Source organism: Drosophila pseudoobscura, chromosome 2, assembly GCF_009870125.1.
Source record: "Drosophila pseudoobscura strain MV-25-SWS-2005 chromosome 2, UCI_Dpse_MV25, whole genome shotgun sequence".
Lineage (NCBI taxonomy): Eukaryota > Metazoa > Arthropoda > Insecta > Diptera > Drosophilidae > Drosophila > Drosophila pseudoobscura.
Window position 1 is genome coordinate 29,262,068 of NC_046679.1, and position 66,267 is coordinate 29,328,334.

The 66,267-nt window shown below is 43.5% G+C and overlaps 11 protein-coding genes across 12 annotated transcripts; 6 read left to right on the top strand and 5 right to left on the bottom strand.

The window, feature by feature from the left end:
- The first annotated feature begins 123 nt into the window (after positions 1-123).
- On the top strand, positions 124-2,828 carry mAcon2 (Mitochondrial aconitase 2). Its single transcript, XM_001359884.3, has 2 exons — positions 124-1,388; positions 1,438-2,828. The coding sequence occupies exons 1-2, from the start codon at positions 270-272 to the stop codon at positions 2,689-2,691; spliced, it is 2,373 nt and encodes a 790-aa protein (XP_001359921.1). The 5' UTR covers positions 124-269; the 3' UTR covers positions 2,692-2,828.
- A 16,914-nt stretch (positions 2,829-19,742) lies between these two features.
- Positions 19,743-21,545, bottom strand: Ugt302K1 (UDP-glycosyltransferase family 302 member K1). Its single transcript, XM_001359885.4, has 3 exons — positions 21,225-21,545; positions 20,913-21,172; positions 19,743-20,857 (listed from the first exon to the last, which is right to left on the bottom strand). The coding sequence occupies exons 1-3, from the start codon at positions 21,460-21,462 to the stop codon at positions 19,793-19,795; spliced, it is 1,563 nt and encodes a 520-aa protein (XP_001359922.2). The 5' UTR covers positions 21,463-21,545; the 3' UTR covers positions 19,743-19,792.
- A 1,374-nt stretch (positions 21,546-22,919) lies between these two features.
- Positions 22,920-24,969, top strand: Ugt302E1 (UDP-glycosyltransferase family 302 member E1). The gene is made up of 2 exons (XM_001359889.4): positions 22,920-23,196; positions 23,354-24,969. The coding sequence occupies exons 1-2, from the start codon at positions 22,968-22,970 to the stop codon at positions 24,661-24,663; spliced, it is 1,539 nt and encodes a 512-aa protein (XP_001359926.3). The 5' UTR covers positions 22,920-22,967; the 3' UTR covers positions 24,664-24,969.
- Positions 24,970-25,160: 191 nt separating this feature from the next.
- LOC4803135 (UDP-glucuronosyltransferase 2A3-like) lies at positions 25,161-27,300 on the top strand. The gene is made up of 3 exons (XM_001359890.4): positions 25,161-25,737; positions 25,844-26,103; positions 26,165-27,300. The coding sequence occupies exons 1-3, from the start codon at positions 25,485-25,487 to the stop codon at positions 27,236-27,238; spliced, it is 1,587 nt and encodes a 528-aa protein (XP_001359927.2). The 5' UTR covers positions 25,161-25,484; the 3' UTR covers positions 27,239-27,300.
- A 1,214-nt stretch (positions 27,301-28,514) lies between these two features.
- LOC6897936 (UDP-glucuronosyltransferase-like) lies at positions 28,515-30,673 on the top strand. Its single transcript, XM_002138002.3, has 3 exons — positions 28,515-28,917; positions 29,102-29,361; positions 29,422-30,673. The coding sequence occupies exons 1-3, from the start codon at positions 28,665-28,667 to the stop codon at positions 30,496-30,498; spliced, it is 1,590 nt and encodes a 529-aa protein (XP_002138038.2). The 5' UTR covers positions 28,515-28,664; the 3' UTR covers positions 30,499-30,673.
- Positions 30,674-32,367: 1,694 nt separating this feature from the next.
- Positions 32,368-34,313, top strand: LOC4803137 (venom carboxylesterase-6). The gene is made up of 4 exons (XM_001359892.4): positions 32,368-33,409; positions 33,465-33,791; positions 33,855-33,987; positions 34,044-34,313. Exons 1-4 carry the CDS (start codon positions 32,401-32,403, stop codon positions 34,213-34,215), a joined length of 1,641 nt encoding a protein of 546 aa, XP_001359929.3. The 5' UTR covers positions 32,368-32,400; the 3' UTR covers positions 34,216-34,313.
- Positions 34,314-36,439: 2,126 nt separating this feature from the next.
- LOC6897937 (UDP-glucuronosyltransferase 2A2-like) lies at positions 36,440-38,334 on the bottom strand. Its single transcript, XM_002138003.4, has 2 exons — positions 38,025-38,334; positions 36,440-37,969 (listed from the first exon to the last, which is right to left on the bottom strand). The coding sequence occupies exons 1-2, from the start codon at positions 38,266-38,268 to the stop codon at positions 36,636-36,638; spliced, it is 1,578 nt and encodes a 525-aa protein (XP_002138039.2). The 5' UTR covers positions 38,269-38,334; the 3' UTR covers positions 36,440-36,635.
- Positions 38,335-38,459: 125 nt separating this feature from the next.
- LOC4803132 (UDP-glucuronosyltransferase 2A3-like) lies at positions 38,460-40,295 on the bottom strand. Its single transcript, XM_001359888.5, has 2 exons — positions 39,995-40,295; positions 38,460-39,936 (listed from the first exon to the last, which is right to left on the bottom strand). Exons 1-2 carry the CDS (start codon positions 40,239-40,241, stop codon positions 38,609-38,611), a joined length of 1,575 nt encoding a protein of 524 aa, XP_001359925.3. The 5' UTR covers positions 40,242-40,295; the 3' UTR covers positions 38,460-38,608.
- A 743-nt stretch (positions 40,296-41,038) lies between these two features.
- Ugt35A1 (UDP-glycosyltransferase family 35 member A1) lies at positions 41,039-43,345 on the bottom strand. The gene is made up of 2 exons (XM_001359886.4): positions 42,953-43,345; positions 41,039-42,887 (listed from the first exon to the last, which is right to left on the bottom strand). The coding sequence occupies exons 1-2, from the start codon at positions 43,218-43,220 to the stop codon at positions 41,554-41,556; spliced, it is 1,602 nt and encodes a 533-aa protein (XP_001359923.3). The 5' UTR covers positions 43,221-43,345; the 3' UTR covers positions 41,039-41,553.
- Positions 43,346-44,538: 1,193 nt separating this feature from the next.
- Positions 44,539-46,557, bottom strand: Ugt304A1 (UDP-glycosyltransferase family 304 member A1). The gene is made up of 2 exons (XM_001359887.4): positions 46,259-46,557; positions 44,539-46,200 (listed from the first exon to the last, which is right to left on the bottom strand). The coding sequence occupies exons 1-2, from the start codon at positions 46,500-46,502 to the stop codon at positions 44,876-44,878; spliced, it is 1,569 nt and encodes a 522-aa protein (XP_001359924.3). The 5' UTR covers positions 46,503-46,557; the 3' UTR covers positions 44,539-44,875.
- Positions 46,558-46,607: 50 nt separating this feature from the next.
- On the top strand, positions 46,608-48,374 carry Ugt303A1 (UDP-glycosyltransferase family 303 member A1). Of its 2 annotated transcripts, XM_033377866.1 has the most exons (3): positions 46,644-46,676; positions 46,820-46,934; positions 46,987-48,374. In XM_033377866.1, the coding sequence occupies exons 1-3, from the start codon at positions 46,659-46,661 to the stop codon at positions 48,309-48,311; spliced, it is 1,458 nt and encodes a 485-aa protein (XP_033233757.1). In that variant the 5' UTR covers positions 46,644-46,658; the 3' UTR covers positions 48,312-48,374. The 2 variants fall into 2 exon arrangements, with proteins under 2 accessions (XP_001359928.3, XP_033233757.1); XM_001359891.4 differs by having other exon boundaries at positions 46,608-46,934.
- The last annotated feature ends 17,893 nt before the right edge of the window (positions 48,375-66,267 follow it).

Here is a 66,267-nt window from a genome sequence, read left to right on the forward strand (position 1 = left end):
ATTAACTCCTAATTTTTGTTCCATTAAAATTGCATTCAAATTCAAATCTAGTTTGCATTTCCACAACACTTTTACTTCCCCAAAAAAAAAAACATTCAACACAGTTACACATTTCTTTCCAAAAACAAAGTACACCTAGGATTTAGCAGCTGCTTTCCACGAATGATTGAAACTCCCTGAAAATTCAGTTACTCCAATCACACAAACAGCACAACAATACAGGTCAACAAACCAGTTCACACGATTTCCGAATAAAATTGTGTAAAGTTATGAAAAAACCACAGCTGTGCCGCCTACTGTGGGCCCGGCGTTTCCATGTGAGCCCAAATCCCGTCTGGCAAAAGGTGCCAATGTCCAGGTTCGAGAAGGACGACTTTTTGCCGTACGCGAAGCTGGCGGGGGCCTTGAACTGCGTCAAGTCGCGTCTCAAGCGACCGCTGACCCTCTCCGAGAAGGTGCTGTACTCGCACTTGGACGAGCCGGAAACGCAGGACATCAAGCGGGGTGAGTCGTATCTGCGGCTGCGTCCCGATCGTGTGGCCATGCAGGATGCCACGGCACAGATGGCCCTGCTGCAGTTTATTTCGTCGGGCCTCAAAAAGGTGGCCGTTCCGTCGACGGTGCACTGCGATCATTTGATCGAGGCCCAGGTCTGCGGCATCGAGGATCTGGCCCGCGCCAAGGACATGCACAAGGAGGTGTACGATTTTCTGGCCAGCGCCTGCGCCAAGTATGGCCTGGGCTTCTGGAAGCCCGGCAGCGGCATCATCCATCAGATCATCCTGGAAAACTATGCCTTCCCGGGGCTCCTGATGATCGGCACCGACTCGCATACCCCCAACGGTGGGGGGCTAGGCGGCCTGTGCATTGGCGTGGGCGGTGCCGATGCCGTCGATGTGATGGCCAACATTCCGTGGGAGCTCAAGTGCCCCAAGGTCATTGGCTGCAATCTCACGGGCAAGATCAGTGGCTGGACATCGCCCAAGGATGTCATCCTGAAGATGGCCGAAATCTTGACCGTCAAAGGGGGCACTGGGGCCATCATCGAGTACCATGGCAGTGGCGTGGAGTCCATCTCCTGCACAGGAATGGCCACCATTTGCAACATGGGGGCGGAGATTGGGGCCACCACATCGCTCTTTCCGTTCAATCAGCGTATGGCCAAATATCTGTGTGCCACCGGCAGGGGCGAGATGGCTGCGCTGGCGGAAAAGTACCAGAAGGAGCTCCTAACGGCAGACAAGGATTGCAAGTACGATCAGCTGATCGAGATCAATTTGGATACCCTCGAGCCGCTGGTGAATGGACCCTTTACCCCGGATCTGGCTCATCCCATCAGCAAGTTGGGAGAGAACTCCAAGAAGAACGGATATCCCATGGATATTAAGGTAGGTAGACGATGTTTATAGGCGACATTTAATAGCGATAGTTTTGCAGGTTGGTCTAATCGGCTCCTGCACCAATTCCTCGTACGAGGACATGGGCCGCTGTGCCAACATCGCCAAGGATGCCCTCAGTCATGGCCTGAAATCGAATATACCCTTTAATGTGACGCCAGGATCGGAGCAGATCCGCGCCACCATCGAACGGGATGGCATGTTCGAGGTTTTCGAAAAATTTGGCGGCACTGTGCTGGCCAACGCCTGTGGCCCGTGCATCGGCCAGTGGGACCGCAAGGACGTGAAGAAGGGCGAGAAGAACACCATCATGACGTCGTACAATCGCAACTTTACGGGCCGCAACGATGCGAATCCTGCCACCCATTGCTTTGTGACCAGCCCCGAAATGGTCACGGCTCTGTCCATTTGCGGACGCCTCGACTTCAATCCCCTCAAGGACGAACTGGAGGGTACGGACGGCAAGAAGTTCAAGCTGAAGGCACCCCATGGCGAGGAGCTGCCGGCCAAGGGCTTCGATCCGGGACAGGACACGTACACGGCTCCACCGGCCAGCGGTGATGATGTCAAGGTGGTCGTCGATCCCAAGTCCGAGCGCTTGCAGGTCCTGGCCCCCTTTGAGAAGTGGGACGGCAAGGACTATGTGGATCTCACGGTACTCATCAAAATCAAGGGCAAATGCACCACCGATCACATCTCGGCGGCGGGGCCGTGGCTCAAGTATCGCGGCCATTTGGACAACATCTCCAACAATCTGTTCATCGGCGCCACCAACGCGGAGAACAACGAGATGAACAAACTGAAGAATCAGAAGTCGGGCGAGTATGCCGCCGTTCCGGCGGTGGCACGCGACTACAAGGCCAACAAGATCAAGTGGGTGGCCGTGGGCGAGGAGAACTACGGCGAGGGCTCGTCGCGGGAGCATGCCGCCCTGGAGCCGCGCCACTTGGGCGGTGTGGCCATCATTGTCAAGTCGTTTGCCCGCATCCACGAGACGAATCTCAAGAAGCAGGGCATGCTGGCCCTGACCTTTGCCAATGCCGGCGACTACGACAAGGTGAAGCCCGACAGCAAGATCTCGCTGCTGAATCTCAAGGATCTGGCCGCCGGCAAGCCCGTCGACTGTGAGATCAAGAACGGCGGCAGCTCCGACAAGATACAGTTGAATCATTCGTTTAACGACCTCCAGATCAAGTGGTTCCAAGCTGGCAGTGCCTTGAATCTGATGAAGGAACTGGCCTCCGGTGGGGGCAAGGGTGACGGCAAGGGCAAGGGTGAAGAAAAGCCCAAGTAGAAACCCAACACCGACTTCTATGGGCCATGGCTTCAAGCTTTTAATTTATCGTTTTTCCCATTCAATTTTTACGTGTATACAAATATGGCAATACGGCTTATTGGTTTCTCTTTTATGGAACCCCGTTTTAAATATGATAATACAAAATTATATTTGAGAAATTAAAAAATATATATATTAAAAAAACACATCGATTAATTTATTATTGCAGAAGGGATTACCTCGATAAAAGGCAACAAAAAGAAAATAAGCAAATTTTGTATATAAGAGAGAGAGAGAGACGAAAATATAAAAGCATGTTTAACATCTTAAGAAAAGCCAAACAATTAATTTAACTCACCTTTTCATTAATATTTCCCCAAAGATTATTGCTCTTTTCTATCTCTCTGCATTTATTCCTCTGCAATTTCTTGCAGTCGTTTAACGCTTTTCTTTCTCGGCATTTGCTCCGTTTACCCACGACGTTTCCGGAATAACGACGACAGAAAGACCCGACAAATGGAAAGATTTCTCTAGCACTCGCCAAACAAAAAATATTCCACTGCTTTCACACAATTTTCATATTTATACTCCTTTTTTTCTACGATCTGCTCCTTTCTGCGCTCTTTTGAACACCACACTCTTAAAAAAAAAAAACTGCAAACGCATTTGCAATAAGATTAATTAAAGGTGCGAGAACAGAGGCATCACTCTCACGCTGCTTGCATAATTTGCTCAAATGCAGGGCACACTTCAAGAGAGAGAGAGAGAGCGCAACCTCGCCAAGATTTGCAAAGCGCCACCTCTCCTGCTTCGACAGTTTGAGCTAGAGAGCTGACGATTTGCGCTCGCTCTTTCTTTTATGCTGCTTCCTCGCTGCCGGAGTCGGAACACACATTGCAGACCAAACAAAAAGAAAGAAAAAAAATTAGACAACTCAGGGTTTGCTGGCACTGAGCGGTGATTTTGTTGATTTTGAAACATGAAAAAAAAGAATTACTGCATCAAATAATATGTTTTTTGATGCTTCTCTGCTTATATCGCCTCGCCACGCCATTTGCCGCCTTTTTGATCGCCTCGCCACGCCATGCCTCTTGCCGCCTTTTTGCCCTTGCTTTTTTTTTGTGGACCGCCTTCGCACTTTTTTTTAGCCATTTTCAATGTTTAATCAGTTCACCACAACACTTCACTTCACTGCACTTCACTTTTTGCACATATTGCCGCCTCTTTCCATCGCCTCGCCCCGCCATGCCTTTTGCCACCTTTTTCGCTCGCCTTTTGCCGAATTTTTCGCCTCGCCTTTTGTATGCCATTTTGCCTGGTGGATCGCCTCGCACTTTTTCTTACACTAAAAAACTTTTCTTGTAATTTTGAATGTTTAATCAGTTTTTGCACATCTCTTGCATATATTGCCGCCTTTTTCCCACGCCGATCACCTCGCCTTGCCACGCCTTTTGCCTTTCGCCATGCTGATTTGCTTGCACTGAAACACTAATTTTGGCCATTTTCAATGTTTAATCACTTTACCACAACCCCACACTTCACTGCACAAATACGCGACACTTCTTTCCATTTGATTTACCGAATTAACCCGTTTTTCACGGACCGAAACGCGGAGCTGACCTCTGAAGTGGTCGGGGGCGGGGAAAAAACTGCGACGGCGATGCATATGCGTGACCGGCTTAGCAGACGTTCGCTCCATGCTCTCGTTTCTCATTCCCACGCTCTCTCCGCTGCATCTTTTCCTAATTGTTCGCTCATTGGAATTGCTCGCTCTGCTCTTCCTCTCTACCTCTACTAATGCAAAGGCAGATCGAAAGTTTGTGTGGCTGTGGTCACCTCTTGATGTGAGAGATGGAGGGGGAGTTAATGGGTGACTGAGTGCCTCGCTTATTAAATGCTCTCTGACTGCTGCTCGCTGCTCTCGTGTTCTTATGGCTCTGCTACTGCGAAATGAAAGCGACAGTTTCGGTTCCTCGTCTCCCTCTCCCGTTCATACAGCACGAAACGAGATCGAATCTTCTTCTTCATCTCTTGCTTAAAATGAAATCGAAAGTGTGTGTGGCTGTGCGAGTGTTCTATTAAGGGGGAGGGAGTGGGTTACAGAGGCCTAGTGACCCGCTCATTCCATGTTCCCTTGCTGCTTCTCTCTGCAAATTGCTCTCATATTTGACATTCGATTCTGCTCTCGTGCTGCTATTGCGCTGCTGCTGCAAAATGAAGCCGAAAGTATCGCTCTCCCTTTTCTACTGCAAATGAGGTGATCTAATCTTTCTGCTTCTCTCACATAAAATGAAACCGAAAGTGTGTGGCTGTTGGTGGGAGCGAGAGGTAGAGTGTTAGACTGCAGTGTGACTGCAGAATGAAATATAGAATCTAACTGAGAATGGAAATTAATTGAAAAATTAATTGAAAACCAAACCGCACATTCAACAAAAAAGTAAACTCGTGTTGTTTTCTTCCTTTATCATCTTTTAAAGGCTTCCCCAATCCAATATGATAAATTACTTGCCTTTGGTGACCTCCAGCGAACTCAAATTTAAGTCATTTTGATATATGTATGTGAAAGTTAAACCAATTATCCCTCAAATATATCATGGCTTTGCCCGCATAGAAGCCAAAACTGCAGAAATACTATACGTGTATAAACCAAATACATTTAATGGGGGAAAAACTTTAATGCCAAAAATGGGACAGAACAAAAATGCCGAAAAACTAAAACCGAAATAATTCAAAACTAATTAAAATCCATTTAAAATTGCACACACAGCCTGCAATGCAGAAAAATAATAATAAATTTTCCGACTTAAGCCAACTTTTTCCTGGCAAATGGCAGAGGGGACCAGAGAGAGATAGAGGGTGAGAGAGAGAGAGAGACAATAAGCGACGCTTATCAACGGTGCCGACCGAAAACTGTCACATGCATTGTCATTGTCACAGGAGCAGGGAGCAGAGGGAGCGGGGAGCAGGAAGGGGGATTTCTGAAGAGGGACACCAGAGGCAGAGGCTTGTGCCATATTTGCATCTCTCTCTGCCCCTCTCTCTTGCTCTTTCCCTTTGCTCGCTCTCTCCTTTTGCATATGTGGGCGTATGTGAGTTGGCATAGAAAATTATTTGCTACTTTTAATTAGTGCCAAAAAGTCATTCACAAAATCCAGAGTGCGAAAGAGACAGATTCGGTGAGGGCAGGGGAGAAAGAGGAAGAGGTGGAGCCACCAGTGCCACAAGTTCATCGAGCAAATACAAAAATGTGTCCATATGTATGTCTCCCTCTCTCTCTCTCTATATCTCTCTCTTTCGGCTTGTGCCACTGCTTTTTGTGGCCATATTTGCACAGGCCTCTGAACCGAACAGCAACTACAGTGCGTTTCGGGGCCATAATCAACAAGGAGCTAAGATTATTTAAATCTTATAAGAAATTTGTGTAAAGAATGTGGGGAAAACCAAATGGTGTTAATATTTAGACCAAGGGATACCCTTTTATCTGAACTTTGAGATGTTTAGGAAGTGTACATTAAGGAAAGAATGCTATTACAATGAGAGGAAGAGAGACAAAGAGACTTTAGGGTCTATAAGAATGTTTGTCATGAATCAGCATAGACTGTAGCTCTTTTCTGGCCTTTAATGGGTATTGGATTAGTCTTATATTCGATGAGGAGGTAGATAACAGCTGTATGAACAGATCTAACAAATAAGAACTGTATATCTGTAAGCCTGTAGAAACTACATCGTCATACAGCAGCGCCCCTCGGTCGTTACTCCTTTTCTGCCAGAAATAAGCTCCTAAGAAGCTTTAGCCAAATGCCATTTGGTGTCCTAGTAAATCCTACTAAATCTTAGCACTCTTTTTACTGCCATGAACCGCACTGTCCCCACAGCTAGCCACAGCCCCAATCAAAAGCGGCATAGCACAAAAAAAATTATAGCAATTTTGTTCTGCCTAAAACAGAAAATGTTCAATTATTAACTCGTAATGGTAGGATGTTGCCTGTAGGTCGTCTGTGTGCCACATAGAGAGTGGGGCACAAGGGGGGAGGGATGGCTGGGCAGGGGCTCGGAAGCCATTGTAGGTCCAGAAGTCAGGCTAAGCTTTCGTTGTTGGAAATTATAGACTATGATTTTTGTCAAATTGCATTCAATTTTGTCAGGGACCAGAGAGTCCCTCCTTTGTATCTCTGTACCACAAGCATTTGTATCTGTATCTGCTCTGCTCTGCTCTGTCCCCCCCTTCTCCCTCTCCCCATGTGTCACACATGCATTTCAATTTGAATTTACAATATTTCTATGGCTTCAGAGCAGGACTGAGGACTGGAGTCCCAGGCACTTCATATATGTCTTTCGGGTCCCATCTCCTCTCCTCTCCTCTTCACTCCTCGCCACTCCACAGTTTGTCATTTGCATACTTTGCACTTAAGTGAATTTAATCTTTTCTCCATGCTCTTCTCGCTTCTCTCTTCGATATTTGTCAGGCTTTTCCTCCTGTCTGTGTGCGTCTGTGTGTAGCCCTTAGCGAGCAGAAAAATGTGTGTTTATCTTTTGTATGGATTTTTAATGTCATCTATTGTGTACCCTGGCAGGCCCTGTTCTCACAGCTTTTTCGTTTCTTAGTTTATTTTATTAAAATTTTAATTGCTTTTTGTGAGGGTCTCGAAATGTTTTGTCAATGCGTAGACATCACATCATTTTCCATTGATGGACAAACTGGTAATGGAAATTGCTACAGAAAATGCCTAAAATGTTGCTGGATTTGGGTTGGGGTTTTTCCATCAAGAAAAATAGAAAATCCAGCAGCAATGCCAGAATTTTCCCCCCTTTAAACACTTTTTTTCTGGCCAACCAATAAGAAAATTACACGCTTGAATCGAAACGATAAACGTAAATCACACACCACAAATGACAACAGCCAATAACCTTACACAAACAAACCAAAAAAAAAAATAGGGAAAAAGAAAATGAAACGTAGGAAAAATCGAGGGAAACACATACTACTCCTAAATTGCATTTTGGCCGCTGGCGGAGGTAAACAGCGTGGAAGAAGAAGGAAAAACCACACAGAAAAATCAACCAAAAACTTGATAATAAACGAAAAATTATTTCCACACATCTGTGTGGGTGTGTGGGTGTGTGTGTGTGTGTAGGGGGCGTGTCGAATCAAAGAAACAAATAAAATGGTGGGTGGAAAACCAACAGCTAAGGGGGGATGGGGGAAAATCCAGTATTAAGTTTAAGCACTTTTATTTATTATTAAAAAAGTTTGCAGTTCGGGGAGTGTGAAAATCTGCACATAATGCAAAAGAAAATCCCAAAATTGATCGCCTCACTTATAGTAGTGTGTGTGTGTGTGTGTGTGTGTGTCTGATGTTTGTGTTGCCCGCGTTTTTCAAAGAGGTTAAAATGCGCATAATGAACATGTCGCAGCATGCTGTGTCTGTGTGTGTGTGTGTGTGTCTGATAATATAACTGTTGATTATTGCGCCAACACGCACTCAGCGTAAGTGAAGCAGCAGCTCGCAACGTGGCGTATGCGCAATATTATTAGATATTGAAAGCAGCCATCGATGGTGATGATGATGGCCAGCCCGCGCCATCTCCAACAGCAATTGAAAGCAGCCACACAGCAGCCCAGGCAGACAGACATATGAATTTTTTCTCGTTTTTTCTTTTCGCTCTCGCTCACTCTTGAGATAAACCTCCTTTATCCCTAACCTCTCATGCCCATCCCCTTATGCCACAATCCTCATACTGATTCCCATTCTGCACATCCTCTGCTGCACACGGGATAAACATCTATAAGAAGGAGAGCAGGGCATTGGACTTAGAGAGCCGAACATTTGATTACCCTTCAATGGTAGTTCTAGGACTTTAGATATACATTTTGGAACCACTTTTAGATTGGATTTTGGTTCACTTTTGGTCCTAGTTTATCTTTAATTTGCCTCCAGCTTTGCCCTTCTTTTGGCACATCTTTTGACTCATTTTTAGGCCCACCTTTTGCTCCATTCGTTCTTCAATTCTTCCCGAGCTTTTCTCATAGATCTAGGCTTTATTCAGATCCTTAAAACTACCTTTCTCTACCTTCTTCTCCAGCCCAAACTCCCTCTCTGCCAAAAAAGGGTATACCAAAATTACATGTCTGTATAAATGGGATGTGGAATCGTGGCCAGGGCGAGGATTTTTGCGATTTGCTTTCGGGATTTCGTATGTGGTGTGGTGTGGTGTGGTGTGGGCGTGTCTTTAGCGAATCCTACGAATCTGCGGCAGATCTGGCCTCCTGCAGTCTGTTGCTCTGAATCGATGGCAATGTGCTAAATTTGTGGCAGATTATTTATTAGTGTAATGGCTTTAAATTTGCCAACGCAGATGCTTTCGTTCGAGGCGGTGATTTGTGTATGGGCTATGGGGTGTATGGCTATTTAAATATAACATATGGCCGGAGTAACGGAATGGAGAAATGATTGAGTCGTGATTTGAGCACTGTTTTGTGTGAAAATAGAGAATATAAATAAGAAATATGGGAGATATATTCAATGTTTTGAGTCGTTTAGTGACGTGAGAGTTCTTTAATGCTTTGAAATACATTTACTTATGCAAAAATCGTTTAAATTATATATTAAACACCTCGAATATTTTAAAAATTGGCCAGATTTAGGTATAACGCTTTAGCAGAGTCATAGAGAAAGATCTTATCCAGAAATCAAGGCAATCGGCTCATAAAAAACCTGTTAAAGTCCCTTTTTATTATTTGGCTGTTTGAACACCTGGCCTTTGAGCATTTTTAAGGCTTTAGAAAGGCGATTTGGGTATACTTTTAGGCTACAGCATCGATATATTTCCTCTCTAGATTAAGGTGGATTTTGTATCTATATTCATTCCCTAGATTTAACCTTTAAATACACTTGTATGGGCCCCTTTTCGCATGTATCTTTAGAGGATTGCCAGAGACATTTCTTCCACTCCTTTCGTACCCTTATCCCCCACAAAATATCGAATGCTTGAAGACCATTACACCAAAAGCCATTCCCCATTCCCCCATTACCCCAATTCATTCAATGTCGGCGACTTATCTGTCATACTCCATCTGTAAAAGCGGAATACCCTGGAGTGGCACTGCCACTGCCACTGCAGCTTCTAATCTTTCGAACCATTTTACCAATTTCCATTCTACACACAAATTTTTAACCCCTTCAGACGGGGTTTCTCTCTTTTTTATCTGGCCAATTTCAAAATCAAATCTTACAAATTCACACACCAGCGAAAAAAAAGCAACAACAATCACGAAAAAGCAAAAAACAAAGTGCCAAAAAAATCTAATAAAAGCATAGCTCAAAATCGGTGTGTAAAAATCAAATAAACGCTGTTGCAAGTGCAACTGCAACGCGCTGGGCAGCAGAGAAACTTTGTTTTGTGCGTTTTTAAATGGCCAGAGAGAAAGAGCTGCTGGCACAAGCAAAATGGAGGCAAAATGTAGGGAAAATGGCAGAAAGAAAAGCGAGAAAAGCAAAGAAAAACCATTGGAAACACATGTCCAGCAAGCGACCAAGAACCGATGGGGAGCTCTCTGCTCTGTGCTCCCAGCTCTGAGCTTGGATTTCTTTTTGGTCATTACATTAAGTTTGCTATCTGTGGAGATTCGTTTCTTCTTTTGCACACACGCACACACACATCGGCATTAAGTGGTATTTGTGTTTGTGTTTGGAGCTGTGGAGCTGTGGAGCTCTGCCTCTCGTTCTGGTGTGGCCACCGGCTGCTTCTAATGGCCAACGATTCGTAATATTTTTAATATTTGCTCAATAAAATGTCAGACAATTTCTGTGTCTCTCTGCCACTTAGAGTCATTACATTTATTTGTACGATGTTTGCTTTCCCCCTTAACGTGTTCTCACTTCTGTTGGCTATTGTTTGGGCCTGGAATAAGGGCTACATAATGCTCTAACTTGGGGTTAGAGCAAAGGTTTATTAAAGGGGGGAATTCCAGGCTTAAAAATCACTTGAATAATACCATTTTTCTTTTGAATTTTACTGGATTTTGATGATGCTTCTTTGATAAATTCTAAACAAAAAGGAACTATGCCCAGTATTCCTGGCAAATGGTACCATTTGGTAGAGCTTTTTGGGCTGTAGAAGTTTGGGATTTGCTGGCTTAAAAATCACTTGAATAATACCTTTTCTCTTTTGAAATTCCCTCGGCTTCGAAGGAGTTTCTTTAATAAATTCTTAAGAAAGGGAACTATTCCTGGTATTCCTTGCAAATGGTACCATTTGGTAGAGCTTTTTGGGCTGTAGAAATTTGGGAATTCCTGGCTTAAAAATCACTTGAATAATACCTTTTCTCTTTTGAAATTCCCTCGGTTTTGAAGGAGTTTCTTTGATAAATTCTTAAGAAAGGGAACTATTCCTAGTATTCCTTGCAAATGGTACCATTTGGGAGAGCTTTTTGGGTTGTAGAAGTGTTAGAGTGCCTGGCATAAAAATCACTTGAATAAAACCTTTTCACTTTTAAATTGTATTCGATTTTGAAGGCATCTCTTTAGTATATTTAAAAAAACAAGGAACTATTCCTAGTATTCCTTGCAAATGGTACCATTTGGGAGAGCTTGGTTATAGAAGTGCTAGAATTCCTGGTATAAAAATCATTTGAATTTACAAATTTTTCCTTCGATTTCACTGGATTTTGAAGGCGTCCCTTTAGTATATTCTTAAAAAGGGAACTTTTCCTAGAATTCCTTGCAAAAGGTACCATTATTTCCCTAAAAGATCCCTTATAATTATCTTTATTTTTTCCTCCTGTTACATCCTTCTTTAAGCATTCCCTGCTACCCTTTTCTCGGTTGTAGTGTATTTATCCGCTTAAGCAAAGCCAAAAACATTATTCTTCATATGCGTTTCGCTTCAGGGAGCTCTCTGGCGCGTACGAGTATCTCTGGGTATCCCTTGTAATCCTTTTTGTAGTTGACGCAAATCCTGTTGCTCTCTCGCTTTCTCTGCGCTGCTGCCAAGTCATAAAGTTTAATTTAGTTTTAAGCCTTTGAACTGGAAAATTGCATGGCCACCGCGAGAGAGAGAGAGAGAGCGAGAGATCAAGCGAGAGGAGTGCCACTCACTGTGTGGCATGCTACAGGGATTTCAGCTTGAGGTCCTGCTTGAGGTCTTTGTGCAGCTCCATTTTTTTGTTGCTGGTGAAGAACTTATGATGTGCTGCAGCTGCCCCAGGGATGTGGCATAACAAAAGCAAACGACGTTGACCGCTGCCTGTCAGTCTGCAGGGGACATTGGCCATCGCTTCGTACTGCTCTAAAATTAACACACGTTTAATATGCAAGTCGTGCATAAATTTCTGCAGTTTGCCTGCTTGTCCAAGGGCTTTATGCTTTTTAATTTACCATCAGACGTCACGAGCAAAGACAGCAGCAGCAGCAGCAGCAGCAGCCACGGCACCCAATGACCACGACATTGCGGCCAACATGTCAGCGCCAACAGAAAATGCTTCACCCAGAGAAATGCAGAGGCAGACAGAGAGAGTGAGTCAGAGACAATCATGGTCATTGCCTGGCGTTTTCTTTTTTTTTTTCTTTGTGTCCTCGGCTTTTGTTGTGCCCCGGCAATACGTGCAATGGCCGACAGCGTCTCGTTATCATCATCATTATCATCATCATGGCGGCCGGGGACTGTGGAGGTGGCCATGGAGTTCAGCATTAATGTTGATGCGCTTTAATTGCCAATTGAGTTGATGCAAGACATCGTCAAGAGCGCCAACGTCCCGCACAATCCAATCAGAGCTGCCACTTGCGGCAGCCAACGGCCCGGCACAAGTCTTCATTGTCGCCATTTGCCGCTGCCTGGCCCTGGGCCCAGGGCCTTGGACCTTCGGCCTTGCTGGCTGCATTTTATAATTTCATTATGCATTACCTGCCACGTTGCATATGCCACTGGGGGCAATTGTTGCATTTATTATTCAACCTTTGCGCACTTTTCAATGGGATTTTTTCTTTTGATTATTTATTGACATAAAGCCTCCATGAAGGCCTCCAATTGTATCATCTGTAGAAACTATGGATGTCTTAATGTCTCAAAGGCTACAGATTTCTAAAGATCTTTAAAGCATATTTTTTGTACTTAATCTTTTGAGTATGTGTTGGGTACTTTTGGGGACATTCTTTGATACAATAAACCACTATCTTTATCTATCTATATATCTCTCTTCTGCCTATAAGCAAAGACTATACAAATACCAAGATATTGTAAAAGAAACAAATTCCATTTCAATGGTCAAAGACTGTGTATCAGTACCTCTTTTCTAAGCCTTTTTATTCGTGTTAGAATTCTGGGAGCGACTCACCTGACCCAAACGAAGCCGAGTAGGCATTGGGTCTCGGGAAGATACGAAGCATGGGCTGACAGAGAATTGAGAACCCAGGCATGAGTGGAAGGGCCCTGTCTACGGAGCCTTTAATGCCCCATGCAACATCTTGGTACAGTATAGTCTTTGATATAAGCGAACCGGTGCGGTTCTAAGTGTCATGCGGCAGCTTCCCTCGGTCGTTTCTCCATTCTACTGGGCAGCGGTCCTCGGGAAAAGACGAAGAAGAGGCTGATAGGGAATTGAAACCCCGCGAACGAGTGGAAACCCTGTCTACGGAGCCTCACGGAAAGCTTTTTGGTGCCTCATGCCACATCTTGGCGATCGAACTGGTTCCGTTCTACCCGTGATGCGGCAACGTACCTCGGCCGTTTCTTCGTTCCACTGGATATATGTAGCTTGTGCTATCCTTAATAATGATTTGGCAACCCTTTTTCCCCCATGCCCTTTTCTGCTCTTAAATATTTTCTCTTTGTTCTCTTGCTTTTTTCTTCTAAGAATTCAATTACTTAACCGAATGGAAAAACAACTTTTAATATTCCTTGTGGCCATCTATCACGAACAATTTATGTATTTTCGCACCAATTATGCAGTTAGACAGAAGAAAAATAAAAACTATTAGCCAAGAGATGGCCATTTGGCTGGCCAAAGCCAATTCCCGGACAGACTTGCCCTCCGCTCCAGACTTTTCAGAGCCTGTGCCAAATTCCTTGGCACTCGCATTAACGACAACTGTTGCCAAGTAAATTGGCATAAAACAAATCGGCATCGTCATCGTTGTTGGCTCTAATTAGATTGTTCTGGCAGTGGCAACAGCCTTAGATATTTCTTCCCAGGAGCCACACGCGCGCAAATGCCAGTCGAAAAATTGTTAAATAATTTAAAAAGAAATTAGCGTATATTTCGTGTGTGTGTGTGTGTGTGAGTGTGCAGACAAAGCATTAAAATAAAAATGTTGTAACCAATTCCATGCATAACAGTAACAGTTAAATAAAATTTAATTTAGCAGAAAAACGAGAGAGGCAAACGAGAACAGAGCACAGCCACAGGAGAAACTGCACAAATTGCCAAAGGAAATAAAAATCACAAGCAGATGAAAGGAGATGGCCACATGGGCAGCACCACGTGAGGGAGCGGCACAGCAGGCTGCTGGGCAAGTGCCGGTAACTGGAGATACTCGTGGAAGCGGGATGGAACGATGCTGGAAGTGTCAGAGAAGGGAAGACAGTCTGTGCCAGAAAATAGACAACACAAAATGCGTTTGGCCATAATGAAGACTTCATATTTGTGTAGCGGCAGCCGGCAGCAGCAACAAATGAATGCCGTCAACATTTATTATTAATTTTAATATTTCAAAGAGCGCAGCCAACCAACCAACAATACGCAAAAAACAAGTACAAAAAATATGAGCAAAAAGCTAAGTAATATTACAACTGGATGATACCCTTTACAGATAAAGAACTATGGTTTTTAGTCTCTACAAAATGATTTGATTATCATTTTAAGATCATACCGCCTAAGGAATTTTTTTTTTAAATTTTTGTACATTAAAATAAATGAATAATATTTAAGTACAACTAAAAATTTTAAATTATAACAAACATTTTAAAGTGAAATATAAATATTATTAAAAGTTAATAGAATTGTAAAATATATTTATTAATATTTTTAAATAATAATTATCCTCATGTAATAATAATAAAATTAGAATAAAGTAATTTATAAATATTTATAGCTTATTTAATACAAAGAAAATATTTGAAAATTCAAAAACCCAATTTAAATGATTCACATATTTATTTTTAATTAAGAAATCTGATAATCTGGTAATATTTTGCACTAAAAAATTATTTTTGTATCTACAAATATTCGTATTCCTTTATCCGCGATCCTCTACTCCCACCCAATATACCCTTTTATGTATATACATCTAAGGGATACACAAATACAAAAAAGAGACAAGAAAGCCACTGGAAAATGGGGGAAAATGGGGCACAAAACGGGACAACAAAAAACGCAACTTGGCACGCGCTTGCCTTGGCTTTGGCTCTGCGGATGGATGTCCGCCTACTGCTGGGGGTGGGGGGGTCCTGGGGCTGGGGATACTCCTCGTAGAAGAAAACGCCAGCTTCAAACTTTGGCAAAGAGCCGACACACTAATTTGATGGCTTTTTGTTGCTACTGGCCAAAGGAGGGGCGTTCCGGCAATGCCAAACGCCTGGAATTTGCCTCACTGCAGGGCTGTAACTTTGGGCTTCAATGGAAATACGTTACCGGAACATCCTCAATGGATGGACAGTGCACTGACCGCATTTAATTTTCGCTTTACAGACCGCACAAACTGCATCAACAGCCGAAAGCGCCAACAATTAACTTTTAAACAAATGCCAAAGGCATTCAAAATTTAATCAATTTATTTCATACGCTCAAAAAAACAACAAAACCTGCAAAATTCTGATAAACATTGCATCGGAAAATTTTGCGGATTTGTTGAGGCTTTTTGTCAAACAGAAAATACATATTACACGCCCCTGAAGCCTCGCCCAAAGACCCGAAAGTAACTTTCTGTTTGTTTGATGAAATTAAAATGTGATACTCGTTAAAATATAAATAATAAATAATTTAATAAAGGCGAATCCTTCAGATAGGAATAGTTGTACATATGTATACTACATATATGTATCCAATGTTTTGTAACTTGAAATATTTAATTATGAAAAATATCTAACAATTGTTGGCTTGTCTTTGCGATATTTAAAAGATTTTCGTTTACCTTTGCAAATGCAATCTATGTTATATTATTTCAGTTTATTTTCGTCTGGCATTTGCATCGTCTTTTGTTTAGCAATCTTCCAATCAAAACAGACATTCTGTTTCCCTGCAGCTGATTTTCAAAACAAAGACACACAGATACTGCCACACAAACACACACACACACACATCTTTGTCTTTGTTCTAAGAGTTGCAGTAAACTATCTGTCATCTTGTGAATTGCGCGTGTTAAAAATTCATCAGAAAAAAAGAGAAAAAATTCTCTGAAAAGAAAAGCAGATAAAAGACACAACGAACTTAATTTAAACGACAACCAAAAAATAAATGGGTGCAGAAAAAGCAGCAAAAAGGTTTAACAAGGTTGGGGGCAACAGAGGAGGAGAGAGATACAAAACAGGAGGAGGAATAAGAAGGGCAGGGCTTTTGGATACTCTTTCAAGGATATAATCTAAAAATAGATATAAATTAAAATAAAACCCTCTACTATATAAAAATGTTTTGGGTCGTCGTGGTGGCCTGTTATTTTGCTGATATCGGAGCGAGCTAGTGGGCCGGGGGTTGGTGTCCGTGCAAAAATATATAGATACAGATTAAATTAAATTAAATCTCTCTAATATATAAACAACTTTTGGGTTGTCGTCGTGGCCTGAGCCACCGAAGCTAGTGAGCCGCGGGTTGGTGCCCGAGCAAAGCGATTGCTTGGAGGTCTTGGCCCCTAGTCTACCGGGTACATAGATACAGTAGAATGATTTTAACCCGATTTAGCTGGCAAAAGCGCAGCATACATCCCGCTCAAACGACCGATGGGCGCTGCTGCATGATGCGCGTGTCATTTCGAGCTTCAGTATCAACTAAGAGTAGATTGTTGTATCTGACAGCTACATTTAATAGTACTCTCGATCCTGTAAGCTCTGATTTGCATAGATATATGCTTTGTGCAGAAAAATCTGAGCTCTTTGGTATGTTTTCATTGAGATCTATATCTTTAAAACTGAGAAATCATGGCTGCCTCTTTGTGGCCTGCGATAGAGTATTAAAAAAGTAGAGGGGTTAAAGTCCCCAACAACAATGGAAACCACAAAGCGGCGCTTTTGTTTGCCAGTGTCGCGTCGCATGCAGTCAATCTATCTGTGTGTGTGTGTGTGTGTGTGTTTCGCCTGCCAATCAACTCAACAATCGCAATCAATTTGCTCCGCTGCAACAGCCCCCGTCCTCCGTCCTCCATTCTCCATTCTCCATCACTCGTTCCATTCCATTTGGGGCGCATTGTCATGGTGCAAGTGCAACTGTCATTTCAAGCGCAATCTCTGCATATGTATGTGTGTGTTTGTGTGCGCCCGAGGGTGGATAAATGTGTGATATATCAGCGCAAGCCAAAAAATAAACAACAACAAAAAAATATATAAAAAAAATAAAAGATGTCTGATATGCCGCAATGCATTTTTTAATTACGATACTGCGACATTAAGGACCCGCAGTCATGGCCATATATCACATGAATGAATCATAGCCTTAAGATATGACACAAAGGGGGGGTAGGCGAGACAGAAGCAGAAGGACATCTATAAAGAGTTTGCTAAGTCAACTTTTGGGGCACTAATAATTCCTCGAAAAATTTGTATTTTTGGGAATGATAAAAACCCTTTTGAAAACCCTTGATTACGGCAAAAAAATTCTTTATTTAGTTCTTTAAAAAAAATAAATATAAACCCATCTGTTCGGGAGCAGCAGCTCTAACAGAGCAGAAGCACTGTTAACACCCCAGGTTAGCCTGTTACCGTCGTGTAAAAGCCTCCTTTACAGCCTGTGGCCGCTCCCGGTAACAGTTCAATGTTAGCGCTCTGCTTTAGCAGGCTGTGGCCACAGCCGGTAACAGCACACTGTTACAGATCACTGTTAGCGATCTTCTATAACAGTCTGTGGCCGCTACCGGTTACAGATCACTGTTAGCGCTCTACGACAGAGCTCTCATGATCCACAGGGCATTCGAGCGGCCTAAGCTAGAAAGAACAGCCGTAAAAAAACCCAGAAAATTATAAAAAATATATATCGCACCTTATGTTCATTCCACAACTTTATCGACCCTCCTACAAAGTACTATCTTCAAAACTAAAGCCTCGGAAACCCAAAACAACAAAAAACACCATCAAAACAAAAACAACAACTGCCATTCCTTCCACTTGCCAAGTAGGCCTTAAAGTTGGCCAAATTTATGGGCATTATATTCGCATCATAATCATCAGCATAATACGCATACGCATACGCAGAAATTTGCAAAGTATTGTTATGCTAAATTTATTTGCCCCCATAGCCATCTGCCATCTGTTGGCGATGTGATGTCCTTGTTGTTGTTAACTTCATCAGAAGTGCGATTGAAACGCAACTTCCGCTTCCGCAAAATGTCTGCCAATGTGCGTGTGTGTGTGTGTGTGTTCCCGAGAGGAGAAACTGAGCTTCACTTCACTCCACTTTGCCTGCAAACAAATCAACTTGAACTTCCGTTTCATTTCGCTTTTTCTTGCCATTTCATATTCTTTTGCAAGTCCCTCCGCCCCAGCCCCCTCTCTCTTTTTGGGCAACCCACTCAACTCTCAAATTTTTTATTTTCTCTTTACTGTGCATTTCGGCGACTTTAGCGTAAATTTACTTTTCACTTTCAGCGCCATCAAAAAAGTTTCCTCTTTTTTTTGTGCATAGCTAACTTTTTGGCTCACATTACGTATATTTTCCATATTTTCTGTTGCTTCCTCTCCACCTCTTTTCCTTCCTCTGGGGCTTTGCCTTTTCAATGTCATTGCACACTCGCGGAAAATCTCGTATGTGTATGTGGGGGAAACTTTGTCTCGTTTTTTTCTTGGCTTTTCATTTCCTTCATTTCAGCCGTTTTGCACCTTGAAGCGTTTTCCTTCTTTTTGGTGTGACTGGACGTGGGCGGATGTTACAGTTCTCCCTCCCTTTTTTTTTATATACTTTTCGCTTAATTTAATGCTTGAATGCCTATTTAAATTTGTGTGTCCCTCATCGTTGTCTGCATTCCCAATTTTGTTTTGTCATTTACATTTCGTTTGGGAATCAATCAGCGGCCGGGCCGGCACACGTGTGTGCATTGATATCATGCCATGAGAATTATCAATTTTATTTGTTTCGGTGGGCGAAAGATTTGAGCGAATTTTCTGCTGCATACTTTTAGGCCGCGGTTGATGGGTAGGGAATTGAACACAGGGTATGGCCATGTATTTTGCGTGGCATACTTTTAGGCAGTGATATTTTGAGAAGGCGAACTTAAGCAATTGGGAATGAGAATTGGAATAGGAATCAATAAGAGAGAGAATAAAGATAGAAATGTAAAACAAAAAGGCGAATTTAAGGTATACCTTGAGAACTTGAGGTTTTAAAAGTGAAATTACGAGAAAAGCTTCTACGATATACTAAAAAACTGCTACTGGAAATACTAAAACAGGTACTTAATTCTTAAAATAAATATTAATATTGAAACAGACTTAAAATATACCAATGACTATAAAGCCAATACTACAAATTTTAAAAAGCATCAAAATATATTAAGTATACCAAAAATAATATAATTAAAATATTAAAAAATACCAAACAAGATTCTAAAATACTAAAAAAATATAGAATCAAAAGTAAGTCAATAAATGGGAAATTATGATTTTTAATGAACAAAAGAACAAGCGAGCAATCTTAAAATAAGGGAATAAAAAAGAGATGACTTATAAATGATGAAAATATTATTACAAAATCTTGATAGACCAGAAATTGGTGAAGAAATACAGTAATGAAGAAGGAACAAAAGAAGACTGTGAGCTATAACTTCTTAAACTGGCTCAAATGAGTTCAAGATGAAGCTCAAACGGAGTAAAAGACTTGGTTTTGATAGAAAAATTAGGATCATAAAGTTACCATCATGAAAAATAAACCAAAGTACTTTATAGTCATTCAAGTGATATTTTATTATTGAAATTAAACTAAAATTCAGTTGCGTTTTCTCTTTTCCCCTTGGGGTTGTGTTTTCCCACCTCCAAAGACCCCCCTCAGCAGTCGCCAAATGGCAAGCGGCAGAGCAACCAGCAGGAGGATCACTACTCCAAAGATGATCAGCAGGACATCCACATTGTGGTACTGCCACCAGTTCAACCTCTGAGCAGCACTTTGCAGGTAGGCGGCTCCCTGATGGCGGGTCACATGCTCCACCCAGTAGACGGCGTTCTTCAGAGGAGTCTGCTGCTGATCGCGATACCGGAAGGACATGCCGCGGATAACCTCCGTGTAGGAGGGCACACTGGTGATCCTCTCGATGGCTGCCTTGAGGTCTGCAGCCTTCAGTGACTTGAAGTCCAACATAATACCATAGCCGGTCTGTTCGGCGTGGGCCATATTGAAGAACTGATCGCTGAAGATCGGCAGACCGATGACGGGCTTGCCATGATATATGGACTCTGTGGTGCTCAACATACCGCCGTGGGTGATAAATGCCAGGACCTTGGGATGGGCCAGTATATCCGTCTGCGGGAACCAGTCTGAGATGAACAGATTATCTGGTTTATTTGGCAGATCTTCCAGCTCGAACTTCCACAGCACACGCTGCTTGAGGCCCCTGAAGGCCTTGAGTATTTCCTGCACTTTCTCCGGCGGCAAGTCCTTGCTCTTGAGATTCGAGCCCATTGAAAAGTAGATGGCTCCATGTTCGCTTTCGTTGAGAAACTTCTCAATCTTCGCGGGCAGGGGACTGAGCTTTCCATCGATGTGCATGCCCCCCACTTCAATCAGGTTGGGCGCATAGGGACGTGGAAAACTCAGCGATACATGCTGATTGATGAGCACCAGCGAGGCATTACGGCGCATCTCATAAAAGCAGCGTTTGTTCTCGGGGAAGAACTCCTTATAGAGCGCCTCCTGACCGGGCAGATAGTAGTAGTCCAGCAGGAGACGTTCATAGGCCAGAAAAGCCACATTGACCAGGCGCTCATACAGCGACATGTGATCGTTGAAGGGCAACATTATGTGGGGCACAAACGAAGCGGGAGCTGGGGAGCCCACCTAAAGGAGGAAACAGAAAGTTAGCTAAGAACACAGAGAACATTTTTCTACCCACCATATCCGTGATGAAGGTCAGTCCTCCCCCCGTGCTCAGGCCAATGAGTGGGGCCTGGAAATGTTCAGCCAATCCATAGTGGGCATCGTTGTAGAAGGTCTCGCAGATGACGGCATCGAAAGTTCTATTGCTTTTCAACAGATCCTGAAAATTGGGGTCCACAAAGAGTGCTCGTGTGAGGCGAAAACCCATATGATAATGATCTATTAGCTTTTGGGTGAGAGGTTTCTGTATGGACTGCCACAAGGCGGCCAGGTCTCCTTGAAATGAAAAAATCAGCCACTGGTCACCATTTATACCATTTATACATACCCCTCATAGCCCCTATCACATTTGGCACATAGATGTCATGATAACCAGGCATGGGTTTCTTCAGAGGAAACACAGAAACCACTGTGATTTCATGACCCGCCTGCACCAGGCCCTTGGCCAAGGCATGCCCCACATTGAAGTGCGATCGTCCTGGAGAATTCAAGACCATCAGGAACTTGTAGCCATCACAGAAACACAAGCTGAAGATCAGCGCCACAAACAGCGAAAGAATACGCATTCTGATGAAACTCAAGAACCGCGAGGGAGAGACCTCGACCGACCGCACGGAGCACGTTGCTGCCACAGACTGAACGAATTCTTATAGATATGCTGCATATATCTACACTCAATTATTGTGAAATTCCTGTACTCCGCATGAGACTGGACACCAGCCAAATGGTAAGCAAAAATAAATACTCATTTGATTGCAAAAGGCTTACTTTAAGTCGATTTTTGCATGCCCTACACTCATGAGAGAGGGCTTTGGAATATATATACACTTACACTGAGAGAAAAGTGGCATAGTATGATAAATTTAACATAAATTTAAATTTAAATATAAATTTTATTAAAAAGTCTTTTTTTTAATATTATAAATAAATAAAATATATTCCATTTGTGGGAAAAATATTATAATCTAAATAAAAAATTGTTTAAATAAATATACAACTTTTTTTCTTAAAAAGTTTTTTTTTTAATATTTTAAATTAATATAATATATTGTTTTTGTAGGAACAAATTTAATCTACATAAGAAAATATTTAATTTAAAAATAAAATATATTCTGTTTTAAAAAGTGTTTCTTACAAATTTAAAATAAATAAAATATATTCAATTTGTTGGAAAAATATTTAATCTAAATAAGAAAATATTTAATTTAAATAAACATTTTTTTTTATTTTAAAGTATATAGTTTTTAAATAAGAAAATTTTAAATTTAAATGTAAAATATATATTTTGTTATGTGAAAATATATAGTTTTTAAATTAAATACATTTATTTTTTTTCTACAATTTCAAACTTTAATTATTCAAATTTCAGTCTTGTTTTCCCTCTGTGTAATAAAAGATTTCTTCCAAATTATCTTATCTATTGGATTTGATAATATTTTGAAATGTACAACTAAATGCTGGTGTCTGGGGCATCACGTAGTGTAGGGAACTCAAGAGATTAATAAAAAGTGATGATCAATCAAGTAAATGAAGAGAGCCCCTAACCAAACTTGTTTAAGCAATAAGAGATCTTCAAATTTAAGAGAAAAAGAGAGCTTTAAGCTGAAGAGAAAAAGAGAGCTTTTAGCAGAAGAGAAAAATATAGCTTTGAATTGAAGAGAAAAAGAGAAAAGTTTAGAGTTTTTAAGAGGGAAATATCTATGCTACAAATGGAAAACATATGGACGGTTTGATTAAGGGCTTGTAAATTATATTTTGGATATATATTTGTATATATGTATATGTATATTTCTCCGGCGAATTTTTGGGATTCTTTTTGGGGGAAAAAAATGTATATTACTCTGTCAAATTTTCAATATTAATGATCTATACAAAAATATATGAATGCAAACGAAAATGAAACAGCACAAAGATTCACTAGATCTAATGATGCTTAAGATACCGCAATCTAAAGATAAACTACAGATAAATCCAGGTCTCCCTCTCTCTAAAGAACGAAGTCCCTTATCAAATGTATATCTAGCAGCGGAAAACCTTAAAACTCTTCAGTCTTATCCAAATCTGTGGCAAAATGCGTTTGGTTTCTTTACTTCTCCTGTTGATAGGCCAGGTATACGGCTACTCCTACCTGATGGTGCTCCATACGGGCTCCAAATCCCACCATACGGTGGGTGTTGCTTTGGCCCGGGGTCTGATTGCGGTTGGCCATGAGGTTACACTGATTTCGCCATTCCCCCAGACGAAACCACTCCAAAATCTGATCGATGTGAACACGCCGAATATAATCAGCGTAATGGCCAGTGAGTATTACGTTTGAAACCGTTTTTCCCGGGCTATGTGTCACGTAGAGGCTTATCAGGGTGGGAATTTGATAACAGGCGACAATTATCGCAGAAACGTGCACAGATAGACCCATTACAATGCACAATAAACCCCCCTCTCTGACCTTTCCCGCAGATCACAAGGCTCGAATACTAGAGAATGCCAAATTGCCTGTGCTCCATCGGTATCCTCGTATCCATGGCATGGGTCTGGACCTAACCGAAGCCCTACTTGCGGCGCCCGCAGTGCAGCAGCTGCTGAAGGAGCAGCGCACCTTCGATGGGGTTATCGTTGAGGCCTTCATGAACGACGCCCATTATGGCTTTGCCGAGCGCTTTGGGGCACCGCTAATAGTCCTGAGCACCCTGGGAGCCACCGGCTGGACATCGGACCTGGTGGGCACGCCCTCGCCGCCCTCCTATGTGCCACATAATCTGCTGCAATTCAGTGACCGCATGGACTTCACGGAGAGAGCCCGGAACCTGGGCTTCCAGGTCTTTGAATATTTCTACCAGCGTTGGTTCAATCTGCCACGACAGGAGGCCCTCTACAGGAAGTATTTTGCGAACAATACACAGGATTTTTATGACATGCGACGGAGTACATCGTTGGTTCTGTTGAACAATCATGTGTCCATGAGTGCACCGCGTCCCTACGCCCCGAACATGATTGAAGTGGGAGGCATGCACATCAATCGGCAGGCCAGGCAGCCCCTTCCCAAGGACATTGAGGAGTTCATCGAGGGTGCCAGGCACGGAGTGATCTTTTTTTCTTTGGGTTCCAATCTCAACAGCCAAGATCTGCCCCTGGAGAAGCGGCGAGCGATTGTGGAGACCCTGCGTGGCCTCAAGCAGCGCATCCTTTGGAAATTCGAGGTTGAAAACTTTCCCGACAAGCCCGAGAATGTGTTCATCTCAAGCTGGTTCCCCCAGGATGATATCCTGGCCCACGACAAGGTGATTGCCTTCATCACCCACGGCGGACTGCTCAGCACCACGGAATCCATCTACCACGGCAAACCGGTGGTGGGAATACCCTTCTTTGGCGATCAGTTCATGAACATGGCCAATGCCGAGATAGCTGGCTTTGGTATCACCGTCAAATACCACCAACTCGAGGCTCCGCTCCTCCGATCAGCCATTGAACGGATCACCAGTGACGCCAGCTACGCGGAAAAGGCTCGCGAAATGTCCAACCGCTTTCGAGATCAGTTGGCGGCCCCCCTGGACCGGGCCGTCTATTGGATGGAGCATGTTACCCGTCAGAAGGGCGCCAGGTACTTGAGAAGTGCCTGCCAGGATCTGAGCCTCGTGGAATATCACAATATAGATGTTTTGGCCACATTCTTTGGGGGTTTGAGCTTGGTTATCGTATTGTTATGGGTTCTGGTACGATTTGTTTTGGTTAAACTTATGGGGAGCTCGAAGAAAGAGAAAGCTAATTAGTCGGTAGGTTTTAAGTAGGATTTAGGATCTCTCTTGGGCGGATAACCATTTGGTTTCAGAGAGAGATCTAAGGCAAGGCTTAATCTAGAAAACAACATCGGAAAATGAAGGATAGAGATAGATTGGAACCCCAAACAGGTTGGTCTTTGTATACACCGTAGGTGTACGTCAGTGCTACAAATAGAGACATATTTTATAAGTAATTTGGTTCCTTAACCATAATATTCCTCTAAGAAACATTTGGAATACTTAGAAACCTTCTTAAATAAAATATTTATATGAAAGTCTCCAAATTCTTTACTCAGCGATTCTCAGCGAAGGTCAAGGTCAAGGCTCTATTACTGATGAAATTTTATTGACAAGTTCATTACGCAGCAAAAATCTGAAGAAATTCTGATTGAAACCTCTCGAAAAAGAATGATTCTCTCTCCAAATATAGCTAATATAGCTAAGATACTGACTGGAGGAAGGCAACCAAGGCACTGGCCATAAATATAGGAATACATAAGAGCGTGGATTGCATACAAATATTATGTCAATACCCAAAGAAATCGAATGACTGGGTGAGCGCCTACAAAAGAGAGGAAACTATGGAGAGTCTGAGAACTGCAAAGAGAGAGCCGAAACACCGCCTTATCATCGAAGCATGATCCACTAGTCGACCCAACATGCAGCTGCTTATAATTACCCCACAGCCGGCGAGAATTTTCTCAGTTTGTTTCGATTCGCCAAAGCCTTAGCAGTGATTTCTATGGACTAAAGAATTAATACATAAAAATACAATAATTAAGGCGAATTAATTGCGTGTTTTTCTATCAGTCATGAAGCCACTTAGCCGCAAAACAAGTTTCGCCGCTCTGCTGCTGCTCTGTCTTCTGAGCTGCGTCTCGGCCTACAATTATCTGGTGGTACTCCACACGGCAGCCCGATCCCACTACCACGTGGGATCGGCTCTGGCCAAAGGTCTGGCCGCAGCAGGCCATCAAGTGACCATTGTCTCGCCCTTTGAACTGAAGAAACCCATCAAGAATATCAGGGATGTGCCTGTGCCCAGTATTTTGAATGCCATGAAAGGTACGTCGAACAGTCTTACAAAACGCAGTGCACTTCGTTCACATTATCTTTCAGTTGGCTTAAATATAATCTAATCAATATGATTCTATTTCTCGCCTATTGGCAGGCCATATTGGTAAGCTTTTGGAGAAATCGCAAGAGCCGATCGTCACACGTATCATTGATTTCCATCATATGGGCCTGGCCATAACCGGAGCCATGCTGAGAGATCCTATCGTGGTGGAGCTGATGCAATCGAATCAGACCTACGACGCTGTCATCTCTGAGGTCTTCCTCAACGAGGCACACTTTGGACTGGCGGAGCACTTCAATGCCCCGCTGATAGGGTTGGGCACCTTCGGGGCCATCAGCTGGAACACAGATCTGGTAAGAGTTTACCAAGAAATCCACCACTGAGACCTTCATTACGATTTGTGTTCTCCCTTAGGTTGGAACCCCCTCACCGCCTTCTTATGTGCCGCATGCTATGCTCAAGTTATCCGACCGAATGACGCTGTTTCAGCGCATTAAAAACCTGGCCTTTGTCTCGTACGAGTATCTTTTTATAAACTACTACTACCTGCCCCTTCAGGAAGCCATCTACCGAAAGTACTTCCCCAACAACAAGCAGGACCTGTACGAGACGCGGAAGAACACAGCTCTGGTGCTTCTCAACCAGCACGTTTCTCTGAGCTTCCCTCGTCCCTACTCGCCCAACATGATCGAAGTGGGAGGCATGCACATCAACCGCAAACGCCAGCCCCTGCCCAAGGACATTGAGGAGTTCATCGAGGGAGCCAAGCACGGAGTGATCTACTTCTCGATGGGCTCCAATCTGAAGAGTAAGACCCTGCCTCTGGAGAAGCGTCAGGCCCTGTTGGACACCTTTTCCCAGCTGAAACAGCGGGTCCTGTGGAAGTTCGAGGACACGGAGCTTCCCGGCAAGCCCAAGAATGTCTTCATCTCGGACTGGTTTCCGCAGGACGACATTCTGGCCCACGAAAATGTGATTGCCTTCATCACCCACGGTGGCCTGCTGAGCACCACGGAGTCGATCTACCATCGCAAGCCCTTCGTCGGCATTCCCATCTTCGGGGATCAGTTCCTCAATATGGCCCGTGCCGAGCAGAATGGATATGGTGTCACAGTGAACTATGAAGAGCTGACAGCTCCCAAGCTGCTGGCAGCCATTGAGCGGCTCATTGGAGATCCAGAGGCCACCAAGAAGGTTCAGGACATGTCCGATCGCTATCGCGATCAGCCGGAGACACCGCTAGAGCGGGCAGTGTTCTGGGTGGAGCACGTGACCCGTCACAAGGGCGCCAAGTACCTGCGGAGTGCCTCCCAGGACTTGAGTCTCATTCAGTATCATAATCTGGACGCCATCCTGATCCTATACGGAGGCATTATCTTTGTTCTGTACTGTCTGTTTTTGCTGATTCGTCGCGTGTGGCGTCTGCTGCAGGAGTTATTTATTGAAAGAGCAAATAACAAGACAAAGCCCAAGGCGAAACTTAATTAGAGTTAATTTTTTAATTTCGATTAAATCTATGTTAAGAAATAAATGTGTACATGTCCAGGATACCTTTAAATGTTTTTGATTATACCCGATATTCAAAGAGTTCTGTTGTGGATCCACTCACAAGGAAACGTCGACCACATAAAGTATATATTTCTTCTTGATCAGCAGTCATAGCCGATTCGAGTCGATGATCTCCTAAATCTCAGAAGCTATAACAGTTGCAGAAACCAAATATTGTATCCAGACTCCTGTGATATCACACGCAGAATCATGGAGAGTGATCATATCTACCATTCTGCAGAACCTGGATCAGATCGGATCATTATTATAGCCAGAAGAAACAAATCGAGCTGCTGTAGCTCCCTCTCTTACCTCTCCCACGCTGTTACCCGTGAGCGGAGGTCAGAAAGATGCCAACTCTCATGACAAAAGTGAGCAAAATTGAGAGTGATCGCGAAAACAAAAGACAGAGAGAGAGAGAGAGCATGCGGTAGTCTCTGCCTCCAATACCAGTCCCGACGCAAATAAAACATTAAATAACAAATACTGATTGTGTATCGGGTATAATATCGGGTGTATATATCGGCGATGCTAAAATAAAATAATCCAAAGACTATATATGTAAATGAAAATATGTACAAAAAAGTCCTTTGATTTTCACAAGCAGATGCCTTTCTAAGGTTCAAATTATTATAGGACAAGGAATACACCGAAAATTAGGAGATCCCTATTACTTAATTATGAGATAACCCATAACCTTTATAAATTCAATGCCCCAAGCGAATTCAGCTGTTATATTTGAGTTCTCATATCATTTTCTCCTTCTTTTTTCATTTAAATTGTGTACTACAGCCAGGTAGAAGAAATCTTATCTGATCGACAAAAAACATTCTTCTATGTCTCCACAAAGCCGGTAAGGTAATCAAAACAAAACACGAAAGCAACGAAAACCCATTGAGGAAAGAAAGAGAGAACAAAACCAAACAGAGAACAGTTTAAGAGCGAGGTAGTAGACGAACGCGATAGACGAGAATAGAGCGAGTGAGTGTGGGAAAAAGAGAGGCAAGAGAGTGGCCTACAATCAGGCACGCAATCGTATCGACAGACGCAACGCGTCTCCGTATATACAACTCGGATTGATTTTGGGCTGACTAACGATGATGTGGGAACACACCATGGTAGGGTGATACACCAGCCATTGAGCCCGAGACACTCAAAAGCCAGACAGACGGCGGCCTGCCTATAATAACACCACTGCCGGCGAGAATTTCCTCAGTTTATTTCGGGGCGCCAACGCGGGAATATCGATAGAACATCAGCTGGAACTACAACAAGCCACATACAAACATTCTATTTCACAACTGGCAGCGATTAGCCCCCCAGTTATTCGTGTATAATTCCAACATTCGGAACACCCTGAACAGCCATGAAGTCATTGAGTTATAAAACAAGTTTCGCGGCTCTGCTGTTGCTCTGTCTTCTGAGCTGCGTCTCGGCCTACAATTATCTGGTGGTACTCCACACGGCAGCCCGATCCCACTACCATGTGGGATCGGCTCTGGCCAAAGGTCTGGCGGCAGCAGGCCATCAGGTGACCATTGTCTCGCCCTTTGAACTGAAGAAACCCATCAAGAACATCAGGGATGTGCCTGTGCCCAGTATTCTGGCCGCCATGCAGGGTGAGTTTTTTGGGTTTGCTAGAAGACAAATCATGGATCATAGCAGTGGTATTTCTTCTCAATGTTGTAACACCCAAGTAGAGGGTACTTTGTATTCGCCATATCATAGAACTGCATTCTGAGCCTCTGGCCTATCGTATTACACAATCTTATCAGCCCTTGGCTTTTCTTACACCATTTCCAGGCAACATAGCCAACCTCTTGACCAGCTCTAAGCAACCGATTATTAAGCAAATTATCAACTTCCATCACATGGGCCTGAACATAACCGAGTTTCTGCTAAGCGATCCTGTTGTGGTCGAACTGATCAACTCGAATCAGACCTACGACGCTGTCATCTCTGAGGTCTTCCTCAACGAGGCACACTTTGGACTGGCGGAGCACTTCAATGCCCCGCTGATAGGATTGGGCACCTTCGGGGCCATCAGCTGGAACACAGATCTGGTAAGACTTGCCTTGAACTACCCAAAGAAGTCTCTTCTTATCCCACTGTTAATTTTGTAGGTTGGAACCCCCTCACCGCCTTCGTATGTGCCCCACGCACTGCTCAAGTTCTCCGATCACATGTCGCTGGTCGAGCGCGTGGCCAATCTGGCCTTCGTGTCGTACGAGTATCTCTTCCTGAACTTCTACTACCTGCCTCATCAGGAAGCCATCTACAAGAAGCACTTCCCCAACAACAAGCAGGACTTTTACGAGATGCGAAAGAATACGGCTCTGGTACTCTTGAATCAGCACGTTTCTCTCAGCTTCCCCCGTCCCTACTCGCCCAACATGATCGAGGTGGGCGGCATGCACATCAACCGCAAACGCCAGCCCCTGCCCAAGGACATTGAGGAGTTCATTGTGGGAGCCAAACAAGGCGTGATCTACTTCTCGATGGGCTCCAACCTGAAGAGCAAAGATCTGCCCTTGGAGAAGCGTCAGGCCCTGTTGGACACCTTTTCCCAACTGAAACAGCGGGTCCTGTGGAAGTTCGAGGAGACCGAGCTGCCCGGCAAGCCCAAGAATGTCTTCATCTCGGACTGGTTCCCGCAGGACGACATTCTGGCCCATGAAAATGTGATCGCCTTCATCACCCACGGTGGCCTGCTGAGCACCACGGAGTCGATCTACCATCGCAAGCCCTTCGTCGGCATCCCCATCTTCGGGGATCAGTTCCTCAATATGGCCCGAGCCGAGCAGAATGGCTATGGTGTCACAGTGAACTATGAAGAGCTGACAGCTCCCAAGCTGCTGGCAGCCATTGAGCGGCTCATCAAGGATCCAGAGGCCTCCAAGAAGGTGCAGGACATGTCCGATCGCTATCGGGATCAGCAGCAGACGCCTCTGGAGCGGGCCATCTTCTGGGTGGAGCACGTGACCCGCCACAAGGGCGCCAAGTACCTGCGGAGTGCCTCCCAGGATCTGAACTTCATTCAGTACCACAGTCTGGACGCCATCGTAATCCTGTACGGCGGCATCATCTTCGTTTTCTACTGTCTGTTTGCGCTGATTCGTTTCTTGCTGCGCTCCCTGCAGGAGTGCTGTGCCGGAAGGGCAGAAGCCAGGTCAAAGAAGCCAAAGGCCAAACGAAATTAGAGTGTAGAACTGTCCGTCCCAGTGTAGATTCCATTAGAGGCTCAATTTTTTGTGTATCACTGCTCTAGAAATTTTCATGTTATTTTAAATATTATTTCGATTCAAAGAGAACATTTGTAGGCCGCTTAGAAACGAATATTAGACTCAATAAAGGTGCTAAGAACTTGTGTATGAATTTTCCCTGAATTTATGGGTTCTGCTCGAATCCGTTAAGAGTATATCTGTGTATAGATGTTAGTTCTTGTTACCATTTACTTTTGGTGCGCTCTTGAAGAGCTTATGAAAATTTCATTTGATTTTTTGCGGGGCAAAAGCGTGCGGTTGTGTCCCGCTTTGGAGCCCGCGGGCCGGGAAACTTGTAAACTAAAATGGGAAAATATTGTGAACTTCTATCGAAAAAATGCCATAGCCTCTGCCTTCTCTCTCTCTCTCTCTTTTCTTTTCTTTCTTTTTCTGTTCCATCTCTCTCGCTTTCTGTGCGATGCTGCAAGTTGCACATAGTTAACGCTTCAGTTGTAAAAATGCCCATCAGCGCGTTCAAATTTTTAACAGCAGCCAACTGAGTGCCACGCCTCCCACCTACACCCACAGCCACACCCACGCCTCCCACCCACAGAACGCCCCTCGGCCGAATGCTTTTATTTTCTTTGCCGTGGCAGCAGCCGGCCCCGGCTTCCACCGCTCCTTGGACGGGCCAAAAGGCGTGTAAAAGTTTTAGCACAACTTATTGAAACTGTTTTGGGCCAGGGCCATGCTGCTGGAAAATCAACGTCCGTCGCGGAAATGTTGGCGGCTTTAATGCCGGCTCCTCGCCCATGAAGTAATTGTTCTTGTGGCAGCAGCAGAAGCTCCAAAAGAGCCTTCAACAGAACCTCAGAAGGAAGCTTATTTGTGGAATAAATAAAAAGGTATATATGTACTAAGAATTACAACAAGTAAGTACTAGGTACAGGTTTTGGAAAATTCCAATACTTATGTAATCTTCAGATAGGCTAATCATCCGACAAATTGATAATTAAGAGCACATTCTTATATACTAAGAATTACAACAATTAAGTACTACGAACAGGTTTTGGAAAATTTCATTATATAGTCTTTATATAGGCCCCCACAAATTGATAATTAGGAGCACATACTTAGAACTCAAGAAAACTCTAGCTGTAGTGCTGAATAAATTATCTTCCGATTCAGTTTAAAGCGCCATTTAAATGGAGTTTATCATGAACTAGATGCACACCCAGTTGCCTTCAATTTGAATCTCAGTTTGTTCAAGTTGATATTTTTTTGTTCTCACTCCATTGATCTCACATCGTACGTGACTATTCAGCTGAAGAGCAACGTCTGCCTTTAAACCTATACATGTACACTCAGCGAAAAATGGCCTAGTAATCGGTTTTTAAATAAAAACAGGGAAATTAAATAAAAGTCAACTAAGGCGGTCCATAATTAATTGAAATCTAATAAAACACTTTAAAATAAATACAATATATTAAATTTATAGGAAATATATTAAATTTATATATAACATATATATATATATATATATTTTTATAAACACATATAACATTATAAAGTATTTAATTTAACTAGGGAAATATTGAATTTAAATTTGAAATATATTTATTGTAAATCAAGTATTTTTAAGTTAATGGTAAAATGTTTTTGAATGTCCTCCCTCTTTGACAAAATTTATTATTTCTCTATTCGATTCCTTGGGCTTTTTTCTCTTTGTGTAAATATATTTAAATATACCTATATACATATATACTGCCCTGCATTCTCATTTTTATAGGCTTTAATCGTCGCTGGGTAAATCCCCAAAAGCCATTCCCAACGAGACTTTTTGTATAAAAAACCCCAACTGAAATGGGAAACTTTCAGTTGGAATCGAACAGCAGCAAGATGAACAAGATCTTGGTGGTTCTCCTGGCCATCGGGTCATCATCCGTGCTGTCCTTCGAGGTGCAGACCGACCTGGGACGCGTGCGGGGAGCTAATCTCACCTCCAGATTGGGCTTACCCTTCTATGCCTTTCGGGGCATACGCTATGCCGAGCCGCCGTTGGCTAATTTGCGTTTCCTGAACCCCAAGCCAGTGAAGCCTTGGTCGCCCACTGTCTTCGATGCCACCGAAGATGGACCGATGTGTCCCCAGCCGTGGGAAAATCTTACAGATGTCTCCGAGGACTGTCTGCGGCTCAACGTCTACACAAAGGATGTCCAGGGTCGCCGGCCAGTGATTGTGTTCTTACATCCCGGCGGCTTCTATGTGTTCTCTGGCCAGAGCAAGTATCTGGCTGGGCCGGAGCCCTTCATGGACAGAGATTGCGTTCTGGTGGCGCTCAATTATCGCCTGGGAAGCCTTGGATTCCTGGCCACCGGCACAGCCGAGGCGCCGGGCAATGCCGGGCTCAAGGATCAGGTTCTGGCCCTGCGCTGGATCCAGCAGCACATCCATCGCTTCGGTGGCGATCCCCAGCAGGTGACCCTGCTGGGCTACAGTGCGGGAAGTATCAGCATAGGCCTCCACATGCTGTCGCCCATGTCGCGGGGTCTCTTCCACCGCGGGATTTGCATGAGTGCCTCGCCCTATGGCCAGTCCAAGTATCAGAGTTCGGACTTACAGTTGGCCCAGCGGCAGGCCAGGCTACTGAAGTGTCCGGAGGAGCCTGCAAAGGATCTGGTTGATTGCCTGAGGCAGAAGCCCGCCCTGGACTATGTGAGCTCGTACAATGGCATGTTTGAGGTGGGATGGAGTCCCGTGCTTAACTGGCATGTGGTCATCGAAGAGGACTTTGGTCAAGAGCGTTTTCTGGTAGAGGATCCTTTTAAGACCGCCCTTAGGGGCGATTTCTACAAAGTTCCCCTGATCACGGGCATCACTGAGTTCGAGTTCCTCTCAGCGGCATTCTGTAGGTTTCATTAAGATCTACGTATCTCCTTTTCTCCACATGTATCTTCTTGCAGATGATTTGCGAAACGCGAGCATCATTGGCAACTACAACAGGGACTGGGAGCACTATGCCCCGATTGCCTTGCTCTACGAGCGCGACACGAATCACTCACGTCTTGCCAGTCGTGTGCTGCGTGAGAAATATTTGGGTAATGTCAAAAAATTGGAGTATCCGCAATCCCTCAAGGGCTGGGGCGAACTCTATAGCGATGCCTTGATTGGTGTGGCCTTCAATCGTTTTGTACGCCTGATGGCACCACACACACCCATCTACATGTATCTGTTTCGCTATAAGGGCAGATATAGCTTCCTCAAGAATCCGGATAATAAACAGGCAATGGGTAAGAGATTAGTTACTGAATGAGAGATTGTTCTATAAAAGGTATATGTATGTATTTTCTCAGGACCTGTCCATCACGATGAACTTATATATCTGTTCCATGTATCTCTGGAGAGTCCTCTGCTGAAGCGTGAGGATCCCGAGAATCAAATGGTAGAGCGCCTCACACGCATGTGGTTTGAGTTTGCCGCAAAGGGGTAAGTAATTGATATGATATGATTCTCAACAGAGTCTGATGGAGCCTTCTTCCTAGGGATCCCCACAACAAGACCGATGAGTACTTGAAAGACCTGCAATGGCCTCTGTATAATGATAAAGATAAATCTTACCTGGAAATCGATACACAATTGACAGCCAAAACTGGTGGCTTTAATCTGGAGAGATATCAGATCTGGGATGAGCTGTTTCCCTTGCCAACTTCGTAGGGAAACTAAGGGTATATAAAAAGGTATATTAAAGTTAGATATGCCAAAAGGTTTATTCAATAATTATTCAACAAATCAAATATGATATACTGCATATATAGCCAAAGGTCTTTTTTATATAGTTTCTAACTGATTCTCAGAGGGCGAAAAGAAGGAAGGGAAGGGATATATATTCGCTATAATTCCCGGTATTATTTCAAGGCTGTTCTTACGTAATTAGATCTAGATCGTGGGAGGGAGAGCGAGCGCTGACGAAGAGGACTAACAGTGAGCTGTTACCGGGAGCGACCACAGCCTGTTAGAGGCGAGCACTAACAGCGAGCTGTTACTGGTGGCGCCCACTGGCTGTTAGCGGCGAGCGATAACAGCGAGCTGTTACCGGTAGCGTTTGTTTTGTTTGTTTTAACAGCGCGCTTGCCCTGTTAGAGCTGCTGTTGCCCCTCAACAGAAGGTATAAAAAAGTCGTACATTTATTAAGGTTTATTCAACAATCATGGAATTCTTATTAAATATACTTCATGTATAACCGTGATTCTCTTGACAAGATTATAGAGTTTCCCTAATAGAAAAGAGCCATGGAAACTGAAACTCGATTCGGCTATAAATTTCATTTTCAAACTACCAAATTCTCTTTGCCCAAGAAATCACTTTGCTTACAATCTGAGGAAAGCAAACAAACAAAAACCAATGCAAACGTCTGCATGAGTCGAGTAGAGAAAAATTGATGAAAAATGCTCATGAACATATAACTATCGCAAAAAGGTGACCGGAACATGGGACTTGATGTTTGTAGCATATTTTCGCACCAATTTGCAATGCCAGTTGCAGCAAAAATTCTTGTAAAAACAAGAGAAAGAGAGAGAGAAACTGGGAAAAAGAAATAGAAAAGTGCTGTGAAGCATTTGATTTGCTTGGCCAAGTCACAGCATTCCGTTCAGATTCACAGATCAAAAATTGGAGCACTGCACGGCAGAGCATTTGTGACACATTTTCTGTGAGTGCAAATTGGATTTTGCTGACACTGCGTGAATAATTCGTTTTCGTTTTCGAGATTGAGCCAAAAGAAGTCTGCCTCTGCCATGGCAATTAAACAGTGAACGAAATGTGAGAGCTCATTAAAAACGCGTCAGACCACAAAACAGGACATCATTAAATTGTTCGCCAGGAGCCATGGGCATTTAATGGGGATCAATCGTTGGTATACCATCCCCACCCCCCACCCCAAACCCTAAATCGCATGAAATTATCTACATTTGCATACCAACAGTCCAGTGGCAGTGGCAGGGGCAGGCGGGGGGTGTGGCTACCAAGGGCTAATGGCTATGGTAGCCACACCACATTTATATGTATACATAGCTCATGAATTTTTGATTACGCATTTGGCAATGCGGCCAAAAACACAGCCAGCCAGAGAGCTGCAAACCAATCCAACGGAAGTGACTCCATGCAATTTAATATTACGCATACGCAGCGTATGCAACTGATTGGCAGCGGTTAATAAATACACACAGGCAGGCACACTCCCTCTCTCTCCCTCTCTCTCTCTCTTACCGCACACGTGCATGGATACCCGAAAAATATTTGTATGCATATTCCATAATTCACTGCACACGGGCAATCGGGCAATCGGCAATCGAGCAGCTTTTGTGTGTGACCAGAAGAGCATCGTTATATAATAAATACGCGATTCACAATATCCCCATCATTTTGGTGGCAAATAAAATGCGTGTGCGGGTCCACGAGAGGCCAATCAAGAGGCAGGAAATCATTTAGAATTACACGAAAATATTATGCATTTATACAGGGAAAAATATTGCGTATTTCTGTATATTAATTTTCGAAATTTCAGCTTTATTTAAGGCCCACACAATGTAGCTACAGATCAAGGACAGGAAGATAGGTATCTCAGTCTCTTAAAGGCTTCTTTTGTGACTTTTGTATCTACCTCCAGGCTGCCATATCGGAGGCACAGCCACAGTTAGCGCCTTAGGTGAGGCCTGACCATTGCTAACTTTTGGTTCGATTTCTTATAGATAACACAAATGATACGCCAGATACCCTTATCAGCTGTAGACACACGCATAAATGTTAATATACAGCCGGAAAAGAAGCCTTGGTGACAAGCAAATGTTTTCTAGTGAAAATAATTCAAACAAATGTCATTTATTGCAGTTTAACAGCTCTATAAAAGGCGAAGAAAATCGGAACACTATTTCGAACAAACTTCAATCGCAAAGATGGGACTCCTCTGTTCTTCTGTGGAACCCATTCACCCATTTATTTTTTGATTTATTTTGTATTTATTCCATAACTTTCTGCACAGTTTGTGGAATTTTAAAGACAGTTCCATTTGTTTTAAGGCCAAAAATACATTTTCCATAGATTTATAAAGCTTAATCCTTTTATCAATAATTAATGTCCTACAGATTCTTTTGCTTTTTCCTCCCAGATTGTCCCAAACCAGCTATGCATGCCAGCTTCCACAGCAGAGCCACAAGGACTACGATAAACAGTAGGGCACCAGCCAGTAGGGTGCCAATGACATCCATGCTGTTGTAGGTGAAAAAGTCCAGCTGCCTGCCGGCCACCCGCATGTGTGCTGCTCCCTTGTGCCGCAGGATGTACTCCGTCCACCAGTTGGCCTTGGCCAGAGCAGTCATGGGCTGATCCCGATACCGAGCCGATGTTTCCTCCGCATTGAGGGCAAAACTCTCCTCGGTGAGCAGGCGGCGTAGAGCAGAGTTCAAGTCCGAGGCAGTCATTGTTTGGAGCCTGAGGACGAGGCCCAGGCCCGTTCGCTGGACATGATCCATATTGCGGAACTGATCGAAGAAACAGGGCAATCCCAGCATGGGCTTGCCATAATGGAGGCTCTCAACTGTACTGAGCATGCCCCCATGGGTGATGAAGAGTTTTACCTTGGGGTGAGCCAGGACAGCCTGCTGGGGAAACCATTTGCTGATAAAGACATTCTCTGGCTTGCCCGGGAGTTGGTCATCGTCGTATTTCCACAGCACTCGTTGCGGCAGACTGGCAAAGGTCTGCAGAAGCACTTTTAGCTGATCCTCAGTCAAGGATTTGCTCCGGAAAAGGGTACCCAAAGAGAAGTATATCACTCCCGCCTCGCCTGAACCCTGCACGAAGTCCTCCATGTCCTTGGGCAGATGCCCTGACTGCTGATCATCAATATGCAGTCCTGCGGCCTCAATCATATTTGGAACATATGGCCGCGGGGGAGCCAATGCGAAATGCTGATTCAGCAAGATCAAAGCAAAGTTGTTGGTGACCTTTGCCAAAGGAACTTTATCGGCCAGCTGGCTAAAGTATTTCCGATAGATTTCTTCATGTTTGGGCAGATATTTCCACCTCCAGTTGATCCAGGATACTGAACGCTCCACAAAGTCACTTAAACGTCCGTAGAATGAGTCCCGATCTGGCAGCACAGCCGTGGAGGTGGGCGAATGGAGGTAGGAAATGGGTGAGGTATTGCCCGCCAATTCATCGATTTTCCAGTCAGTGCCGTAGGGTGCCAGGCCAATGAGCGGGGCATCGAAATAGGCTGCCAGGCCGTAGAGGGCATCCAACCGCCAAAGATCCACCAGAACGAGATCGAACTGAGCCTTGCCTGGCTTGAGTATCTCGCGACGCACTTGGTCATTGTTCAGCACAGCCTTTGTGAGACTCACACAGTAGTCGTGGGCAATGTTATTGGAGTCCCAAAGGGACGAGGCTTGAAGAGCAGTCAAAAGAAACTCTGAAAGAAAAATGTGTAGAGATTTCACCGAGACTCAACGTTGTCCAGAGCCTACCTTCAAAATGTTCAAGCACTTCTGGTATTGGAATATCCCTGAAGTTATGGACAGACTCCTTTTGAGGGAATGGACTAACAGATGTGACCTGATGGCCCTGCGATGCCAATGACTTCAGATAGGGCAAGGCATAGTAGTAATGCGATGGACTTGGTATGGGAAATAGGGCCAGAATGCGGGCACCCTCCAGGTAGCTGGGAAGCAGCAACACGAGCAGGTAGCAGCACCACCGCAGATCGGACATGATCGAACGTGGCCCCTCGAACTCTGGCAGGAAACTGAGCAAGAGAGAGCTGACCGGCAATCGTTTTAAGGGTTTCTGAGCAGGCCCACCATGACTGTGGGTTCTGTTTTCTTATAGATAAGGAACAAAGCCATAAATCAAACAAGAGTTGACCTGGGAGAGACTTCTGATTACACTGCAACGAAATATAATCACTTTGTGGCATTTTTCTATATTTTCATTTCAAATAACTATCTTATCTTCCTCACACTTTGTTTTGTATAAGAAAATACACATAATCATAGCCAAACACAAAATAAGAAATTTTGAATAGTTTTTATACCAAAAATCGTGTTATTCCTCACTGATTCTTTTGCTTTTTCGTCTTTGATTGACCAAAACCTTGGCAAAACCTAGCCAACTTCCAGAGAACAAACACCACCAGGATCAAGCCCAAGAGAGCACCGCCCAGGAGTGTTGCTATAACGTCAATGCTGTGATATACCAGGAAGTTCAGGTCCTGGCCGGCCACACGCATATGCGGGGCACCCTTGTGCCGCAGGACGTACTCTGTCCACCAGACGGCCGTCTCCTGGGGACTCATCGGCTGATCACGATAGCGGGTCGACATCTGGCGGGCCTTGTCCGCAAACTGTGGCTCCTTGAGCAGGCGCTCGATGGTATGTTTGAAGTCCTGCTGAGTCAGGGACTTGTGATCGAGGCTCAGGCCGAAGCCCGCCTGCCTGGCACGCTCCACATTCAAGAACTGATCGTAGAAGAAGGGCAGACCCAGCACAGGCTTTCCGTGATGTATGCTCTCGATGGTGCTGAGCAGTCCGCCGTGTGTGATGAACAGCTTGACCTTGGGATGGGCCAGGATATCTGGCTGGGGGAACCACTTGCTGATGAAAACATTCGATGGCTTTCCAGGGAGCTGATCGACCTCAAATTTCCACAGGACCCGCTGTGGCAGGCTGGAAAATGTTTTCAGTATCGTTTCACGCGTTTCGGCTGGCAGATCCTTGCTCTTCACATTCGATCCCAGGGAGAAGTATATGACTCCTGCCTCGCCCGAGCCCTGAATGAATTCGTCAATGTCCTTGGGCAATGGCGCTGGCTTGTGGGATATGTGCAGTCCTCCCACCTCGATCATGTTGGGCACATACGGGCGCGGAAAGCTCAGCGAAAAGTGCTGATTGAGCAGCACCAAGGAGAAGTTTCGGTTCAACTCGTTGAGAGGAACCCTGGCTGCCGCGTCGGGGAGGTACTTCTCGTAGATCTCCACTTGTTTGGGCATATGCACGAGGTTATAGTTGAGCCAGGCAATCGCTGTATCCACAATGTTGGTGAGACGTTGCCGGAAGGTCATGCGATCCGTAAAGCCCGTCGTCTGCAGGGGAATATACGAAAAGGGCGAGGTATTCCCCACCAGCTCATCGATATTCCAGTCAGCCCCGAACGTCGACACCCCAATGATGGGTGCATTAAAGTGTGCCGCAAAGCCATAGTACGCATCCGATCGTAGAGCCTCCACAATAATCAAATCGTAGTGATCCTTTCCCGGGGGTAAAAGTGTCTCCTGCACCTCCTTATTCAGGAATACAGCGCGTGTTATGTCCACAAAGAATTTGTTAATGAAATCATTCTCCTCCCAGAGATTCATGGGATCGCCAAGGTCGGTGATGATATCTAGAACAAACACAGATGACATTACTCTACACTTTCGAATTGGAAAACACCGAAATACCGTCATAGTTGTTAAACACTTCCAGCACTGGGATATCGCGAAAGTTGTGTAGGGGTTTCTTCTGGGGAAAGGCATTGATGGAGGTCACCTCGTGACCGCGCGCTGCCAATGCCTTCAGATACGGCACTACATTGATGTACTGCGAGGGACCCGGAAAGGGGAATATCGCCAGTATACGAGCTGCCTCCAGGCTGTAGATAGGCCACAGCACCAGTAGACTTATCAGCGCCTGCCGCAAAGCCAACATCTTTATGGGTACGGTCCGATGCTAGTGGAGACCAGAAATACACTGAATCGTGGGGTAACCTGTGGCGCATTCTCCAGACCCCATTAAATAAACCTCGCCCCCCATACACATGCGATAACAATTTTAGTAAAGAGCCGATTGTGGTGGGCATTTGTAGGCAGTCCACAACTACCGGCCTCCCCATGCCCCCTCGCCAGTCTCACAGCATCTCGTAAGCCTCGTATGCGAATACTATATGGCATGATTAAATTGCTGACAATTGCCTCGTCGTGTCTCTCCCTCTGTGTGTGTTTTTTTCTGACAGCTCCGATTGCAATCGTGATGAACGATTGTCCGGATTGTGCGTGCACTAAAACGCTGATAATGCTATTTAACTTGGGATAAGGTTTAGGCAAGATTAAGTTATCATGGGTGTTATTATAGGCATATTATATGTTCATTCATGTCTGGAGAATATATAAGACTATAAGATACCAAGACATTTATTAGGAAATTCCATATAATACCACCCCGTTCGGGGTATTGGCATGGTATACTTCAATTTTCGTTTGAGCGAGCTGAGTCGGTCCCCAGAATCTAACAACAAACAACGCGCACATTGTTTTTTCTTTCATATTCAGGGTATTTTATGGGGAATAATACTTGTTCGTTAGATGCTTCGTGGTGTGGCCGTTCCGGGGTACGAGCATTGGGCGGGCTGAGTCGGTCCCCAGAATCTAACAACAATACACGCAACCCTCGATGGCGAGGCGCAGAAAAGACTTACTTTTCGGTCCCCAGAATCTGAGAACGAAAGGTAAAGTCTACAGTCTTTGGTTTTATTCATATAACCCCCATAGCCAGCTCTTGTCCTTCCATCTATGAGTTTTAATGACAGTTTTTTTACAATATTTTGAATTTTAGCTACATTTTCCATGAATACATAAGGTGTAAATGGTTTTAAGTTATGGGAATGTAAAATTGTTAAAAATTGTAAATTGTTAAAGCATCAGTGGGATACGTTTTAAAGTAAATATTGCCATAGAAATATTCAATTTCTATGATTATTTTTGAGTATATTTTAAAATATATAATTCTAGCTTTCATTATTGAAGTTAGTTATCAAAATGAACATTAAATCCTGTTCAACTGTCTCTATAGTAGCACTGTTTTCCATTGATTAAAATATGTGACTTTTTTGTTTAATTCGGTGGTTTTTAATGGCTTAACAGACTTTAGTTAATCTCTTTGATATGAAACAAATAACATAACTAATAATAACTATTATTACAGATAGTAATTGACTGGCTGACCTCGACGCTACCCACAATTCCTACTGTTCCTTTAATTTGTTCTCTGTCCCACGACGACGTTTGGAGATGACATAACACAAAGCTTCTATTAAAAGCTTAAGCACAAACAAAATGACGAGCAGTGATAGAACAGCGACAGCCCCAAGCACACCCCATGTATCCAAGCCGTGAAGCTGGACAAAGTTCAACTGTCGTGAGGCGCATCTCAAGTGTGCGGCGCCCTCGTGACGCAGCACGTACTCTGTCCACCAGACGGCACGCTCCAAGGCAGTTTCCTTCTGATCGCGGTACAGCTTGGACTTGATCTGCGCCGCCTCCGCGTACGAGGGATTGTCGAGCAGCTCGTGGATCAGAGACTGCAGCTCCGTGCTGTTGCTGCCCCAGAGATCGGCAGCCAGGCCGTAGCCCGCCTGCTTGGCCCGCTGCACATTCAGATGCTGGTCGTAGAACACGGGTAGACCCAGTACGGGCTTGCCGAAGAAGATGCTCTCGATGGTGCTGAGCAGGCCCCCGTGGGTGATGAACAGCTTCACATTGGGATGGGCCAGAATATCCGGCTGGGGGAACCACTTGCTGATGAACACATTCTCCGGCTTGTCCTCCAGTTGATCCGCCTCGAATTTCCACAGCACTCGCTGCGGCAGGGCGCTTAGGGTCTCCATCAGGACCTTGCGTGTCGAGGGCGGCAGGTCGGCACTCTTGATGTTCGATCCCATGGAGAAGTAGATGACGCCGTGGGGGGACTGCTCCACAAATTCGGCAATGTCAGCGGGCAGGGGCTGCACCGTTCGCTGCTGTTCGAGGTGGAGACCTCCCACCTCGATCATGTTGGGCAGATAGGGTCGGGGATAGCTCAAGCTGAAGTGTTGGCCCAGCAGCATCAGCGAGAAGCTGTCCATGACCTGCTCCAACGACTGCTGGGCCTGGGGGAAGTACTTCCCGTAGAGCTGCCTCTGGGTGGGCAGATGAACCAATCGCTTGTGCAGCCACACGACAGCAGCCTCCCACACATTCCACAGCCGCTCCTCGTAGCTCATCTGCTCGGTGCGCGATGACAGCAGCATGGGATTGTAGGACAGAGGCGATATATTGCCCATCAGCTCGTCGATGTGTCGATCCGTGCCGTACGATGAGATGCCAATGGTGAGGGCGCCGAAGTGCTGGCCCAAACCAAACAGGGCCTCGTTCTGCACCGTCTCCATGATCAGCAGATCAAAGGTCTCATGGCTCTCCAGCAGGGCCTTGACAGCCGCATCCTCCAGGACATTGGCGGTGAGCATGTTGAGGAATTCCGTGGTCATGGACAGCATTTTCCACTGTCCAGCCGGTTGGCTGAAACCAGCAGCAGCAAAGGCTGCCACAAAAAACACTCTACAATCTCTGTATATCCCTCGATTAGGTGTGTTCTCCTCTGCTTACCTGCCATCAGTTCGTGTATCTTTGTGGCACCAATCACACGAAAGTTGGGCTCGCTTTTATCGCTGCCAAAAGTGTTGATTACCGTCACATTATGACCTCGTCGCGCCAGCTCCTTGAGATACTGCTCGGCGAATATGTACTGCGATCGGCCAGTAAATGGAAATACGGCCAAAATCTTTGGGCTTTGGACCCTCTCATCAGCCGCCCCCACACTGAGCAGCAGAAACAGCCCCAGGCCCAGGGCCAGCAAAGAGCAGGGAGTTCTCATGTCCAACCAAATCGTTCCGCCAGCAAACGACAACTAATCTCTGACAAAAACCTTTGCCATATAATTATCGGCAAAAGTCGGGGAGGTCTACTGTTTGTATCGGATCCCCAAAAGAAAAACACATACAAAATATGTTCACTGGAGCGAGGCATTAGATGTTTTTTGTTAATTTATACATATATATATCGAAGGCGTCACCGGCTTTAGCTCTTGACAACATTGTTGTTTGTTTATACACAACATTTGAGGTTGTTATGCAATCGTTGAGAGAATATCGCTCTCTCTCTCTCCCTCTGGCTAGCATTTACTCTCTTGGAGTATACTAGGCTCTCTGTCTTTGTTCATTGCTCTTTCCCTACATCACTCTTTTTTTGTACATTTTTAATTAAACAACACGCCTTTTGTGCTCCGAGAACTATTTGTCATGTACCCTACACATAATTGAGTGTTGATCATTTAAGTTTTGCTATAGGAAACATCATAAGTAAAATAAATAACAAGAAAAAATATATTTCAAATTTCAATTGGAAAAATTCTATGGAAAATGTAAGTATTTTTTTATTGAGAACACAATGGTTCTATATATTTATTTATAATATATAGTTATAAGGAATTTTTAAGCCGTAAAGAAAAAAGCCCCGAAAATCGAAAAAATCGAGAAAATAAATTTATAAATTAATATAAATATAATTAAATATACCAGTACTTTGCAAATATATTTATATATACCCATATATTTATTAAAATTATTTATTGCTTTCACTTGCATATATTTGATTGAAATATATTTTATACTTACATTAAATGTTTTCATATTTATTATTTTTATATACATATAGATAAAAAAAATTTTTATTTATATAAAATATTTTCATATTTATAATAAATATATTTCATATTTGAACTTGATGACACGCATTTTTGTTGTTTTTTTTTTAATTTTTGTTAAATCTGTGATAATATTATATATTCAAATGAATTCAACTGTTTTATATTTATATTAAATATATTTCCTGCAAATTGAAAATTTTATAATATTTATTTTAAACTGTTTTATGGTTTAATTAATTAAAATAAAAATTAAAAAAAAAACCTTTAAAGTGAATTGCATTAAATTTAATGTAAATTAATGTATTTAAAAACCGAATTATTAAATTAAATATGGGTGTTTTTCTTTTTTTACATGTATATTACCATTTGTATTTGTAGTTTGAATAATTCTAGAGCTGCTTAACGTGTGCCTTACATGAAGATACGTAGTATTTGCATCTTCCTAAAACCTGTTTTTATCTTACATATAATTAAAAACCAGCTGCTGTTTTAAATTATTTATAAGTAAATAGAATTTTATTGCGTAAGCTAAATTATAACTAAATTCTGTCTTTCACAAATCAATCACAACAAACATTCCCCAGGGGCTGTAGTACCTGAAATTCCAGAGATTCCACTGTCTGACTACTAAACTCTGCCCCAAAACACTTAGCCGAATCGTATAAAAATAAAACTTGGAAACACTTTTAAATACGCATAAATAAAAAGGGTAATCGAGATTAGATAGGGGACCCGAGTGTTTGCCTCACTTATCATTCCATTGTCCCTGCTGTAATCTAGATAAAGGTTCTATAAAATAATTACAACCCGAAACGAAAATATAACTACGCAGCCCGCTGGATGCCTTGCAAACGAAGTGCCATTTTGGTCAACCAATCAAGGGCGTGTGTCCACTTGGAAAGCGCCGCAAAGACAACACCCACCACAAATGAGAGACGCAGAAAGATCATCAGGAGCTTGTCCAGACAGTAGTAGTCTATGAGCTTTATGTGGGAGGTGGAGACGCGCATGTGACGGGCTCCTTTGTAGCGCAGGACATACTCCGTCCAGTAGATGGCCGTCTCCAGAGGAGGCATCGGCTGATCCCGAAACCTTTTTGATACAAACAAAGCGTTTTGCTGATACTCCGGTTGCTTGATCATCCGCTGAATGGTTTCGGCCAGCTCTTCTCTGTCTACGGCATTGATGTCCAGAATATGGGCCGCACCCTCCACGACCAGGCGATCTATGTTGCGGAATTGATCGTAAAAGAGAGGGAAACCCAGCACAGGCTTGGCATAGTACGCGGCCTCGATGATGCTCAACATGCCGCCGTGGCAGATGAAGAGCTTGACATTCGGATGGGCCAGTATCGCCTGCTGCGGCAGCAGTCCGCCCATATAGATATTGCCGCTGATCTTGGCCGATGGATTACTTTCGAACTTCCAAATAACGCGCTGTGGCATTGCCTCAAAGGTGTCCATTAGCATTTGTACAGTCTCCCGTGGTAGATCCTTGGTCTGCAGATCAAAGCCGAGGGAAAAATAGATCACACCATGCGGCGCCTCATCGATGAACAGCTTCAAATCGGCTGTGAGTGGGGGATCCTCCAGGGGGACATGCATACCAGCCACCTCGATCATGCCCGGGACACTCGGACGGGCCGCAAACAGACTGAAATGCTGGTTCAGCAATATCAACGCAAAGTTTTGCCTGATCTCGCTGAAGCTCTGGTCGAGATGGCCAAAGAAATGATCGTGCAGCTGCCGCTGCTTCGGCAGGAATACCAACTGCATCAGGAGCCACTCCTCGGAGATGTAGTAAAAGTTGTAGATGCGACTCCAAAGACTGTCCACGGCCTTCAGACCCAGCGGCAGCATTGGCTCGAGCAGAGGCGACGAGTCATGACCCATCAGGTTATTCAAATTCCAATCGGCACCGCATGTGGCCAGACCCACCAGGGATGCATTAAAATGTGTGGAGAAAGCAAACATGACATCGGTAAAGCCCGGCTCCACTACCACCATATCAAATGTGGCATTCGAGCGGAGTAGAGCCTGCACCTCCACATTCTGGAGTATATTCAGGGAGGCCTTGATCATGTAGTTCCTTATAGAAACCGCCTCACGCCATTTGCTAACGGTTGAGCTATATAGGAATTCCGCAATGTCTGTATAAGGAATCAGGAATTTGTGATTCAAAGTTGGGATCTTAAATATTTCACTCACCCGTATTGGCCTCATAGTCATCCATGATGCGTATAAAGCGCACATTTTCTATGGGCTTGCACAGTTCGAAGGCATGAATCACTGTCAATTGGTGACCCCGACGTGCCAGTGCCTCTATATATGGTGTCATCAGTAGACACTGCGAGTGCATTTCAAAGGGATTGATCACAAGAATCTGGTCGGCCTCTGTCCGAGCCACCAGCCACAACAGGGTCGCTATAAGCCATTGACACTGAATGAACATGTCGAACGAGTGCTCTCTCTATGACTGACTGACTGACTAGCCCTAGAGCCAAGAGTGCGACGCAACGCTTCAGCGAACACTCAATTACTGATAAAATTTTCGCCAATGATTGAGGTGGTTCCGCTATCAGAAAACAGTATCATTTTGAGCTGCGACATGTGCGGTTTGCTTTGTGTAAGATGGTGAGGCGCCTGGGCTTTGCTGGTCTGCTGGTCGTGGCTCTACTTGGCCAGCAGACCGCCCAGACTGCCAACATTTTGGCGGTATTTGCGTATTCGTTTGGTTCCTCTTATGTGCTAGTCAAACCCTATCTACAGAACCTCGTCCAGCGGGGACACCAACTGACTGTGATATCGGCGCCAGTCTCTTACATGGGCGACATCGAAGGGGTTCAGCATATACGCGTGGAGAGCCTGAAAAAGCTGAGTAAAGGTATGGGCACTTCAAGAGATAGTTGGACTTTAATAAACCCATACATTCACAGACCTCGAGGAGTACGACTATGAGACGGAAATGACCAGCAAATGGGCAGAGGCTTCGTTCGTCGCTGATTACTTCTACAACTGTTCCAAGCTGATTCTCGAGGAGCCTGGCGTGCGCTCCCTGCTCCAGAATGCCAGTGCCCAGTTCTCGATGGTTATCCTGGAGGCAGCCCATACAGATGCCCTTTATGGCTTTGCCAAGCACTACAATGCCTCTCTGGTGGGCATTTCAGCCTTTGGTGGGGCCTGGAACATTGACTTCCTAGCCGGCAATTCGGCGCCGAGTGTCTATGAGCCCATGTCCGCTCTGGGCTTCTCCCGCGGCCTCAGTCTCGTTGAGAAAATGAAAAATCTGATATTTATCAGCGAGGAGCGTCTGGTGGAGAGATTTATCTATCTACCGGGTCAGATTGAGCTCTACAAGCGATACTTCTCTTTTGAGGCGAGCAGTCTTCACGAGATTCGCAAGAAATTTTCCCTGATCTTGCTCAATCAGCATTTCAGTCTCGGTCGAGTGCGATCGAATGTACCCAACCTGGTGGAGGTCGGCGGCATGCATCTCAGCCAGAAACCCGAGCCTTTGAGTGCAGAGCTTCAGGTTTTTCTGGATGAGGCCGTGCATGGTGCGATATACTTCTCAATGAACTCGGACATGCTGGATAAATGGTTGCCGCCGAACATGCAAAAGACGATGCTGAACGCCTTTGCTCGGCTCAAGCAGCGCGTTGTCTGGAGAACCACTTTTCAGACACCGAATGAATCGAATAACTTGTACGTGAGACCGTGGCATCCACAGCGAGAGATCCTCAACCATCCGAATGTGAAGCTTTACATCACTCAGGTGGGACTTTTGTCCATCATTGAGGCGTCCTATTATGCTGTGCCCATGCTCTGCATTCCCGCCTATTTCGATCAGTTCAAGAATGCCGATCGATTGGAACGTTTGGGCATGGCCAAGACTCTTGATATTTATGCTCTGGACCTTGAGGAGGTCGTCGAAACGATTCACGAGCTTCTCAACAATGACAGCTATGCGAAAAACGCCAAAAAGCTGTCCATGCGTTTCACCGATCAGCCCATGACTCCGATGGAGACGGCCATTTGGTGGACCGAGTACGTGCTGCGGCACAACGGTGCCGATCATATGCGAATCGTTGAACAGGACATGTCCCTGATGCAGTACTACAGCGTGGACATATTCTCGGTGCTCTTCGGTCGCATTGGACTCACGGCCTTGATAGTGATCTTCTTGGGCTACACTGTGGTCACTATAGCTTTGAGGACCACCCAGTATCATCTCAGACTGAGTATACCTGTGGTAACCTAAGGTCACATCCCCATTTCTTTGTTGCGTATCATTTCTGACCCTTTCTGATTGTTGCAGTCGGTTTTTACAGATAACAGTCGACAGAAATCGGTTGTTGGCCCTGATAAATAGTAAATTTCCATCCAATTGTTTGCTGAAATTGATGATAATGAAAATATCTTATCAACAGCGACCTAACTAAGCGACCAATGTTAGGGTCGCTTTTGTGTAGACATATTAAGTGCATGACAAATTATATTATAATTCAATTATTTTTAAGTTTATTTATTTTGATTTTTTGAATTTCTTTAAGCATTTCGGATAAATAAAACTTTATTTTGACTGTTTGGAAAACAATTTAATAGAATTGATGTTTGGCATACATTATTTTTATATCCGATACTCCAAGCGTATGGGGATATATTATTTGTATTGGATTTTGTTCAGGTCGTAAGCAATAACAGGGTAACAGAGCTGTCCAACAGACCAGGTTAACAGTACGTTCCCAATCTCAATTAACAGCCTGTGGGTCTCCCGGTTAGAGCTCACTGTTAGCGATCTTTTTTAAACGCTTCTGGCCGCTCCCGTTTACTGTTCACTACTAGCGATCTTCTATAACAGTCTGTGACCGCTCCCGTTTACATCCCTCTGTTAGCGCTCTTCTATAACAGCCTCTGGCCGCTCCAGCTTACAGCTCACTGTTAGCTCTATCTGACAGCTCCTGAGAGCGGGCTCGCGCACGGTTCATTGTTGGAATACTACATTTACAAAAGCAATCCATCCTCCTACAAACATTTCATTCTGTGGATTACTCCTCCTATACCTACAATATTATCCAGCCTCCTACAAACACATGCTAACCCTTTACATATACCAAAGCCATTCCCAAATCAAAACCTATTCCACATCTATCGATGCCTTGAGGTCAACAATTTCCTTACCTTTTATTAGCACCCACACAAATCATATCCAGAACTCCCCACAGCGATTATTTTTTCATAATTGCCGTTTTGCCTCGAACTTGAACAAAGAAATTAAATCTAAAGAAAGGAAAAAGATAAAAATGGCTGATGCCTCCACCCATCGACCCACTCGGCTAACTGCCATGTATATTATAATTAGAAAACTTTACCTCTTTCAGTCGTTATCTATTCGAAGACCTTTTTATTCCTTCATTCATTTCTTTCTTCGTTGGTTTTTTCCCTTCCTTTGGCCCATAAACCTAACCGCGCTCATTACGCATTTTACATCAATCAGCACGTGCCCAGCATGTTTTCAACTCTTTTTCAGCAATATTTATCAAAAAAAAAAGGGGGAAACCTAAAGAAAAAAGAACATTAAAATGCGCAGGACAAGCTGGGTGAAAAAAGTGCGCACAATTGCTCTCACAATTGCTGGGGTAGAATAACCCAAAGAAAGTGAACTAGAAGAGGTCTTGAGGTGTTCTTGAGGTGCAGCAAGAGCTCCACCCTGGAAGCCACTCAAGCGTAATGTGCCTCCTGTCTGTAACGGACCTCCGGACCCATGATAGCCAAGGCAACGAACGCCTGGAGCAAAAGAAAAAAAACCCATTCTACAGTGATCTATGAATAAAATGGTTAGCAGCAATCGAAGTAAGATATAAGACCTTAGCCGTTTATCCATGGATTTTTATAAAAGATACCTGCATCGACGCCTCATTAAAGAACCTATAAAAAAAATTATAACAACACATGAAATAATTTTGTCGATTTTTTAAGAGTTTTAAAGTATAAAAATTAGGAAAAATAACGCATAAAAACACAAGAAATTTTTTTTTACAAATTTAAAAATACAGCATGAAAATTAATAATTAGGCATGAAAATTTATTAAGCACAAGAAAAAACTTGTTGCTACTTTTCGAGAGTTTTTAAAGACACAAATTTGAAAAATTCCCCCTTAAAAATGAATTATTTCGCACAAGAAATTAATTGAGCACAATAAATACTTTTTTCGACTTTTCAAGAGTATTTAATGTTCAAAATTTTAAAAAATACCGGATAAAAATGAATAATTTTCCACAAGAAACTAATTAAAAACCAGAAATTAATTTTTTTCGAGTTTTTGAAAGCTTATTATTTCCCCCATGTTAAGCTGAAGCTACAACGTAATCAGGTTGAATGTATAAGATACTTAGATTATGAAAAAGGCATTAATTTAAAAAAAAAAAATTGAACAACATATCATTTTTTCATTCAAAAAACCTAGCCTAAAAATTGTCAAAGTCTATCAGAAAAAGTTTATCTGACATTGTGATATCAGAGAAAATGAATACTGACTTTGTTTGCTGAATGATTCAGTGATTATACAGGGTATATGGGTTAATTAAAGAGAAGTCATATCAATGTTTGAACGACTCTCAGGGGCCTGCAACTGGCACATAGAAATGGTTGGTACCATTTTCTGCGATTATCTACATACCATTTATCATTTAACATTTTTAATCAAATCAGTGCACACTGTACTTCCAGTTCATCAAATTTATTTGCGTTCTTTTGAAGCTGCCGTTCGGTAATTGAAAACAAAAATCTATAAAACGCAAACAGTTGCCCACAAAAATGCAAAATTATTTAGACCCTTAAATAAACCAAATGAAAAATATATGTATATGGAATGAAATGAAATTTTGTGTGCCCGAAAAGTTGTCATGTTAATAAGTTGGAGTGGGGGGTGAGGAGCCCCCAAAAAGGGACCAATATTGCACTCAACGTGTTTGTCAATTTGATGTTTATTGCAGATTTTTATTTGATTTTATGCTTTTGCAGGCATTTGAATTTATGTGCCTGGCCATAAACTGCCAGCGGAGGCTAATCCAAAAATTCTTGTAAAATTGCCAAAGCCCCACCGAACGGGGGACCTAGGGACTGGGACCTAAGTCAGGCCATTTTTATTGGCCATTTGGCAACGAAGCACTGGTGAAACTTTTTCTTCCACTGCCGCTGCCACAGCCACTGCCACTGCCACTGCTCTTGGCCAATACTCAAGTGGGCGGCTTTCATTGGCGCTTAACTAACTGAAATGAAGTAAACTTTTCTTTTGACTTTCATAAGCCTTTTAATAAGCCATAATCCCCTCCGGCATTATCTGGCCACCCCCGTCTCCTCCCCAGCGATAAGCACACCCACCACATGCCCCATAATAAAATCTAATTAACATCCCCGTCTAGGCTCAAGAAAACCTCACGCAATAAAAATCATCAATAGTACGAAAGAAGTTTATTAAAAGTGATTCTCCTTCAGTCCCCCAGGGGCCCGGGGCTGGGATACCAAGAACTAACATTTTAAGGGCTGACTAACTTTATAACATACATGCATGATATAGGGTGGCTTGGGCATATAGGGGGCTAAGAACAGCTTAGAAGCAAAGATGCTACACTTGGGAAAAAGTGTTCGTTCTTGGTTGATGGATGAGCAAAGGCTTAGCATATGAAATGTGTGCTGGGGCATACGAAAAATGTGTATATATATTTTATATTTTAGACTGTGATGCATTGCCTTGGCTCTCAATATTTTCACTTCTTTTTAAGGAATTTGATGCGTTTTTATTGTGTACTTGTGTTCAGTAATTTTTTTAATAATAATAATTAAAATCTAGTGAAATAAACTCCTGAAAAACCATACATTTTAATGTTTTACAGGGACCGAAACGATTATAATTTTTATAGAAAAACCTAAGAGAGAATAATATTTTTTTTTTAATTTAAAAAAATTATTTTTATGTATTAAAATTAGTTTAAATTAAAACAACAAAAAATAAAAAACTAAAAAATAAACATTATAAATTAATTTTCATCATTAATATTGAAAATAAAAGTTATGACTTTAATTTAAAAATTTAAAAAAATCTAAAAATCTTAGATGTCTTAAAAATCCTTGAAAAATATATAAATTCTGGAATCTAAAAATGTAGGAAAATCGCCCAAGAAATATTCAGGGCAAAGTGTTATTGTTATATTGAATTGCCATTCCATTTCTTTCTGTGTAGGCTAGTATTATAGTTTGGTGATTCTTTTCTTAGACACTGTCTCCCTCGCTGACTGGCTTTCTGTTTCTTATAAGCCTATACTCTATGGACTTGAAGAGTTGTTTGGAATATCTGAGGGTTCTTGTTTTGCTCTAAAAGCTGAAGGAAATTGTACAAAAACTAAACAAATATTGATGGGTTATGGGAGATAATCCTTCCACAAGATAAAACTAGTATAGATTAAAATTACAATTATATTTTTGCTCTAAATTATCACCCCTTCACTTGCATTACAGAGCATATCTGCTTCGTTTCGATTGATAAGGGCCATAATTTTTATTTTCCTATGAGTTTGCCTTTTTATTTTTGTTTTCGTTCCATTCCACGTTAGAAAAGTTATGCGGCAAGCTTTTAATTAGCGCCTGCCAGTCGTCAGGCCCGAATCCCTGAGCGCATTACGCATACGCAGCGTTGACGCCGAGGCATGGGGTAGGGGCAGAAGCAGGGTTCTGGCTGGCTCTGGGATTGCCGCTGGCTCTGGTCCGGGCACGATTTTAATTAATTAGACTTTTATGAGCCGTGCATGCAGCAGCGGCGGCGGCTAAAGCAGTGGCAATGTCAGGCGTTGGGTTAAAGCCCAGTTATTGTTTTTTCCACACCACCAGCACAGCACGCCCCGCACCACCCCCTTTCGACCATTTTTCGGTGCTTTTCGGCCTGGCCTAATAAGCGTTTCTTGTCGTGGCCACGCTTTCAGGGCTTAACACCGCCAGGGGAACAGCGGGAGCCACAACAAAATGTGTATCAAAATTTAGCATTTATTTTTGGACAGGACAAGGGATGCTGTGGGGGGGATGGTCTACACACATGTCCATTGGCCATGTCGTGTGTGGTAATGAAAATTGCGGCGGCATTATGCTCAACATTTGGCATAATTGCAGTCCAGGATATGCGTTTATGCTCAGAGATTACTTTTTGTGGTGGCTCGACCGACAGCAGCCACCACCGCCAACAACAACATCGTCCAGCAAATGACCAGCGTAATAAAAGCCAGACGATGTCGCCTTTTGTATAAAGAAATAAAAATAATTCCACAGAAAACCCCATCCTCCCTTCAGATTCTTTGTTATTGGGTATCTCGCTTTGCTCTGGCTCTCCCTTTTCCTCTCCTCCTTCTATAATTCCCCCCTTTTTCTTTTCTTTTCCTTTTTTTTTTGGTGGTTTTTGTCAGGCAAATTAATTTCCACTTGTTTCTTGTCGCCACAAATTTTTGGCGTTGGTTTCATTGTCGGACTTTATGATAGAGAAATGGGGGAAACAAAAATACAGAAATACAAGAGAAGGATGGAATATTTTCTTAATCTTCTACTTGAAATGAAATAATAAAGAAATGTCTGAATTTATGGGAAAGCAAGCAGCTGCAAGGCTATCAGCGATCTAGGAGAAAATTCTCAGGGAAGTTTCTCTTTGATCGATTGTTTTTGCTTTCTTGGGAGCGACTTTTGCGCCGAAAATGCTGTGTATTTTTTTGTGGGTTTCTGGAAAACGACTCATGTGCTCTCTGTCTTTCGAGTGTACTCTGATATATATTTTTTAATCTAAAGGAATCCCAAAACAGTTTGCCAACAAAACACACATCTGAAAGCCTTCCTACTGTCACTTCTGAAAGGAATTTACTCAGCAACATACCCACTGGCACTCCATAAATATTCCCTGGCCACATTCCTTTCCCAATTACTGTCATTAAGGGACATAAATTACTTGGGATATGTGAAAACAAACAAGCAAAAAAGTGTGAGCAAATCAAACAAAGAGCCAACAAAAACAGTTGCAAAACAATAATTAAAATGCACACGCAACAATTTTGCAGCTAGGCAAATGCGAGTGTGTGGCAACAGCAAGAGCCAGCGAATAAAACCTAAAGAATAAACCAAATTATGTTCATTATTATGCATTGGGAAGTGAGGGACCAGAGCCAGAAGAAGAAGCAACCCGCCCACCCAGCCCCAGCCCCTGCCCCAGCCCCAGCCCCAGCCCCAGCCAGTGGCAGCCCCGTAATCCTCTTGTTAAAAATAAACGAAAATAAAAGCAAATGGCGGACAGGGCCAGGGCAAGCGCACACAAAACATAATCATCATAAACCGGAAATATCCCGACGGCAAAACATCCGAGCATAAATTTTTTAAATAGTCTACAATATTTCGTTGTGCCATACCCCCCACCTTATTATACTCTTAAAGAGGGGTATAGGGTATCTATAGGGTATCCGATATCTATAAGGAGGAGTCCAGAGTACTGATGGCTGACAAGTTGCCGGAGAAGTGACAGTCGGTAGGGGTTTATCAAGAGCATCTAGAGCTTCGGTTATGCTGTCCCTTGTCCTGGTGTGTCTCCCCAAAGATGAGGAGGCAGCCAGTGAACGAACGGATGGAGCCCAACGCAAAACTTGGCCAACTGCAATAAACACACAAATTAACCCGTAATACCAAGGCCAAGCCCACAGTCCCACAGACAACGTGCCACAATTTCAGTTTGGTATTCCACTGCTGTTGCTGCTGTTCCTACTGTGGTTATTCCTGGCTGTGGCAACAACGCACATAAATAAAATATTACAATTTTAATTTGTCTCTAATCCCGTTGGACATTGAATGGCTTGTGGCTGCCACCCCGAGCAGGGCTGGGATTTGGTTTCGCTTCTTGGGTCCGGCTTTCATAACCGACCCATCCGACCCAAGCCAGCCAATGTTTTATCTATATAGATTTGTAGCCACGCAACAATGCCTGCATAAATCAAATGAAACTTCCCGCGCGCTGACAGAGCTTATATGATCAGGATGACGATGATGATGCCAAGACAAGAGGCAGGTCCTAGAGGAGGAGCTTTGTGGCAGGCCCTGACCATGGCCCTGCCTGGAAATAAGTCAAACAGTTGAGCTGGTTGTCTATTTGTTAGGGCTTAAAATGCAGGTGGATATAATACGACTGTTCTGAATGATTTGCAGCTGTTCTGTCATATTTTTTTGGTACACGACTTTTTCGAGGTGGATTCATGAGGCAACCGACAACTGATCTGCATTGTTAACCCATCATTATACTTTTCCAGACTCACCAAAATTCATTGGATACTTGGGGGCACTGCTCTCTCCACGTCACCGCCCTATCATCCTACATAGACAGACCCACAGCCACACGCTGCGTATACGCAATCTGCGCTTACACTTAATTCAGTTGACTAAAATCGCAAACGGTTTCGAGCCACTAAAAATCGCGATTCGAGTCCCAAGCACTCTCGACAATAGCCGGCAGCACTAACGGCACTAACAGTTACGGCAACAGAAGAGGCCAAAAGCCCAGAAACAACAACGAAAATTCAACAAGCTTTGGGGCATGGGGCATGGGGCCAGTGTTGCCATTGCGATTGCTTCTCTCCTGGCTGTGCCGAGGTCCTTTCGAGTTGCCTGGGCCTTGCCTGGCTATTGCTTTCACGTCTCTTTTATTATTTCACGCCATTTCAACAGCCGTGAGCAACAAGATTATTTATGCGTTTTTCTCGCCCAGTCCCAGGCACGCTTTAAAATCGTCGAGTCGCAGCGAAAATCCCGGGGTCTGGGCCAATGGAACGCATTTTGTAGACGCGCGTGTTTGGACACAAGTTAGCTGTTGGGTTGGAGCCTGGGCGGGGGCCCACTTCGCGGCGCTGTTACAATGTGCGGCAAAAGAACCAGGAGGAAAATCTGGTGGAAAGTAGGATGAGGTGGACACGGAGCTGGAGCTGGAAATTGGAGTGCCATAAAGAGGGAGACGACGACGGAGTCGTCTGCCACTGTTATTGTGATTTTTGGCAATGAATACGAAATGGTTGAACATCTCCGTTCTCGTTTTCATTCACGTTCATTCGCTCTTTCTCCTTGGTGTCTCTCCTCATCCCAGCTACCCCATCTCCACTTCCTTGCTGCCTCTTTAACACAACCATGTCTCGCGCTCTCTCTTTTACACACCCATGTGCCCTCTCTCTCTCTGTCTCTTTTACACACCCATGTGTCTCACTCCCCTTCCTTACTGCCTCTTACTGCCTCATCGCTCATCACTTTCGTCTCTCTTTGGTCTTTTGACAAATGGCTTCGATGATGTTTTTTATTGCCCAGACCTATCCAATGCCACTGCTCTGTGTGTCTATCTATGGCTGGTGACATCGTTATATAGAGTATACATACAGATACATATACCTATATATATATATATATATATATAGTGGTATATATCGCATTGCGCATACGTAAACTTCAACTTGCATTTCGGGCATATTTTGTTCATTACAGCCTCCCCCACAGCTCCTCCCTTAACGGTTGGATGTATTTTTGGGGCTAGTCAAATATTTGTGTGTTCCCCACTCTCTACTACTGTTTTGTATGATTGCCTGTCTCATGAGTTTTATTTGCTGTACTCTATACATAGGAAAGGTAGTCCAGAACTGACCAGAAGGTGTGCCCTACCCCAAAAAAGGTGCCCTAAGAGGTTTAAAGGTGCCTTAAGAGGTTTGGAAGAGGTCTCTCTCGATATTTTACACCTATAGACAAGGTTTGAAGCGAGTGAGCCAAGGGTTGGTGGGCGCTTGCCACTCATATATGTACAACTCCACCTCTTTTGATACTCTCCCATCAAGGGTATTCGCTTGTCCGTCTTTTGTTTGGCTTCACTTTCCCTGGTTTTTCTGTTGGATTTTTCTTTTGGTTTTTCTTTTTTTTTATTGTTGTCATGTTGCTTTGGCCGTAATGGCAGCTCGTAAAAATGTTTCATTTATGCTAAATTCATTTTTGTGCCTTCGAAATCTGTTGCCGCGCGCCAAAGTAATAAAAGGATTCTTTCCATTTCCCAGACCCATGCCCATAGACCCATCCATTCATTCGTTTCGTTGTCTTCGCTTTCTTTGTGTGTTTTGTGGCTTCCGCATGCCTCGAATCTGCCTCCTTGTTGGCGGCTCTCAGTTTATTGGCCTACAAATTATATTTGCTTTGTTCGGGCAGTTAATGAGTACGTTAATGTTGTGTGTTAGCGCTTTTGAGTGTTCATAAAATAGGCGAGTGCATACTGGAGTAGAGAGCAGACAGTAAAGTAAATCATGGCCACTCGTCAGCTATTCATGGACTTGGCAGTCCCTCTCTCTTATTCCTACCCTTTGATGCCGCATAATTACCCAATAATGTGCATTCAAACCTGGTTTCCGCTTTATGATGGCCATGAAAAGTGAACTCCATTAAAGTGGAAAATATTCGAACAGCCTTCTGTGGCCCCCTAAAAATAGTTCAGAGCTCCACGTCTTCGGCTAATTGCGGAATTCACTTAGAAGCGGAACGGGGCGCCAATTCAAGTCCAACTTTTCATGGCATACTCAGATTTTTGCAATCTCTTTTAGTAGTGGTGGCTCTGACCCGCTCCGCTGTGGGGTGGAGACAAATCAGAAACCCAACAAGCTGTGCAACCCCCCCAACGGACACCACGGATCAGCGACCCACCAGCATCCGAGTCTCTGGCCAGAGCCCACCGAAGCGTGGAGCAAGTGACAAGCATTAAAACTGGTGGAGAAGGCGACTGTAAGCCACCCAACCGCCATGTCATTAAATGCGAGAATCCATTAAAAGCCGAAAATCAAACCAACTTTATTGAATATCAAATTAACATGTTCATAAAAATGCGCACATTAAATTAAAAGCCAGCGCGCTGGATGATGGCAAACGAACAGAGACAGTACCAGAGCCACTAAAAGAGGACCAGGATGCAGAGTCAGCAAAGGAGAGACAGTATCCAGAGTCAGCGAAGGAGAGACAGTATCCATAGTCAGCAAAGGAGAGACAATATCCATAGTCCGGGAAAGAGAGACAGTATCCAGTATAGTCCGGGAAAGAGAAGGAAACATAGCCAAGGAATAAGCCTGAAATCATAGTCAGGGCAAAGAAAAGAAGTCGTGGAGAAGGCGACAGATTTCGCAGCCAAAACCAATAACAATTTCAATGGCTTGTGGTGGTGCGAAGAGGAAATAATAAAAATTAACCACACATACAAGACAGAAACTCTCTGCAGATGGAAAAACTACGTTTATGGGAACCGAAGCATTTGAAAACGGATGAAGAAGTGAGGTTAAATGATAAATTTATTGAGGGATTTTGGGAATACTGTGGAAAAGAGGAATAAGAAATGGCATGAGAGGTGTCACTATTTTCGAGGAGGAGTTCACGAGAAGACTCCTTTGATTTGTGGGCACTTCTGGAGGTCGAAGATCCCTTTCTTTACTTTCGTTGGGGATGTCGTCAATGAGCTGCTTGGAGTTCTTTCTTAGTAGAAGTCTCAAAGCGGTCCTTTTTTTAAGTCTAATAGAATTAGCTGCCTCTTTATGGCCGTATCCTTTTCTTTGGAACGATCCTACGTATTCAAGCGATGAGTCACCCTTCACGCCTTCAATTGGATCCTAACAGAACACTGGTCTTCCAATTTCAACGATTTTCTTTGTTTTCTACATCGCCCGATATCTTACTCATATAGGCGCCAACCAGCCAAGCGAGTGAGCCGGGGGTTGAAGCACAAGCGAAACGAGTGTGCAGCATATGAAAGACATATAAAATGCGGAATTTTATAGATTTTTCTTTATAAAAAAAACTGCAATTTGCATAAAAACTTAATGAAAAAATCAGAAATAAATAAAATATGCCAAAAATGGATTTATTCCATTGGATAAAAAAAAGTAAAACCCGTAAAATCTAGACATGTTCTTAATCGCTCGAATGAATACCCGATTTTCCACCGCATAAACCTCTGGGCCGTCGGAACACTTGTTAAAAGGTGGCCTTCTTTCGTTGGCTATGGCTTTTGTCGGCCTTGCGAAAATGGCAAGCACATTTTATTTATTTATTAAGCTTAGGTGACAAGGACATTGGCGGATGTTCCCCCCAACCGAACATACATTTTCTTTCATTCCACCACAGAGTCCTTTCCGTCTCTCCCTCTCTCTCTCCCTCTCTCTGGCCCGTCTTTGTGTGTGTAATTAAGTGAGGCATAAATAAAATGCCTTTTTAGTATTCATCACAATTTATGCTAAGCTCTCAAAGCATCAAGTTGCCTATGACAAGGCGCCCAGAAGAATCTTTTCTTGGGTCTGGGTTTGCTGCGGGGGGATGGGGGTCTTGTGCCACTCTGTTGCATAACTAAGTGCGCTGGAGTGGGTGGCCCCTGGGCTGGGAGGATTACAAGAGCCAGCCGCCGCTAGTTTGGGCTTGGGGGCGCCTCCCCCCACATCGCACATTCCACGATTCGCGTCGCCGGCTTCGAAGCTCATCAAATATGCAATTAAATCAGTTTCCGTTTAATTAAACCGGAAGTGCGTTGGTTTTCAGCTCTCTCACGCTCACACTCCCTCATATTGGTTATGTATTGGTATTTCTCTCCCTCTCTCTCTCTGCTGCTGCGGTTTGATTTTTAAGTGCTGCGAAGGGGCTCGGAATTTTTACATTTTTATGAGGTTTTTTTCACTACATTTTGCCTCTGCCCCTTACACTGACTTCCTCATTGGTTATTTTGCATTTTATTGAATTGAATACAGAAGTAGGAGCAGCAGCAGAGAGTGGAAGATGGGCAAACCGCAAATGATTCGCGGCTAAGCAGGCAAAAGTTGAACGGGCGGAGGGTGAAGGCTTAGACCGGCAATAAGTTGGCCATTGGCATTGCCATTAAGTTGAAATGCAATTTGCCAGTGCAGTTGCCTTGACTGCCAGCAGAGCAGTAGCTCATCTGACTAATTAAACCACGCGAATTGTGCGCCTAAAGTTATGCCACACTCCACAACAAATGCTGTGCCTGTGCCTGTGCCACCGCCACTGCTTGTGCCTTGGTGGTGCCTGGGCTGTTGTGCTTATTTCTTAATTATTAATTAAGAATGAAAACAAGGCAAAAAGTAAGTTGCATGCACGGCACAGTGCCACAGTGCTGGAATTGCCACAATTTTCGCCGAGAAAAGCCCGTGAGCGTTCAAAGGCTTTAAACACACTAACATTTAATGAAACACCGCGGGTATGCTGGATATTGGGACATTTGTGTCATCGCGAATGGAAAATATAGTAAATACACAATTGTTTTAAGTTTATGTAATGAAAAATTAATTTTTTTATACAGGGATTTCTGCCTCCTGCCATTAATATACAATTTGTTTAGGGAAGCAGCTCTAACAGGGCCTTTGGACTGTAAAAAACCCGGGATTACAGCCTGTTACCGCTTTTCTGTTATCGACTGCTATCGTTCTTCTTTAACAGCCTGCATCCGCTATTATTTAACAGCCGTCAACCGATCTGGTGCTGGTGAATCAGCCTGTTAACGCTCTGCCTTACCAGCATGTTACCGCTCTTCTTTAACAGACTGTTACCGCTCTGCCTATCAGCCTGTTAGCGCTCCCCTTTAATAGCCTGTAACCGCTGCCAGTTTCAGATCACTGTTAACGCTAACGCTATCGCATGGGATGTTATGCCCGCAGCCATTTAAAGATCGCTGTTAACGTTCTCCTTTGACAGCCTGAGACCGCTCACTGTTAGCGCTCTCTTTCACGATCCAAACGGCTCTCGACTTTCATTCAGCGTGCTCATACTTGGACTTTATCCACCCTTTAACAAATCCTTTCATAGACCTTAAATTTAATTGAAGACTCCTTCAAAATCTGTTACAAAAAACCTTGCCAAATGATAGAGCATCACAGACTTTCCCTTGAGTTTTCTTCTCTGTTTGTGTCATTTTCTCCACTTTGGCAGCATCGTCAACGTACATTTGGATATGGCAACTGTGTCAGAGCACCCCACACCCGCAGCACAGCACTTGTATATCTTAGGTATTATCCAGGGTTGTCAACGGCAACCAACGACAACAATGCTGTTGCTGATGATAATGATGATGATGATGATGAGAAGATGAGGACTCTGGCTATGAAGACGTTGTTGCCATAAGTTAATTTGCGTCTCATATATGCATGTGCTTGCATATGCATGTGTGTCAACCTGTACCGCACTGTACTCTACTCTACTGTACTGTACTGTACGTGTGTGTGCATACGGGTGGTCTACACATGTGTGTCTGTGTGTGAGTATGTTTTGCATTAAAACTTGAAAATTTAAATGCCCTAAGTGATACAACTTCAAACTGTCTTACAAGTGGCCATATAAGTATGTCGCTCTCTGCTTGTGGCTTGTTCTGTCTTTCTGCAGCTACCATTCGATACCCAGTGATTAAACAGTGGAAAAGTGTGTATAGGACACGAGGCGAGGCATGTGACAGAAGGAGGAAGAAGTCTTAGGCACTGACTTTAATCAATAATTATCAAATTGTGGCTTGAAGAACTTCAAAGTTCTCTTTATAGTTGGATTATAGATTGCTCAATGGCATTCTCCGCTGTGCTGTTGATTCTGCGCCTACCCCCGGCTCACACGCTGAATAGAGCCATGGAACCGTCCATTCTTTTCAGTCCAAAATGATATTTATTTCCTTTTCTTCTAGCCAGAAGTGAGTAATTGATTCTTGGATGTTTTTATCCTAGTCTTCCTTCTCCACGCGACGTCTATCTATTGTTCTGCTCCAAATACAGAGGTATCTTCTAGTCAAAATTAGCTCATCATATTTCTTTGTCTGCGGCTTTTTGTAATTAGCATGAAAATAACTTTGTCCGCTCTGCTTGAGGCACACACACACCACAGGCTTTAAAGGTTTTTCATCGCCCAGGCCGCACACATCATCCATGAAACCCATGAACTCGCACTTTGGCAGATAATTGAAACAAATGCATATTTAATGGATGGCGCATAGAGCTGCTAATATGTGTCATCTGTCAATAAGATGTTATGTTTCGGTTTAGTAATTGATTTTGCGTATTTATCACGCAAATTAATGTTAATTGTGAGCTAATATGAATATTTATCACCCCTCAAACACGGCGTATGATTGAATTGCTTGAGTGCTTCTCGCAGGGGTTACCTTTCCTATCCTCTCTTTTAAGTGGTAGCCGTGCCCCACTGCGGTTTCATTGAACTCTCCCTCTCTCTCTCTCTATTGGGGGCTCGGACTTTCGTAAGGCCATTATACTTATGGCCACATGATAATTGCCTCAATTAAAATGCCAATTCCGTGGAAAGCGGTGTGGATGTTGGGGCCAGCCATCATCATTACATATAACATGAAATGTCTGCCTGGAATGACCCCTTCCATATGTGGCATTCCTTTGCGCGTCATTAGCAAATGACGTTGAAAAGCCTCAGCTCCAGAATGATTTGGTGTTGTGTTCTTCAAAACAGTTTCTCCAAATTTTTCCATCCCCCCAGTTACCACATTTCATTGGTATCTCTCCTACGTTTACACAACAATTTATTTTCATTTAAAAATATATTTTTTCCACCATAATATTTACTCAATTGAAATTTACACTTGAATTTGAGTTCATTGCCTCGCATTAATATTTATTTAAGGAATTACACAGCAAACAAAAAAATATATGTACAAATTCAACTGGGAATTTTCTGGGAAATGTTGAACAATTTGCTGAAAATAGTTTTTCAGAACACATACAGAAGGGAACCGAACCCAAAAGTAGCAAAGAAACATTCTTCACTCTTTCTTCCGCCTGGCCTTTTTTTTTTGTTGTATTTTTTGTTCAATTTTAATTACAAAACTTTTCATTTCGCTACGCTGCGCCTCAGAGGGAGTGATGGGTGCTGGGTTCTGGTGGGGGGGGAGGCGCCACGCTTGATTACAGGGCGTGCTTATGCGCTGATTGCTGGGCTATGGGTTCCATGTTGCCACCGCACCCCTCCCCCCTTCACTGATTGTTTCATGCAGCTTGACTTTGCCATCATTATTGGCTATTGGTTTGGGGCTCTGTTTCTTTTTTCCTTTGTCTCTTCTCTCCTTTTGAATGCCACATAGTTGTCCCTTTTTTTTTGTTGTATTTATTTCCTTTCGAAATAACGAAGAACAACTCTTTATCAAACATTTTTGTGATGTTTTTATTACTTTCTAAATACTTTTCGGTGGCTTTTTGGTAATTATTTGCACAGCGAAACTCCATTGGAAATACACTTTCTTGTAGGATACCTTTGAGGACTTTTCCGGCTGACTGCCTGCTACCTTTACCTTTTCTGGGTTTTCGTTTCGCTTTCCACCTGACCTTTTGTCCAAAACAAATGCCAAATGCCAAACATATTTCAATGCGGATTCAAACAAATTAATTTTACACAAATTAATGAAAGACAACGCCCACTCCAGAGAAGTTGCGTTCCGTTTAACCATAAAAACACAGAGAAACGAAACTCTTTAAATTTTTGCATGCCACATGTTCTGAAATATGTTGCCACAATGCCCCGGCAGGCAAAAGAGTTGACAGCCATGCCCACTCCTGCTGAGAACTCGACAGTACTGGGCTGCGGCAGAGTGGGTGAGTGGGACAGGCTGCTGTGCTACGACGAATTACAATTATGATGACACAAATTGGTTATGTTTTCTCTGCGACTCTGCAACCTCTGACTCTGCCCCTGCCCCCTGACTCTGTTCCTGCCTCTGTATGTTTCTGGGGTTTTTGTGTGTTTTGTCTTCAAGTAGGTTTTTTTTTTTGGGTTGTTGTAGCAACCAAAAAAATGTCAGGATGGATACCTAGACGGCATGTGGAGGCAAGGCCTTGTCATCGTTGGGATTCTCTCTTCTCTGTACATTTTTGTGCTGCTGCAAAAGGGGATACAGACCGAATCGTAAAAAATCATAAAGTATAATGCTGAGAAATTTATGCAAAAAATTGGCTTCTGGGTTTAGCTTTGGCCCAACATAAAAAAATATGAAATTACATATAATAAAATGAAACAAAAATCAAGTCATAAAGTTGTTTGCCGTTGCGTCAGCTCTTGGGGTCATGTGGCAGGCGCTGCCAGAACCCCCCCCTGCCAAGGCTGTGGCTTTTGCATCTTTATGCGTCAAAAAGTAACTAGAACAAATTGCATTTGATTAGGTCGATTATGGCAGTGGATGCCATGGATGATATATGAATACCTAAGTGGTCTGAAAGGCAGGTTTTCAAGGAGGAGTTTTAAAGGCGAAGAAGTAGGAAGTTCAGCGAAAGGTATATCCTGGCTGCTGCAGTAAATAATCCCGCAAAAAAAAAACATATAACCTTTGTGTGAAAGTCAATGTCTAATAACCTCTGGCTATATGAGTGTTTTTTGGGTTATGGACTCTGCTAGTGGGTGTGGCAGTGGTCTGTGCGCGTGGGGGTTGGAAAAACAATTTGGAGCCGCAGACCTGCTGCATACAAACGACTATTACAACCCCTCTGGGCTAGAGCCACCCTACCACCCACCCACACACACACACACACACACACACACAGAGGAACCCACCTGCTGGCCAGAAACAACAAAGAGAACATATAAATAACCTTCTCTCGGGTGGAGGGGAGGGGCAAAAAATGAAAATTGTTTACGCTGCCCACGGAGCAGAGCCCCAACAGAATAGAATACCTCGCATAGAGGAGCAACAGCCACCGAAGAGAAGACATTAAGTTATTAAATTATTGTTTCGACCATAATTTCAGCGACACTAAAATTAAAAAACCATTACCAGGAAGCCAAGAGCCAGCCCTTGGCAGGAAAATATATTTCCGCTTAATTTATTAACGATTTTTGTTAGCCATAAACTTATCATGCGTGTGTGTGTGTGTGTGTGTGTGTTGGTGTGTGTGTGGGGGTGTCCTCCCTTCGTATTTTTCCTGCACCAACACTAAGTGATTTTTATTTAAGGCAAAGGCGGTGGAGGAGGAGGAGGAGGAGGCGGTTGTTTTTTTTACGATTTTCACATAATTATAATTGAAATTGCGACGGAGAAGCCGTGAGGCTTCCGTTCGAGTGCCAATAAATAATAGAATCAAGTCATAAACTGATAAATGATGAGGCACAAAAGGCGAAGAAGTAGAAGGCACGAGGATGAGTAGGGATGGGTCTTTGGGTCTGTAATAAACAAAGTTAATCATTTAGGATAATTGAAATTTTTACGAGACACTCAAAGTTATGTTTGCCTCTTTTTTCTTCGTCTTCTTTCGGCTTTTTCTGGCAGGTATCCTGGCGCCCAGGATACTCATTAGGAGGTTAACAGGGGTGGACGGCTAAGTGCCATGTACTTATCGATGCGAAACTGTTGATTGGAATTATGTACGAAGACAAAGGCTAAACAAATACGAGGTCGCCAATAAATAAGGTCCTGCACGTGGCACATGAAAAGCGCCTGAAAGTATGCAACAAAATACGAGTCCTGCAGATGGAGGTCTCTGGGGAGGTGTGCCGCGACTTCCAAGAGGAGTATGCAAGTTTTTTACAGAGATATTTGGCGGAGAATGAAATGGCCTGCAGACCAAAGGAAACGCCTTTGTTTTGGATTAAAATTGGAATGATTTTGGAAAGAAATCTTTAAGGAAATGTGTCTATAAAGTCCAACAAATTAAAGTAAAAGTTTAGCCCTATTTAGGCATCAAAAATATGCCTATTACACCTTTGGATCTACCTCCAATACCTACTCCTTTAGAGGCTCTAATTAAACTCATTGATCTGTAAAAACCTAAAAGCTTTCAAGGACTACCCACAAGCCAAAAATAGAGAGGAAAGAACATTGTCTAGTCAATGATATAATTATCTGAAGTATCAGAAAGAATGTATTAGTTTTGTGAGAGTGAAAAAGAAATACTTTTTCCCTGCTTTACTTCTCCGAACACGACATTATTTTCCTGATCCACCATTTAGAACAATGGAGCGTCGATCTACATACTTTTTATGTGGCCGTATCTTCGGTATTTCTCTAGATAACTAATCTAAGCTAAGGATTGGCTGATATAGGTTTTAATGTGGCCTCTGTACTGACTAATAGAGACTTCAGTTTCTGTCAGGGAGCTCAAAACCAGGTCATAATAATACAAAATAAGTACCCATCAGTACATAATGC

Bases quoted from the DNA above. Each gene is read 5' to 3' on its own strand.
- mAcon2 (XM_001359884.3), top strand. From the start codon at position 270: ATGAAAAAACCACAGCTGTGCCGCCTACTGTGGGCCCGGCGTTTCCAT. The intron at 1,389-1,437 runs GTAGGTAGACGA...ATAGTTTTGCAG, and splicing joins GATATCCCATGGATATTAAG to GTTGGTCTAATCGGCTCCTG.
- Ugt302K1 (XM_001359885.4), bottom strand. From the start codon at position 21,462: ATGCGTATTCTTTCGCTGTTTGTGGCGCTGATCTTCAGCTTGTGTTTC. The intron at 21,173-21,224 runs GTATGTATAAAT...TTTCATTTCAAG, and splicing joins TGTGATAGGGGCTATGAGGG to GAGACCTGGCCGCCTTGTGG. The intron at 20,858-20,912 runs GTGGGTAGAAAA...TTCCTCCTTTAG, and splicing joins TGACCTTCATCACGGATATG to GTGGGCTCCCCAGCTCCCGC.
- Ugt302E1 (XM_001359889.4), top strand. From the start codon at position 22,968: ATGCGTTTGGTTTCTTTACTTCTCCTGTTGATAGGCCAGGTATACGGC. The intron at 23,197-23,353 runs GTGAGTATTACG...CCTTTCCCGCAG, and splicing joins TATAATCAGCGTAATGGCCA to ATCACAAGGCTCGAATACTA.
- LOC4803135 (XM_001359890.4), top strand. From the start codon at position 25,485: ATGAAGCCACTTAGCCGCAAAACAAGTTTCGCCGCTCTGCTGCTGCTC. The intron at 25,738-25,843 runs GTACGTCGAACA...GCCTATTGGCAG, and splicing joins TATTTTGAATGCCATGAAAG to GCCATATTGGTAAGCTTTTG. The intron at 26,104-26,164 runs GTAAGAGTTTAC...GTTCTCCCTTAG, and splicing joins TCAGCTGGAACACAGATCTG to GTTGGAACCCCCTCACCGCC.
- LOC6897936 (XM_002138002.3), top strand. From the start codon at position 28,665: ATGAAGTCATTGAGTTATAAAACAAGTTTCGCGGCTCTGCTGTTGCTC. The intron at 28,918-29,101 runs GTGAGTTTTTTG...CACCATTTCCAG, and splicing joins TATTCTGGCCGCCATGCAGG to GCAACATAGCCAACCTCTTG. The intron at 29,362-29,421 runs GTAAGACTTGCC...TTAATTTTGTAG, and splicing joins TCAGCTGGAACACAGATCTG to GTTGGAACCCCCTCACCGCC.
- LOC4803137 (XM_001359892.4), top strand. From the start codon at position 32,401: ATGAACAAGATCTTGGTGGTTCTCCTGGCCATCGGGTCATCATCCGTG. The intron at 33,410-33,464 runs GTAGGTTTCATT...ATCTTCTTGCAG, and splicing joins GTTCCTCTCAGCGGCATTCT to ATGATTTGCGAAACGCGAGC. The intron at 33,988-34,043 runs GTAAGTAATTGA...CCTTCTTCCTAG, and splicing joins TTTGAGTTTGCCGCAAAGGG to GGATCCCCACAACAAGACCG.
- LOC6897937 (XM_002138003.4), bottom strand. From the start codon at position 38,268: ATGTCCGATCTGCGGTGGTGCTGCTACCTGCTCGTGTTGCTGCTTCCC. The intron at 37,970-38,024 runs GTAGGCTCTGGA...TTTTTCTTTCAG, and splicing joins AGTGCTTGAACATTTTGAAG to AGTTTCTTTTGACTGCTCTT.
- LOC4803132 (XM_001359888.5), bottom strand. From the start codon at position 40,241: ATGTTGGCTTTGCGGCAGGCGCTGATAAGTCTACTGGTGCTGTGGCCT. The intron at 39,937-39,994 runs GTATTTCGGTGT...TGTTTGTTCTAG, and splicing joins AGTGTTTAACAACTATGACG to ATATCATCACCGACCTTGGC.
- Ugt35A1 (XM_001359886.4), bottom strand. From the start codon at position 43,220: ATGAGAACTCCCTGCTCTTTGCTGGCCCTGGGCCTGGGGCTGTTTCTG. The intron at 42,888-42,952 runs GTAAGCAGAGGA...TTTTTGTGGCAG, and splicing joins GATACACGAACTGATGGCAG to CCTTTGCTGCTGCTGGTTTC.
- Ugt304A1 (XM_001359887.4), bottom strand. From the start codon at position 46,502: ATGTTCATTCAGTGTCAATGGCTTATAGCGACCCTGTTGTGGCTGGTG. The intron at 46,201-46,258 runs GTGAGTGAAATA...TTCCTTATACAG, and splicing joins TGACTATGAGGCCAATACGG to ACATTGCGGAATTCCTATAT.
- Ugt303A1 (XM_001359891.4), top strand. From the start codon at position 46,682: ATGGTGAGGCGCCTGGGCTTTGCTGGTCTGCTGGTCGTGGCTCTACTT. The intron at 46,935-46,986 runs GTATGGGCACTT...ATACATTCACAG, and splicing joins CCTGAAAAAGCTGAGTAAAG to ACCTCGAGGAGTACGACTAT.